This window comes from Cervus elaphus, chromosome 10, assembly GCF_910594005.1.
Source record: "Cervus elaphus chromosome 10, mCerEla1.1, whole genome shotgun sequence".
Taxonomy (NCBI): domain Eukaryota; kingdom Metazoa; phylum Chordata; class Mammalia; order Artiodactyla; family Cervidae; genus Cervus; species Cervus elaphus.
This window is the reverse complement of record NC_057824.1, coordinates 34,247,735-34,301,294: the sequence shown is the minus strand read 5'-3', so window position 1 is coordinate 34,301,294 and position 53,560 is coordinate 34,247,735. Positions and strand designations below refer to the sequence as shown.

The 53,560-nt window shown below is 40.7% G+C and overlaps 2 protein-coding genes across 3 annotated transcripts; one reads left to right on the top strand and one right to left on the bottom strand.

The window, feature by feature from the left end:
* Nucleotides 1-4,068: 4,068 nt before the first annotated feature.
* On the bottom strand, nucleotides 4,069-51,362 carry METTL9 (methyltransferase like 9). 2 transcript variants are annotated; one of them, XM_043914506.1, is made up of 5 exons: nucleotides 51,052-51,362; nucleotides 39,525-39,715; nucleotides 35,299-35,508; nucleotides 26,600-26,784; nucleotides 4,069-6,331 (listed from the first exon to the last, which is right to left on the bottom strand). In XM_043914506.1, exons 1-5 carry the CDS (start codon nucleotides 51,214-51,216, stop codon nucleotides 6,126-6,128), a joined length of 957 nt encoding a protein of 318 aa, XP_043770441.1. In that variant the 5' UTR covers nucleotides 51,217-51,362; the 3' UTR covers nucleotides 4,069-6,125. The 2 variants fall into 2 exon arrangements, with proteins under 2 accessions (XP_043770441.1, XP_043770442.1); XM_043914507.1 differs by having other exon boundaries at nucleotides 4,069-6,328.
* Nucleotides 8,783-19,042, top strand: IGSF6 (immunoglobulin superfamily member 6). The gene is made up of 6 exons (XM_043914508.1): nucleotides 8,783-8,868; nucleotides 12,846-13,202; nucleotides 15,254-15,360; nucleotides 16,184-16,231; nucleotides 16,586-16,666; nucleotides 17,833-19,042. Exons 1-6 carry the CDS (start codon nucleotides 8,802-8,804, stop codon nucleotides 17,887-17,889), a joined length of 717 nt encoding a protein of 238 aa, XP_043770443.1. The 5' UTR covers nucleotides 8,783-8,801; the 3' UTR covers nucleotides 17,890-19,042.
* Nucleotides 51,363-53,560: the final 2,198 nt, after the last annotated feature.

Here is a 53,560-nt window from a genome sequence, read left to right as displayed (position 1 = left end):
TCCCCCATCCCTGGAATTCTCCAGGCAAGAACACTGGAGTGGGCTGCCATTTCCTTCTCCAATGCATGAAAGTGAAAAGTGAAAGTGAAGTTGCTCAGTCATGTCCAACTCTTCGCGACCCCGTGGACTGCAGCCCACCAGGCTCCTCTGCCCATGGGATTTTCCAGGCAAGGGTACTGGAGTGGGTTGCCATTGCCTTCTCCAAGAAGGGTATATACCAAAATGTTAATAGTGGTCCTCTAAGGGTTATGGTTCAGCTAAACTCTACTTGCATGTTCTTTACACCTGTCTGTATTTTCTACTTTTTCTATAACGAATATGCTACTTATAATGCCAAAACCAGTAGTGCTTTATGATCAGTCACAGCCACCTTATAAATAATAAATAATAAAAACAAGGTGGCAAAATCAAGTGTAGGGAAAACTGTTTTGTTCTGCTCAGTATAAAACGGACTGCCAACATATTCTCAAACATTTCAACTCTACCATTTGAAAAGCATTGAGGGTTCCAAGTTTAAAACCAGTGTTCTGCATCTTGGTTCCTGGGTTTCCATACCAAAAGAAAAAAAAAAATACGACTTAAGAGAACAAACTTATGGTTGCCGGTACACAATGCTCTATATAAAACGGATAACCAACAAAGACCTACTGTATAGTACATGGAACTCAGCTCATTGCTATGTGGCAGCCTGGATGGGAGTTTGGGGGAGAACAGATACATGTATATGTATGACTGAGTCCCTCCACTGTTCACCTTAAACTAACACAACATTGTTCATCAGCTATTTGTTGCTGTTCAGTCGCTAAGTCGTGTCTCTTTGTGACCCCATGGACTCCATGGGCTGCAACACACCAGGCTTCCTCGTCCTTCATTATCTCCCAGTTTGCTCAAACTCATGTCCATTGAGTCAGTGTATTGGCTATACCTGAATACAAGATAGTTTTTAAAAGTGAAAAAAGATGAAAATGTAAAATAAAACAAAAGTACTGTGCTGATTCCTGAAGAGGATAGAAGAAAATAGCATTTGGGCATCCTATCTGTTCTTAATTATTTTCCACAACTTAAGAAATGCAGGCGTATAAGACATTCCAGATTTACATGGTCATTTACTTGGGGGTGTAAAGGGAGGATCTTTATTTTTCATTTTATACTTACTGAAAGTAATTTTTAAATGGTCCTGCACAAAAAATAGACTAGTATTTAATTCATGTGAATACAGCATATTGACTCTAAAATTCAGAGGGAAATCTTAAGTTCTAGTTATGGAATAATGATTCTAATTCTCCAGAAGTATGAAATTTCATAATGAAAAAGTACTTTGGGATCAGGGTACACTGATTCCAATTCTTTGATATCAATATAGATAGCAAGCTACAAAGTACAGGTTACTAGTAAATGAAACCCAATGCCATACAAGTACTATAAAAACAAACCACCAAGAGAAATGCAAATCAAAACCACTACATACCACCTCACATCCACTGAATGGCTACTATCAAGAAAAATACAAAATAACAAATGTTAGGGAGGATGTGGAGAAATTAGAACCCTTGTGCACTGTTGGCGGGAATGTAAAATGGTGCAGCCACTGTGAAAAACAATATGGCAATTCCTCAAAAAATTAAACATAGAATGAGTGTCTGATCCAGAAATTCCACTTCTGGGTATAGACCCAGAAGTGAAAACAGCAACTCAAACAGATTATTCATTCACCCATGTTCATAGTCGCATTATTCTCAATAACAAAAGTAATGCAGGTGTCCATTGACAGATGAATGGATAAGCAAAAGACACAATGGAATATTATTCAGAGTTAACAAGGGAAGAAACTTTGACACATATTATAACATGGATGAACTTTGAGATCATTCTGTGAAATGAAATAAGCCAGTCATAGAGAAAATAATGTTGTATGATTCTACTTATATGAGGTACCTAGAATAGCCAAAGTCAAAGAAAGTAGAATGGTGATTGCCAGGACTGGGGGTGGGGGAAGGGGGAAAGGAATAGGGAGTTAGTGTTAATGGCTACAGAGTTTCAGTTTTGCAAAATGTGAAAACAGTAAAAATGGATTATAGTGATGGTTGCACAATTTGAATGTACTAAATACCATTGAACACCTAGAAGTGTTAAGATGGTAAATTTCATATGATTTTACAATAAAAATTTGGAAGAAAAATATAAATAATGGTACTATGTCAATAAACACTAAACAATTTTAAATATAAGCAACTAAATGGGATGTAGTATGCTGAATTGGCTCCTAGAACAGAGAAAAAGGTCATTAATGGAAAAATGGGCAAAACTGCACTAGTCAGTAGTTTACTAATAGGGTATCGATGTTAATTCCTTAGTTTAGACAAACATAACATGGCTAGTATGCAAGACAATGTTGGGGGGTTAAGGGTATACACAGCACCTCTCTGTACTATCTTGGCAAGGTTTCTCGAAGTCTATTATTCCAAAATAAAAATAACAACTAAAAAGAAATTAGAATCAACTCCTACGTAGAAGACAGGAGTGCATATGTGCTCAGTGGTGTCTGACTCTTCACAACTGTATGGACTGTAGCCCCGCCAAGCTCCTCTGTCCATGGAACTTGCCAGGCAAGAGTACTGGAGTGGGTTGCCATTTCCTCCCGCAGGGGATCTTCCCGACCCAGGGATCGAAACCGTGTCTCCTTCCTCTCCTGCATTGGCAGGTGGCTTCTTTACCACTGAGCCACCTGGGAAGCCCACATAGACCAAGACAATACAAATATATTAGAATTGATAAAGTAGACACCAAAATATGAACACCTATACAGATAGCTACAGGAGACGTGAAATCAGTTTTACTGTGTTGTTCACTATTGCCTAGCTACCGTCTTATCATACAATTGCAAAAGGGCAGGCTATTGAATTTTATATTGTGGTAATATTTCCTTCATGATACTGGGTGCATTTTCTCAATTAAATCTTGGCATGGATAGTGTGATCTTCCTTCTGCCAATTCAGGATTTTATATCTTTGATAATTTGTTACTTGGTGAGCATTTTGGTTGTTTCAAGTCAATGATAAGCCCAGTTTTGTGCTCATCGGATTCCTAGGCAGCACAACTCAGTCTGGACGGCCCTGGCTCAGGGCACTGGCTTCCAGCTGTAACACAGGTGCATTGGATATAAGCCTATTTGAGGAGAACTTAGGTATCTGCACAAACGTGCTAAGTCACTTTAGCCACTGGAAGCCCATGTGGACGGACGGTACTGTAGCTTTTAGACAAAAAAAGATCATGAAATGCTTTTATCAGTAACTAAGCAGCAGCACGGTGAAGTCAACGGCACCCCACTCCAGTACTCTTGCCTGGAAAATCCCACGGATGGAGGAGCCTGATGGGCTGCAGTCCATGGGGTCGCTGAGTTGGACACGACTGAGTGACTTCATTTTCACTTTTCACTTTCATGCATTGGAGAAGGAAATGGCAACCCACTCCAGTGTTCTTGCCTGGAGAATCCCAGGGACAGCGGAGCCTGGTAGGCTGTCGTCTCTGGGGTCACACAGAGTCGGACATGACTGACACGACTTAGCAGCAGCAAGCAGTAGGAAACAACTGGTAAAAACATCTTGCTTCATTATGAGTCTGCTTGAATACTCTGCTCTGAAGAGTAGATTTCAAAGTTAATGAAACATGTTGGAGCAGAACTAAGTGAAAACAAAGCTTTACTCTGAAACAACTAAGTTTTATTTTATTTCCCAGCCCAGCTGCTTTTCTGTTAAAGGTCAATTATGTAAAAACTGATGTGACATAAGAGAAGGGTAGAAAATACACTGTCTCTCTTAACAGCTCTGCACAAGGGAGAAACGACTAAGGCTATTCTGTCTTCTTCCCTTCCATTCTCCGACATCAGTGGTCTCAACACTCCAGGGGCTTACAGCTGCAGGTGCAGAGCTTTGACCCACAGGTGCAGCTTGCATTTCCTTTCTCTGTGACCTTTAAGGTCAACTGGTTAGCCTGCTTTGACTGCAAATAGAGGTCTTCTTAATTCCTCCAGTACAACCTTAACTTGATATGAAACACTTACACAAGGAATGGTGCAGACAAGAAGGCAGTTTATTGTATCAATACTTTGGGGAGAAAAAAGAAAAAACATGATTCCATTTAAGAGGAAATAAACAGTCACTGACAGTAAGCAACACTGCCATCTAGTGGAATGATGATATACCACCAAGACTTTCAAGACCAGGCATGAAATGTGAGTGGATTTGTCAGTTTAAATTTTCACCAAAAAAACGGCACTTTTGAGAAGATGATTTTCAGAGAACCTCAGATTTTGAGAAAGTATTTTCTTTAAAATGCACAAATGTATGTGCTTTCTGATTTGGGGGGGAAGACGGAGGTTTGTTTCTTTTTTTTCCCAAATAGACTACCAAATTAATTCTCAATTTCAAAGTTAATGAAACACTTTGGAGCAACCTGCCTCTTTGAGCATCTGTCACTCTTGCACTCTGGTTCAGCAGTCTAAACAGCAACCCCTGATGATGACAATTTATAAAGAAGCAAAACTCAACTGTACAAGAACTACATTAAGTTTACTCATTTCCTCTATTTTTACAATCTAAGGTGCTAAGTATTTGCACTTCACTTATTTGAATTCCTGGGGGGGAAAAAAGCATTAGAACGCACCAATAACGCTTTTGCATAAATCACATAACCCAACTCTTATGACTACACAATAACGGTGGAAGATACTGGTGTGAGGACGTGGGAATGCTGTTCTTAATGAATAATAAAGTCATTCTTCTCAAGGCTTTAATTCTCCTTTATACCCAGGTGCTGTAGTAAATGTGATTTGATGACTTCTATGAGCATATAGATGAGAATATTTAATGAAACACCTGGCTGACAAAAGCAAGTTGTGAGAATAACATTGTTAATAGGCATGATCTCAAATTGGCACCTCTATGATTACTGATATTTTAGATTCTGGGTTAAGTGCTCTGCTCTTTGGAACATCCACAATGGTTATCGATCTTGGTAATGAGCTCCTCGTTGCAACATTTCTGGATATATGGTTGGAAGCACTCACGGATTCTAGAATGCATGAGTCTGATATGGTTTTCTTAAACCATACTCCTGGCAAACTATAAACTCAGTTAAGGATTTCGAGAAGAGCCAAGTTCTATGAAAGAGGTATACAAGGACAGGGTTAAGAAGCGGAATTAAAACAATTTTAGGTTGTGTTCTTGTCAGCAGACAAAACCGAATGTTCTAGTTCTGAGAACCTGAGATTGTCCAGAAAAGCAAAATTCTGAGTGTAGGATACAAGTTACCACAAAGTCAGAACCCACTGCTCTGTATTTCCAAAAAAAAAAAAAAAATATATATATATATATATATATGTATGAGTTGGGGAGTGAGGGTAGTCCCTGAAGTACATCTGAACGAGGTGGTTCTATGAGAGTTAGTCTGGGTTGCCTGTGTTCACCACAATTTGCAATAATCACCCCACCCCAGTCTAAAGCCTTCCTTTACCATATATTCTAGTCTACTTCATCTTTCTTTCATATATGCTACTACTTGGGCACCCCTGAAGCAAAGCAATTAAAGATGCTTGGGAAGCCTTATAGTAACTCCAACATGATGCCAAAGTCACCTCCAAAAAAAGTTTATTAGCATGATTAAAAACATTTTCTGGAATAATGACAGAATTTCTAAACATGAAAGAGGATCAGTGGCTATACTTTATAACCAATATTTGCAACTGGAAAGACAGCTTTATGGCCCAGTCTTCATTTCATTACAAACAACCCCCATTTACTGGTTCCCTGTGAAGTCATGACTATTGCTTTGGGAATGAGGCCCTACTGCAATTAAGTATAAAAAATATCTTCCATAATTGGAGTGTGACCTGCATTATTGAGTAAACAGTTGATAAAAATCCTCAAAGAGTTGGTTTTTTTGTTTTTTAAAAAACATTCCTTTTACACACTACAAAGCAATAATTAGTATTTTGGCTTTTAAAATTCCTACATGATATTTAGAATGGCAGTCCCCAAAGGTCCTCCCTTCATATAACTGAACTCGCAGACCCTCTTCCGGAGTGTACATTCTTGGGGTGGACTCTGAAGACTTCAACATCCACATGTTTATACGGGTTTGAGAACAAAGACAGCATCATCCAGAACGTAGTAGTCATTATACATGTCGCCTTCACACAGGTATGGCAGTCTGGTGAAAGCTTCGATAACAAAACCAGCTTTTCTGAAAACTTCAGGCAGACTATTCACTTGTTCTTCCCAATTCTGTCCCTTGATTTCCAAAATTTCCGATGGTTTATCCCACTTGCCACCTACTAAAACAAAAACATGAAGTTAAATTCTTGAACAAGCAGATTATTCAAAAGAGGGAAGAGGGGAAGAACAATATTTGCTAAGGACTTGGTATGTGCCAAGTACTGGGTGCCTTGATGAATGATCTCCCAGGGGACCCAGCAGGACGACAAAGGCTTAGGAAGACTGAAGAACGTGCCCCAGCTTGCAAGGTTAATGAACACTGGGGCAGAAATGTAATCCCTCATTAAACCAGACCCAAAGCCCGCATTACTCCTTTCTCTGACAGTTTCTTGATATCACCCTCCCTTACACTGACTGGTGTGTAATGGTTAACAGGTTTGGAAAACTGCTTATTAAACACTGGAATATTGAAGCAGAGTGTAACAAAGTTTGAAAGAGTGCTTTGAATAAAGGTAAGAAAATGACACTAGTGTAGTAAAATTATGCCACATATTAACTAAAGAGGTTTATCAGGCTGAAAGTAAAAATAGGTTAACAGAGGGTTTTAATTTCTAAAAACAGATCATTTGGTGTGCTTTTCAAGGGAGGTCAATCCACTCTCTAACTTTTCAGAAGAATTTCATACAAGTTAACCTCCAGAACCAGAAAGAGGATAACACACTAGAATGGATGAATCAACCTAGCATTTCTTGGAACAGTGACTGAAGTCTGTGTTACATTAGTCATTTCCAAACCCATGAGCGTCAGATGCCCAGGTACTGGAGGGCTAGAAAAAGTCTTCAGGTTTACATACATACCAAGCACTGACTACAGACACGCACACACACACACATACAGTGGTATATATAAATCTGGGGGGTGCTTTCAGACGCAACAATGATGTAAAAAAAATTAAAAAATACACAGTAATGTTAAAAGTATTACTAAATACAGAGACTAACTTTCTGGAAATGACAAAATATATAATCAACAGGAGCCAAGCATACAAACAGTACAGAGGAGAGGCTTTTCATGGTTTCCGGCAGTGAGCACCCCTCTTCCCCGTGGAAGGCAAAGCCTAGGGAAGCAGCTTCCCCCTCCTCTTTCTTGCAGCTCAGGCAATGGCTCATGACCTAAGCTCAGAAACAGTCGCCTGGGACCTGGAATGAGGAGCGAGTGGCCCAGAGAAGTGGGGACGTGAGGCTCCTTCTCTGGGAGCAGTGGTGTGAGTCCAAGCAGCTGGGGCAGCATGCAGGGGTACTCCTGACAGGCTATGGTCCATGCCAAGGCAGCAATGCTTGCCGGTGGCAGTGTGCTCTTCAGATCAGCTTTATAGCAGATTTCAGGGCAATGTGTCTTGCATGTAGACTCCAACACATGATTCTCCAGTCCTTCCAGGTACTCACTGAGCTATCCTCAAATCCTTTCAATAAACTCCCTTTTGCTTACTAAGTCAGCCCAAGTCACTTTCTGCTGCTTACAAAGAACCTGACTGATGGCCCCCGAGGGACTAGGGTGGGGGTTCTGGATGACAGAGATTCCACATATTTATTTCACAATAAAAGCAGTCACACAAAACTGGGGCACAAGGGCTTCCCAGGTGACTTAGTGGTAAAGAATCTCCTGCCAATGCAGGAGATGCAGATTCGAACACTGGGTTGGGAAGATCCCCTAGAGAAGGAAATGGTAACCCACTCCTGTATTCTTGCCTGGGAAATTCCAGGGACAGGGGAGCCTGGCAGGTTATAGTCCATGGGGTCACAAAGAGTTGGACATGACTTAGCGACTAAAAAAAACTGGGGTACAATTAGTTAATGGCACCCAACTTATTTATTCATTGTTCACTGATTTTTCTCTTGTCTCTACATGAAGATGGACTTCCCAAGTGGCGCTAGTGGTAAAGAACCCATCTGCCAATGCAGAAGATGGAAGAGATGTGAGTTCAATCCCTGGGTTGGGAAGAGCCCCTGGAGGTTGGGAAGAGCCCCTGGAGGAGGGCATGGCAACCCACTCCAGTATTCTTGCCTGGAGAATACCATGGACAGAGGAGCCTGGTGGGTTACAGTCCACAGGGTCGCAGAAAGTCGGACACAACTGAAGTGACTTAGCACACTACATGAAGATATTTCCTTCTGCTTCTCCTCAATTTCCAGCAGTTATCAGTCCAGCACCAAGAACAAATTAGATGCCCAAGAGCAGAGACTGAACTGCTCTAGAAAATTTAAGTATGAGTTATCTGTCAAACAATACTTTCTAGGAATATGCACCAAGGTAAATCAAAAATCTCACCCAAAGCATCTAACATCTTTGAGGATTTGTAAAACCCAAGAAAAATGTGACCATATTAACATTTAGAAATGTGCTCTAAGCTAAAATCTCAACTTTAAATGGTGAAACTGGATTACAAGCAATCTTTACACAATTTCAAAAAGTTCCCAATTATGGTTCCTCAATAAGAGTTCCTCTCTTTGGTTCTTCCTTTCTTAGAAAAAAAAAAAGCCGAAACTCTCTTCAAATACACATTCCCACACCTCACACATACACACAGAAATGGAGACTGTGAACAGAGGCAAGATCATTCTCGGTCTGGAACTCAATCTGATTCTGTTTTATGTCGGTAAGGTTCTTTTTTTTTCCCTTCATTTAAATTAACTGCTACTTTTCATCTAAAAATTCATTTATATTTTAAGCCCCTACAGATTTTTAAATGTATAACATTATGGAAACTGTCTAGGCGACAAATTTCCTTTTTCTCAGAGAAATAGGTAATAAAAGAACAGCTGAGAAAAAAATTAATATTAACATTGAAAATTTCCTTTACTATCATGCTGCTTTAGAGAAGAGTACTTCACCAAACAAAGGCTTGAAAATATTCATAAAATCACGTTAATCATCAACATTTCAGTTCCCATACAGGCAAACTGACTGTGCACTAAATACTTGAATATTTTTAAAGAACAGTGTTTCAGAAAAAGCTGAATTTCTATAAATTGAAGTACCTGTCATTTAAAAAAACTGCAATGGCTCCTTCCTTGAAAAATAACCATATCACAAATACATGGATATTTCTGCCTATTTTTTCTCTATGAGAGAGTTTCCTATATCACAGTTCTAATAATTTCATCATCATTCTAGAAAATCTAATAATCTCAGATTTGCTCACAAAGTTTGGGTCATAGGCCAGGAAAGGGAACAAAAGCTCTTATTTTTTTTCCCATCTGTAAAGCAATATTTTTAAATGTTAACAGTGATTTGGTGGGGGCGGAGTGGTGAAAGGACTATGGTGACTTTTTTGCTTCTACTTTCAGTAATAAGTTTATTTATTCCCTAATAAGTATATATATTACTTTATAAGAGTATTCTAATTAAATTATTTTTAAAAAGAATTCTATCTTTCAAAGATATATACTGAAAGCTGTGCAGACAAATTATCTGGAATTTGCCCTAAAATAACACGAGAGTAAAGGCACAAGTAGGGAGAAGAGCTGAAACAAGACTGGGCTGCAGTCAGGTGATGGTGGAGAAGTTACTGTGCTGGTCAACTACTTCTGCGTACGTTCGAAATTTTCCATAAAGCCGTTTTTTAGAAAGCTTGAAAATTACTTTTCTATGGATTTTCTAGCTTGGTCTTCAAAAACAGTAATCTTTTTTAATTCCCTCCACTAAGAAGATAAACTTTCAACCTTTTCAGAGGGTATTGTGTTTAAAAAGAAACCCTACAGAATGTGAGAGTTGTTAAAGCGCAGCTCTTCACAGGAGTGGGCTGCAGGCTGACACATTGTCCAGACTTCCCTTTCGCGCTCAGCTGCTGCCTCACTTCGGGGCGGGGGAGGGAGCAGCCGTCTCCTCACAGCCTGGGCTCTCCTCACAGCCTGGGCCTCCTCACAGCCTGGGCTCTCCTCACAGCCTGGGCCTCCTCACAGCCTGGGCCCTCCTCACAGCCTGGGCTTCCTCACAGCCTGGGCTCTCCTCACAGCCTGGGCTCTCCTCACAGCCTGGGCCTCCTCACAGCCTGGGCTCTCCTCACAGCCTGGGCTCTCCTCACAGCCTGGGCTCTCCTCACAGCCTGGGCTCTCCTCACAGCCTGGGCTCTCCTCACAGCCTGGGCCTCCTCACAGCCTGGGCTCTCCTCACAGCCTGGGCTCTCCTCACAGCCTGGGCTCTCACAGGAAACCACCGGGAGCGGGTCCCTCCCTTCTGAGGCAGTCAGGAGCAGAGATATGAAACTCCAAAATTGCAACTATTTATTTTACCCTGGAACACTAGTTCTCCAAGAAAAACGTTAAAAGATAGCTTCCCTTTTAAAAACTACCTGAGGGAGGACTTGACACTGGGACGTTGCTGATTAACTTCATGACTCTGGCAGGCCTACTTCCACTTCAAGTTCCCACACTTAACAATCACTATACTTATAAAGCCGTTTCTCTACTTCTAAGGTGATGAAGTCTGGGTAGGAGACCTGCGGTCGCAGTTACCAGCCCTAGGAGTGAAGCAAAGTCCCTTGGCTGAAGACGCAGGAAGCCTGGTCTTCTCCAGTGACTTGACTTTACCCTCTAGTCTGGTTTATCTTTACGGGGTTGTTAAAAAGCTCCCAGTTCATCTCCAATTGTACAAATACAAAAATTACAACACAGTGAGAACAGATTTGGGTCACAAATACTGTGATTCTAGTTTTAATTCTTCTGTTCTGGATCAGGACCTATAAGAAAAATGTTAAGTGACAAAAAGCCTGTATGAAACTTTTATCAGACAATTTGGATTATTTTTTAATTTTGTGTACAATAGCAAAGGGAAAAGTCAGACAAATAAGACCATGTGGAAACATATAACCACACAAAGTCAGAGTGAAAACACGTACAAATTCCAATTTGCCTCAACCAAAAGTATTTCACAGAGCCTCCCTGCCCCCAAAACAGCTGAGGGCAGGTTTTCCCAGTAATAAATACCTGAGCAGCGTTCCAGCTTCACGAGCCTGGGATTAGATAGAAGGCCACATGGGGACCCACCCCCCACGACAGGGAAGCAGCATGACGTGGTGGTGGAGAGAGCGCTGGATGGGGTGTCTAGTCTTGGCCCTGCTGACATGATACTGTGAAGTGAAGTGAAAGTCGCTCAGTCATGTCCGACTCTTTGCGACCCCATGGACTATACAGTCCATGGAATTCTCCAGGCCAGAATACTGGAATGGGTAGCCCTTTCCTTCTCCAGAGGATCTGCCCAACCCAGGGATCAAACTCAGGTCTCCCACATTACGGGTGGATTCTTTCCAAGCTGAGCCACAAGGGAAGCCCAAGAATACTGGAGTGGGTAGCCTATCCCTTCTTCAGGGGATTTTCCCAACCAAGGAATCAAACCAGGGTCTCTTGCATTGCAGGCGGATTCTTTACCAGCTGAGCTATCAGGGATAGCTATCTCTATTTAGAGCTCTATTTACAGCTATCTCTAAAATGGGCATATGATACTGTGGGGACAGGAGTAGCCATGGCAGTAGAAATAGTTCCTTTCATTAAATACTTACTAAGACCCAGGTAAGTAAATACTCCTTGTGCACTGATGGCCTCAATGAAACTTCCTGCTAACCTCATGATACTCACACTATCCCCCTTTTGCTAATGAGGAAACAGACCAGAGAGCTAGGAACTAGCAAGAGCTAGGATCCGAACTCAAACATCTGCTCCTAATCAAAATACTGCTCAAGTAAATTAGAGCTACAAGAGGCTACAAAGCAACGTACAAGAGCCAGGAAAGAAACTAACCTGCTGGGTAGTGGCATGGCCAGCTCATCATGCCTCTGCTCAGCAACGAAAGGCTGGCTAAGTCAGGGCTGCAATTTCCTAGATGTACATCTTGCCTTTTATAATGTTTCCCTCTGGGACAACTAGACTCCCTGAAGAACAACTGTAAACTGTCATGAATTCCTAGCAATCACAACCTTAAAAGGCAGAAAAAAAAAATCTCTGCTGCTCACATGCTCAGTCATTTGCATGAGGGGCTTTGATACCTATTGCTACACTGAATGCAATACTCCTATGAGGCCAGGGGTGCAGATAAGGAAACAGGCTCCTAGAGAGCCATTGATTTGCACAGGGAGATCAACAGACAGCTCGTAAGTACACCACGAGTGTACACGTGGGCCCCGAACCTCTGACTCCGGATCTGCTGTCACCTCCAGCAATGGAGATCTCCACCCCACCCCCAGGGCTGCCCCTTAAGTACCAGACATCACTGCGCTCCAGAAGCCTGAGGTCAGGAAACTCAGAGGGTCAAGAAAAGTGAGGAACACCAGCGTCTACCTTTTTTTTAAGTCTCAATTTTTTGGATTGACATTAATGTACAAGTTAAAAAAAGGTTACAGGTGTGCTGTAACTTTATAATAGTGATTCACAATTTTAAAGGTTATATTCCATTCATAGTTATCATAAAATATTGGCACCAGTGTCTACTTTTATAGTCTCGTCCATGCTGAGTGAGGTAAAAACAAGAAAGCCATGGTTTTCCAGTGGATTCTTCACCCCAAAATGTGAATAAAACCGGAGCACAGGACAAAGGGAGGTGAGAAGCCCACTGAAGAAGCTCATCTGCTTCCTCCTACAGGGGTCGCGGACGACTGCACCGTCTCAGTGTCTCAATTACCTGAACTTGAAGTGGACTACAGGCAAAAGGTCGTAACCTTGACCTGCTCCTTCTCCACCGTGGGGTGCCCTGCAGAGAAACCAACACGCCTGTGGTTTCGCTACGGGACTCACGAGCCTGAGAACCTGTGCTCGAATGGATGCAGCAGTGAGACAGACAAATACACCCTTAAGTATCCAGCACAAAACCAGGTTTCCCTCACCGTGAACAGGCTGACTTTCAACGACAGTGCAATCTACATCTGTGGAATAGCCTTTCGCAGCTCAAAGCAACCGAGAGCTAAGCAAACGGGAGGAGGGACTGTGCTTGTGGTGAGAGGTCAGTCAAAGCTTTATTCCCATACACTGTGTTCTGCTTGGCCCCTTAAATGCATCACTTACTTCTATGCAGAGATTAGGAGATAAATCTGATAACTTAATAGCTGAGCCAATGAAAAGTGTGACCTACTCACTAGCCAACATGCAGTTTGGATTGAAGAACTACTAATCCCATCTCTCAGCCTCTGCAGACAGAGTCAGGGTTATGCCGGGTGCTATATTCTCTATGTTCAGACTTTACTGGCAAAGGCTGACCAACTATGTCCTCCTTTCTCCATGTTACATGGATTGAATTTAACTGACAGCCTTGTTAGGATCTGGTCTGGTATGGCACCATCTAGAACAAAACACTGGAGAAGCATAAGCAATCAATAAATTGAACCCATAAAAAAAATATGCATTATGGAGAATAAACACAAATTTTAGGTAAAGCCACTGGGGGACCCCTGACCTTACCCCCTTGTGCATAGATAATGAACAGAAAAAGGGTCGGTGTGCTTGTGGTTTCCTGAGATTTCCTAAAATCCATGATAATTTCCTCACGTGAGTGAGGACACTGAGCCTATCTAAGTCCTATAAATTAAGACATTTCTGAGGAAAAGCTTCGCACACTTCTGGGGAAAGGAAGAGAAGAGCAGCAACTCCATGCTTCTCTCACACCTCTCGCCTTTAAAGAAACTCTACTATGATGAATTCTGAGATCATTAAAACATAAACTCAAATTGACCAGGCTTTTGGTTTTAAAACAGGACTTCGAGGAGTCCAGATTGCACTATATTACAATCCCTACTTTGGTGTTCTAATGAACTTTTGCTATTCCACCATCATTTAATATTAGTTAATACTCACCTGTGGGGTAAATTATAAATGAGTTAATGCACATAAAGAACTTTTAATGGTTCCTGGTTTATAGCAAATAATTAATGTCAGCTAAGGATATCAACTCTGAATATTCACTGGAAGGACTGATGCTAAAGCTCCAGTACTTTGGCCACCTGATGTGAAGAGCTGACTCACTGGAAATGACCCTGATGCTGGGAAAGATTGAGGGCAGGAGGAGAAGGGGGCAACAGAGGATGAGATGGCTGGATGGCATCACGGACTCAATGGACTTGAGTTTGAGCAAACTCCGGGAGATAGTGAAGGACAGGGAAGCCAGGCGCACTGCAGTCTATGAGATCGGAAAGGGTCAGACATGACTTAGCGACTAAACAACAACAGATATTAAAACACACACACAACAGCTGTGGCGATTTGTATCCCTCACTGCATGCATTTGTCTTCTATAAAAAATAACAGCCAGAAGAAAAACGGTTTGTACAAGTTATTCAGATAACAATTACAAATTTAATTGGATTCTGTACTTCAAATAATTGCATACTTGAAGACGCAGTGTGTTACTTCATCACTACCTAGAGAACAGGACACTTCCTTCAGGAAGGGAGAAATTCAGAATGTACAAATGGATTCAATAATCCTACTTCCAGCTTTATTAGAAAGAAGAAACACACAACACCACACATACAAGCGTGCAGTGAGCACCACAATCTCAGTGTATGGCCTTCTCAGGTTCTTCAAAGATTGCACTGTTTACCTATGTGTACAGTTCAAGGTTATAAACATATGCGGGAAAGAATTCTAACTCCATAGACTCTTGGTAACACTTGTTCAGTGTATCTACTAAAAGAAACTTAAAACACTCTTGAACAACCTGTCTTGAAATGTTTATGTCACTTTAGGCAACATTTTATATAAAAAGTGATTCTTAGCATCATGACAAATAATTAATTGAATTTACTAAAATTTTAAGTTTTAAAAATGAGTAACATTTTGGGCATAATACACTTAAAGAACAAATGAACTGGCTTTAACTCTATCATATACTTGAGTGCCTTCTAAATCAAGAGCCCCTGAATAAATTTTTATATGTATAGCTAAAGAGCATAAGGTCATGTGTCCCCCTTAACATTTAGTTTCAATTACAGTTTATACATATATTTCCAATAATATGTTTCAGTAGTGACTGTGGCTCTTTCTCTGTAATTAACAAAGAGACGAAGGTTCTCAGCAAGGAACTGCAGTCTGTCCTGATAGCCCTCTTAGTCCTGTTCTCCATCTACATCATCAGTGTGCTCGTGATCCTCATCGTCCTCACTGAAGTAAGTCAAACGTCTTGCGTTAGATATCCCTATGGCCTTGAAAATTATCCTAAGGAAATAATTTCCATCTCTCCACATATTGGGAGCCTCAGAAATAGCTCACCTAATTAATGTCTCCCTTTGCATCTGCAGGAAATACCTACTGCAGAGGAGGTCTGCAGAAAAGAGCAAAAAGTTTCATCACTGAAAATTACTAACCAGAGTATACAATTTATATGGTTTTCTTTCCGTAAATGGAAATAAGAGATCCTTCTTTATAACCATCAGACACACGCTGCTTTTGCACTGGTGGGGGAGGTATGAAAGGCCTAAGAATGATCTTTAAGAGTAAAAAAGGTTAACGAAAAAGACCAAAGGAACTTTCCCGGTGATACAGTGGCTAGGACTCCATGTTCCCAATGCAGGGTGCCCGGATTCAATTCCTGATCAGGGAACTAGATCCCACATGATACTTCTAAAAGTCATGCATGATGCAATTAAGACCCAGAACAGCTAAACAAATATTTAAAAAGAGAGAGAGATTAGACACTGCCTTAAAATATCTTTAAGAGGCCTAAAGTTTTTGAGAAAGACTATACTTCTCATTGTTCACATGCTATAAGAGGGGGAATGTATGTGTTATATTAAGATTACCATAAATCCTATTATCAATATCAGCTTGAGCTATTAATAAAAACATCTCAGAAGTGACATGAAAATTACTAACTCTTACTGCATATTACTTAAGTATTAAGTTCGTTTAACCTTATTATGGTATCAGATATCTGCCATGATTGTTCTGAGTACATAACACGTCTTATGATTTTCCTTTTCTTCCTGACAGTTAAAATCTAACACTCAAAGAAAGAAAGAAACAGAAGAGTCACAAAAGGTACAGACCAATGCTGGTAAAACATCTTCAGAACTGTGGTTATTAACTATTTTACATTGAAAATAATTTACGAAACACAGAACATCACCATAGAACAACTTTCATACTGTTTCCTATTGTTGAGAAAAATTATACTCTCAAGTGGTAGAATATGTGGCAAATTGATAGTTCTCAATCATAAATTCTACTTAATATACTCAAAATACAAGAGTTAACTAACTTTACATACAGATGTGTTGGGTGGGATAGTTTCTAGGACTGGTGGCCAATGCAGAAAGAAAAGGCTCAGATAACGTGCAATAAGCATTGCTTTTAATCATAAGACAACTTTTTTTTTCTTATTTGTATTTATAGAAAAAGAGTGCTCGGCGTATTTTTCAGGAAATTGCTCAAGAGCTATATAATAAGAGACATGCGGAAACAAGCCAACCAACTGTAAGTGTAAAATATCAAAAAGATGTAAGACTAAAAAGCATGTTTAACTAAAAAAATATAAAACATGTTTAACTAAAAAAAACTTAGCTGCCAGCAAGCTGTCAATAATCAAGTTTTCTTTAAAAAGCGTCTGAAAGAGAACTTTCATAAAATGCATTTGTTTTGATAAATACATAAGAAAGGACATCTGATGGAATGTCAAATAGACACCAGGTTGGCATCTTAGTGACATGAAATCTTTCTGAAACACACTGGATACAGGTAATGTTTTCAATACAGACAAGGATGCTTTTGTGGATTGAAGGCTTCTTTGGACTGTATCGTGCATCAGTAGTAACCATTAAGCAAATGTTGCAAACATCTGTGATCAAATTATACAGAAAACTTACTTGTTCGCATTAGAAAAGACAGATAATAAGAATAAAAAATGAGTATTTCTTCAGCTTTTGATGTTTAGTGATAGGAAGAATGTATATGTTGACTATAATACATTGATAGTCCTTATACAGTCTTAAAGTCCTATAATAACAGGTTTTCCAAACAAAACATTGTTTTAGAGCTAGTAGAACAGACAGTTTCCATGACACCTGATCAAACTGCTCAGATTTAGATTAAAATGTATGCAAAATAAAGAACTTAAGACACTAGCAGAGATACCTTCCTCTTCAACAGCAGCCACGAGGGCAAACGAAACAGAATTCTGATACGAGATGTGGTTTTTCTAAATCTAATTTCTAAAAAAGATCTTCATCCAGGAAATAATATCATCTAAGTAGTCACTTCATTCTTCAATGTATATACAAATACATAAAGAAGTGGTTTAATTATAAATACCTAAGATGCCACTCTGAATAATTATAAATGCGTGTTCACACTCTTCTTTTATTGACACAGGCACCTTTTCAGCAAAGAGGCCAAATTAAATGGCTAGAAGACAAGCCTGGAAGTAGGAATTTTAAAGCCCTCAGTCAGGGCTTTGACAATGGCATGTAAATAAGAAAGTTATTCTTCAGTTTCCCACATCTTACTCCAAATAAAGGGGAAGTAGAAACTAGACCTTTATGGTTACTGGAGAATGCAGGACAGCACTGTAATTAATATGTGGCTCTTAGTGTGGTGTTACTGGTTACAAAACTTAAAATGTGGCTTGTTATTTACTATTGCAGGAAAAAGACAACACTTATGAAAATAGAACAGCCCTTTCTAACTATGAAAGACCATAGAAGTCTTCTGACTTTCAATCAAGTCACCGAAAATCCAACTCCAGATGTTATGAAAGTATTAGTGGATATTCACCCATCAGGTTTTTTTTAGAAAACAATTTAAGGTAAATGGAAAAGTCAACCAGCTACAAGAAGGACGCCAGAGAATATAAGGAAATTATTACTAATGAAAATTACCAAAATACTAAAACCTAACAAAATGCAACTGAAAAGTACTTTCCTAATTTGCTACGTAGGAGAATTCTAAGCAGTCAAGCATCTTCAAAAACTTCCAATTAAAGCATATGTCCTCCTGTATTTTCTCCATTTGACATAACCACACGATGACTGATACCCTGAAGATGATCTGAAGTCATACCAAGTGCCTCAGTCTTGCCTAGAAGAACTGTCTTTATGGTTTCTAGACGTGCTGGGCCAACTAGACCAAGTTGGCAGGGGAAGAGGAACGGAGGGAGGAAGGAATGTGTCAAAATCTGAGTTAGAAAAAAATCATCTTGAACAGTATTTTGCAGCAAATATTATTTCCTCTAGTATTGCAATGGGCCGGTGGTACAGTACACATTTTCCGGCCAGGGTATGCAAAATAACTTACATCATGCTACCAACAGAAAGTGAGAGCACAGTAGAATACAATAACATTTTGGTTATTATAACATTTAATTATTTTAACAAAAAATCCAAAGCATAAGGTTCAGCCAGAGAAAACCTCAGAATAAATAAGCCACGATGGACTCTAGGTGTCAGTCTTGTGCCAAATAACAGCACCAGGGAAGGCTTTGGCAAAGCATTGGAACTGATCAAGACTGCAATATTTTTTCTTCTCTTTTAGTAAGTCATTGCATTACACACACACATACACACAAAAATATACGTATGCACACACACATTTATATAAACCTACACTTTATACATAGTTGGGGTCATACAGAGTAAATAGTTTTGTATTATGCACTGCAGTGTGATTTTTAACCAACTAAGGAGGGAAATGTTAGACAAGGGGCAGTGTACAGCAGGGAGGCTTATGGCACTTACTACCATCTCACTAAGAAAACATGTTATAGAACTGCTCTCTGAAAGTTACTTCTGTGTAACAAAAAATCTATTTGAAGTACCTGCAAGTATATATTTGCTATTAAACCTGAATTACAACCCATTATGTTTATTTAAAGTGTTTCTCTTAAACTAGTATAAAATGAGATGGATTCTTATTTTTAAAACCCAGATTAAATTTTCAAATATTTTAAGATCCCTTTAAAAGTATTTTGTACTGATGGCTTAAATCAGGGACCTCTAACCTTTTCCATCTGGGTGGGGGAGGCACATAACCTCATTTTGTGTGTGAATATATGTGAAAACACATGTGAATACACATGTGCTTTGTGTAGTTTATGCATATACATGTACATGTATATATGTGTATATACAAAAGCAGAAATTCAACAACAGGCGTTAAAAGCAATATAAATAAAAATGTTAACATTTCCCTCCTGTACCCCAACATAAAAAGTCTTGCATATTCCCTCAACTTTGAGAGCACTGGCCTGACTAAAGTAAATGAACTTCTAAACCAGATGGCAGAAAAGGTAAGTACTACCACCATCTAGGTGAATAGAAGGGATCTGATCATTTCCTTTTGATTTCTGAAAGTCACTACCTTTTGGTCCTTTCAGGGCTGAAAATATGCCATTCTTCATGTAACTAATGAGGAAACAAGATCTTTAAGACAAAATTGTATTTGATTCAGAATAAACCTTTCCCAATACAAGCAAGGACTGTGTTTAAGAGACGAATTTTTAAGCTAAATTTTGGAACATACTTTCCCAAGTAGTTATATTCCTTGAGGTCATATATGAGTGCCTGATATATATAATATTCATTCTTTTATTCATCCAACAGGCCAATAATACTGACTGACCGTTATACTGTTATACAACCAAAGGCTTCTTTTGCATGCTACCCTTGGGTCTCACCGAACTGGGAACCCCAGCTGGGAACCACACCTTGTTCACATCTTATTGCTGTTGCATATGCTGTTTCCTCTGCTTGGTAAAACACTCTGTAGGTGCAAACACAGGTCAAATATCTCCACATGAAAACTTCCCTAACTCCTCCAGCAGTTAATGGAACTTTCCACTCTAAACTCATGGTACTTCATGTTTCTTTTCAGATTATCCTGCCACTGTCTGTTTACATCTTCTGAACTATTCTCTAAGTATCTTAAAACTAGAAGCACATGTCTCATTTCTTTTTACTTCCACTGCTTAGCACTGCCTGGTACATAAGTCTTTTAAATACCCTTACATGAATGCAACTGAACGATGTTTCTACAGAACAGTATTTTTTCGGCCCTTCAACTGAGATACGAAGCACAGTTCACTCCTTAGGCATTGACCCTCATGCCTTGTCATAAGGACCATTCACTGAATCCCTAACATTAATTTTCCTGCTATCTGAGCATCCAGAATTTCCACTGGAAAGGATTAAGCTATAGCTTTCTGTTTAAATCTACACCTCCCAAGACAATCAGAAGAGAATAAATTGAAAATAACTTGAGGACGAAAAAGAACAGACATGGTTCTAGTGTCTATACACTCTACCCTCTAGAGCAGTGACACCACATACCAAAAGGTGTTAATGAAATTTTCAGAATAAGTCATATCTTTCTCTCTACTATATAAGTGCTAAGAGAGTTTGAAACCCTGGGCTAATAGGCATATAGTTCAGTGTGTGTGAAGTCGAGTCACATAAACTGATTTTGAGACCAAGCTAAAATGCAAAAATACTGACAAATACTTCAAAGTGAAGGACTATGAACAAATCTGATCTAAGAAGCCACAAATAAAAATAAAGGAACAGAACAAGATGGAATGAAACAAACCTAACATGTATCAAACACCAATACTGAGACAGACATGGTTGGGCACGATCCTATACACTATATTATTTCATCTTCACAACAAACCTCAAGGTAAGTATGGGTCCCATTTTTACAGATAAAACACTAAGCTTCATGACAGGCTCAGGCAATAAGGACTGACCCACATTTCAAAGCAGGTTAGCCCTCAAAAGCCCATACTCTTTTCACAAAGCAGTCCTGCCAGAGTCTTGCTTATTTCTATTAAGACTGATGGGAGCTTTAAGACTGAACATGTCTAGTTTAACCCAAACAATCACCCTGGAAGAAAGTGAGAAAGTTGCCAAGGGCTACCCCTCAAAATGTACAGGTTTATTTAGCTGGTTTCAGAGAATTCTACCAAATCTTCAAAAACAATAATCACAATGCTATTTAAACTGTTCCAGAGCATTAGAAGGAATTCAGAAATTATTTTTCACAAAATCAGCAGAACATGAGAAAGATAACATCTTCCAAATGAAAAATTAGATCAGACCATCATTTATCAATAATATTAATGTTAATATTTTTATTTAGAGTTTTTATAAATACAATCTAGTGATACATAGAAGAAGGCTATCCTGCATAAGTGCAGAGATGTATGAGTGGATATGTATTAGAAAAGTACCATTGATTTAATAAGACAATAGAGAAAAAACCCTGTCACCATAGAGGCTGAAAACAAAGGTGACAAAATTCAACATTGACCCCTGACTTTTTTACTCTTAATAAAACAGGATTTTTGAAACATATTGTATCTCTAGCCAAACAGCCATCTCAGGCCAAAAGACAGAATCATATTTTTCATTAAAGTAAAAACCAAAGGTTTCCACCATTTTTTAAAACATTTTCTGGAAGTAACTACAAATTCACTTGGACCAAAAAAAAAAAAGGCTAAAAATAAGAAGTAGCAAAACCATCTGCAGATGTTATAATTGTGTTTTTTAAAAACCCCAAGAGAATCAATGGAGGAAACTACTGGAAACACTAAAATAATCCAATAAATAATTACAAAACTGGTACAAACACAAACACACACAAAAAAAATTGCTTTCCTTGTGTTATGCACAATATCCGGAGGGCCATTTGAGACAACATGGATAAAACCACAGGACATTATGCTATGTGAAATAAACCAGATACAGAAAAAGAAACATTACAGGATCTCACTCACACTTGAAATTGAAACAAGTCAAACTTGTAAAACCAGAGAACAGAATGGTGGTTGCCAGGAACCTGTGGGTGGGGGAACTCAGATGTTAGTCAAAGGATACAAGCTTTCAGGTTTAAGAGAAACAAATTCTGAGGACCTAGTGTACAACCTGGTGGCTATAGTTAATAATGCTAAACTGTATACTTCAAATTTGCTAAAAGAATAGATCTTAAGCATTCTGTAGACACACACACAAAAGGTAACTAGGTAATGAATGTGCTAACTGACTGCAGTCATCATTTTACAATGTATATGTATACTAAATCATCATGTTGAACACCTTAAATACAAAAAAAACTTGTCAATTATATAAAGCCGGGAAGTTTTTATAGTTTACACAATGAAGAAAAATCCTATTTATAATATCACACACACCATTAGAATAAATCTAACAAAGCTTGGGCAGGATCTTTATGAAGAAAATTTTGTTATGAAAGAACGTAACTGAGCAAATTAAAAGACATACTATTATCAGCTAGAAGACTCAATACTCCCTAAATTAACCTATAAATTTAATATAGGGGAACTAGGCAAGCTGGTGCTAAAATTGATCTGCTAAATAAATAAGCCAAGAAAAATCTAAAAGGAACTGATGAGGAAAGACTAGTGCTATGATATTAACATGCATGATATAGTTACAGTAATTAAAATAGTTTGGTATTGGCAATAAATTTTCAGCGAATAGAGACAAACGTAGGGCTTCATGATAGAAGGGCTTCCCAGGTGGCACTGTGGTAAAGCACCTACCTGCCAACAGAGCAGACATAAGAGGCCTGCCAATGCAGCAGATGTAAGAGATGTGGGTTTGATCCCTGGGTCAGGAAGATCCCCTGGAGGAGGGCACAGCAACCCACTCCAGTATTCCTGCCTGGAGAATCCCATGGACAGAGGAGCATGGTGGGCTACAGTCCATAGGTCTCAAAGAGTCAGACACAACTGAAGTGACTTAACACACACAATACATGATAAAGGTGGCATTTCAAAGCATTAGGGAAAGATGAATCATTCAGTAAATGGTGTTAGGATCACAAAGTGGCTATTTGGAAAACTAACTCTTTAATAAAGAGTTCCACTCCTAGAAATGTATCATCCAGACAACCTTAAACATTACTTCCTTCAGCCTTTTCGCTACATCACACTCTCAGTGAGGCCTTTCCCTGAGCATCCTTTTTAAAATTACACCACCTAAACCCAACTCCCAATTCCAAAGTAGTCCCTTTCTTACCTTTATTGTTTATTTTTCTTCATAACACCTATCACCAACAACATGCCGTTTGTTTACCATCCGTCTTCCTCACTAGAACTAAGCTCCATGAAGACAAAAATACTTGTATGTTTTTCGCTCACTTATCTCCAGCATCACTCAGCAAATGCTTTTTTAATGATATTCTGTAGCACAGAAGTATCGCTTTCACCTTCACTGCAAGTTCAGTGCCTATGAGTATGCTCAATCACACAATCGTGTCCAACTCTTTGAGACCCTGTGGACTATACAGTCTGCCAAGCTTCTCTGTCTGTGGAATTTTCCAAGAAAGAATACTGGAGTAGGTTGTCATTTCCTACTCCAAGGGTTCTTCCTGGCCCAGGGATCAATGGGACCTAAAGTGTGATGTACCAGGGAGACTTCTAGAAAAGGTTTCCCTCACTTTAAAAAAAAAAAAATGTATGGGAGAAAATGCTTCTTTCTTTCCAAGGCTGTCATGCCTACACATGATGCCTGGCGCTGCATCAGCCGTTTTGTAACTGTGGGGGATGTCAACACACGGAAGATGAAGAAATGAAAGCAAGTTCTGAACTTCAATGGGTGCTTGCATCACTGAATTAACCAACCTTGTAATCACTCTTCTAAAATAAACTCTTATTTTTCAGTTGTTCCTTCTGTTTTTTATAACATCCCGATACCTACTTAAACGTGTGTGCAAGACTTGCCTAAGAATATTCATTTCTCTTGTCTTTACAAAGCAAACTGCCAGGATCTATAAGTACGTCAACAGAGGCCTCATCAAGTAGTTACCGATGCCCAGTGGTGTACTGGTAAATGTTTACCAATGAGCTAGAAGAAGGGAGAGTCTATCTGTAGAGTTTGCCCATGTCCATGGTTTAAGTACTCCCATCGAGGTCAACTTCAATAATGGCCAAGTTTAACAACCAGCTCACTAAATTCCTGCCAATACAACAGTCAGCTCTCCTGAGCCCGTAAAACCAGCTCCAGCACACCAATGCTTACATGCAGACAAGGATATAGATACTTATGAATAATATCCTAGATATACTTAAGTGAAAAAGGGCAACAAAACTATTTATAATGGGTTTGGATTATAGAATCAATTTTTTTCATGTCCAAGCATAGTTGTACAGGCTATCTTTAGAAAAATAGTCAAGAAACCTGAACAAGATTGTGGAACTGGAGTGGATGAGAAAATTCATTATATACTCTCTAGGAAGCTGCTTAACACTTTTTTTTTTTTTAACCATGAATTACCTTTTTATAAAAATCACAATTTTTAAAAATTAAACACCACTAAATTTTCATTTTTGCAATATGAGTCTCCTTTTCTTAATTACAAACTTCCCCCCTTTTTGATGCTTGAAATAATTCTAGTGAGATTTAACCCCTAACCAGAACTGGGTCAGTACACCAAACAAACTGAAACTAGAAAGATACATTTTGCACTTTTCCCCCAAATTCGTCTAAGCAATAAAACTGCTGTTGTTCAACTTTAAGACCAATGGAAAAAACTATACCAGTAATTACTTCATCTACAATTGCTTTTGTTAAAATAAAAGTCAAGAACGCAAAGCACACTCAGATATCCTTAAACCAGCCCTGTATTCACGAACTCACATAGCAAGTTCACTTTGTACCTCATGAGTCTTCACACGGGGCCACATGGAAATCACCAGGATCTAACGCAGAGAAAGGAAGCAATAACAGCGCCACAAGCAGCCTACAAAGCCTACAGGTCACCAAAGGCACCCACGGCAACAAGGCTCTGCACCTCAGGCGCGCTCCATGCCACACACCAGACCCCTTCAATCAACAGGCAACTCGGCGCACCCACAAGCAAGGGGTCTCTTTTCAGTCCTTTACTAGAGTCTGCCCTCTTGTCCAGTTTAACGTCCTCTCAATTTTTAGTGTCAGAAACACAAGGAAATAGATTTCATGTTTAGACTGATGTTTCTTCCCCTGCTCGTGTCCACCTCCTGCTATGCCAGGAAATAGCATTAAAGTTCCATCGTGTGGTTGCCCAACAGGACACGGGAAGCCCGGACCTGCCAGCTGATGACTGGTGATGGCAATGCAGTGAGGTGGAGGCGTAGTATAATTACAGAGGGAACAGCACTTAAGCGAGGTCAGGCCACTGAACTATCAAGGATGACATTTACCAGGTTTTTCCCTACACAACAAACACACACGTGGTATGGCACTCACACGTTCAAGCATTTTTCTTTACCATGATAAAATGGCTCAACAAAGGAATGCAAAAATGGAGATGCTAGATTGGAGGGGCGGGGGGGACATCTATTCTATCTATTCTCCTTCCTACCCTCCTATGTCTAAAGAATTCTCCATTTTCCCCACCATCAACAACAAATCTACAACACATGGTAAACGTTAAAGACAAGCATTGAATCAGAAGGGACTAAGACCTGAGGGGGGAAAAATAAGAAGAAGAAACAAAGGAGCAAGTGAGTGGCAACACAAGCCCATGGTCATAAGCAAACTAGAGCATTATTCCTCAGGATGAAGATTTTTACAGGCATTTGATAACTATGATGCTAGCAAAATATTACTGGACTTCTCAAGAATGTCAGCAAGTTCTTAAAGAGGTTTTTGAATCCAAAGTTGAACAAGGCAGTAAAAGAGAAAAAGATTTTCAAATATTAACGTGTGTTACATAATAAATAAATTTTACATTATTCTACAATAACTTACAAAAATGCAAATGAGGCTTAAAGTAAAAACTTTCAACATGATCTAAAATGCAAATCACATAAGCTAAAGCCAAGTATGAATTAATGTGACTATGGCCAAAAGTCATAGTAAATATGAAGCAGCATAAAATCCAACCATTTCTTCTGAGATAGTCTTCATTCAGTATTGTTAGAGAGTAAGACCATGCGACTGAAAAATCAAACGTCAAAGAAATGATACATGTTGGGACACAAATGGTCTTCAAAAGGGAAAATGGATAACAATAGCATTTATCATTTTAGGGACAAGAGATGTAAAATACAAGATAGCTATGACATTTAACAAGTATATTCAGGTAGATTAAAAGGCATCATTTACGGCTTGACTCAGCTCAAAAAGCTAGTAAGTTAGTAGTGAAGGCTCCATTTAAAAGCATTTTAGGCTTTTAATCTTGAGTGGGCAAATCCAGCTCAGTATTATTACCACTGCAAAGAGAGTGCAAAGAGAGCACTATAAAATCCACATTAAGACAAACATTAACTGAGGCGATATTTTACATGGGTTAACTGTACTTTGTTAAATTTCAGGGTATTCTAAGAAATACCAGATTGCATCTAATTGTGCACAGCACAGAATCACAAACACCAATGCTGGATAATAGGCCTACTAAGTGGGTGTCCACACTTACCGTTCTCCACATAGGGATGAAAAGGTAAGACCAGAGCAAGGATGACCCTGCCTCTGGTTGGCTCCAAGACACTTCTGATATCTTTTAACAAAGTCAGAGGCTGATCACAGCGGTCCAGCAAATTTAAGCAGCTGATGACATCATACTGGAATCCTGTCTTCTGCCATTCATTTATACCAAGCACTCTGGAAAAATCAGAAAGATACAAAAACCTTTAAAGACATCTTTAAAAATATGTAGATGCCAGTAAAGACTTTAATTTTGTCTTCCAAATCAAAGTAAGTTCAAAATCATTTATAATTTGTATTTGCAGTAATAAAATGGCCACGCAAAAGTAAAGAACCGTATTTCTTTAAATTCGGCATTTTACCTATTTCCAAAACATACAAAGTTTCCTTTGTAAGAATTAGTATGTTGAGTAAGTACCAAGATATAGGTGATAGAAATGTTTATGAGACTACGGCATCAAATTCTTGAACATCAATTAATGAACGAAGAATTCTACTTTTACATTCACTGGGATGTAAGTGTAGAATACATCATATATTCGTGTTTTCTAGTCCTAGGGTGCCTCCTATTTTAAGAATGGCTAGGGTGATATAATTTCCATTTACAACCTTTGATCTTTTGCACACATCTATGTTCTAGGAGAGAGATACTCTTTCATACTCTAGAATCTTCATATCTAAATAACTATAGAAAAAATAAAGCACGGGACATCCTACTAAAACAGTACGTGAAGACCATGGTTAACACACCTCTCTCAGCGCTTCAGTATCTCATGCACACAGTCACTCTCTCCCCTCTCCTTCCCTCTCTCCCCTCCCTGCCTTCTGTGCCCTAAGAACACTTTCTAGTCCTTTACAGTGTTTTACTCACAGAGCGTAGGAGTCCTGATAGCAAGTCTTTGTCACAGTGTTAAGGCAATTCTATTAATAACTCACTCCTGCTTGGTTACATCAATCAAAATGTGGTAGGTGAGGCATGTTATGACAGAGACAGGAGCAAAAGGGAACCAAGAAAAAGGACTTTTTAAACAAGTCTTGGATCACACTGAGCAGATATCTTATGACATTTCAGAACATTTTCGCATAGCAGAATAAAAAGAAATGCAAACTACTCAGATGCATCCTCTTCTCAATCTATATTTTTAAAAAAACTAAAGCTTCCTCCAAAACAACACTGACGAACTTCAAGGAGCTAGTCAGATTTCTGTCACTTGAAGTAAGTGGGGCATTAGAGCTCCAAAGTCACTTTTAAAGGCTGTCTGTATATTAATATCTTAGCCGACCAGCCAGTTTAAATTCATAAACTTGCAGAAGACAAACTATATATCTGATTCAAAAAAACAAATAAACTTAGACCTGATTACAACAAAGCAGAAGCCAAACATCACTGGCATGTTTTAATCTAGAATAAATCTCACCAAATCCATCTCAGAGTCACTTGAAGATAGGTAGTTTCCATGTTGGTTATTTTGAAAGATAGAAACACATGCCTATAACAGAAAATTAAAATCTTGATAGCCTTAAAACCGGGACAGTTAAAACTATAGAGTCCCACTTCATCTTTACTTCTATTTTGTGATTTCTACTTGTAAACTCAGTTCCACTGATAAAGACAAATTTACCAGCCCGACTCAAATTGCATGTTAGCCCAGGAATCCTAACAATATGTTTGAATTTTCCTCTCTTATAAAAGGAAATTTCCTCTTATAAGAAAAATGAAAGAAGTGACTTGTCCAAGCTCTTGTAAATCACGAGCAGAGTAGAAATTACAGCTTGGGAACTCTCCTAGTAGGTTATTCAAGACAATGAACCTGCTCTCTCCATACAGGTCAGAAAGAACCTAACAATCAGTCTTTGTATAAATGCTTCTAGGGTGGTGGGCTGAGAGTGAATGGTTAGCCATTCAGTTTCCAGTATCTTTCCGTTTAAAAAAAAGAAGAGTCTGAACATAAGGAATAGAATTAACTACAATGTTTTCCTTTCTTTTTAAGAAAGATCCTTAACCTACAGATAATGCATTAAAGTCAAGCATCTTTAAAATTTACATTAAAGATCTTTGTTCTCTGGTGTCAAAAATGTACACACAACTCCTTTTGAACTACCCATGTATGACCTACTCATGCAGATGTAATTCCAAGCCCATCCCCACTGCCAGTCTGCATCTTGCCATACACTGGTATCCTCCACCATCTATAAAACACCATTTAGATCACATAAACTAACATGCACATTAACTTTTGGTAAAAGCAGTCTGAGGAACTAACCATGCTGCCAAAATTATTTTCCTGCCAAAGAACAGTTTTTATTTACTGTCATTCGAATTGTGGGATTCTTTGTCAGTGTACATAATCAAAACGTTATTAGGTTGGTTCAAAAGTAATTGTAGGTTTTCACTGTTGAACTCTGCCATTTGATATTTGAATTCATTCTTAAATAAATGTTGTTATGTTATACATCATTTTAATGTGCACTTCTCACTTTATTTTTTTTTGCTAATGACTTATTACTTGCTGTTTATATTTATTTTAGATTGCAAAAATGGTGTTAGACAGAAAGCAAATTTGAGTGATTTTTTTTTATTCGTCATGAAGCTGCAGAGACAATTTGCAACATCAACAACGCATTTGGCCCAGCAACTGCTAATGAACACACAGTGCAGTGCTGGTTCAAGAAGTTTTGCAAAGGAGACGAGAGCCTTGAAGATGAGGAGTGCAGTGGTCGCCAAAGGAAGTTGACAATGACCAGTTGAGAGGATCATTGAAGCTGATCCTCTTACAACTACACAAGAAGTTGCCGAAGAACTCAATGTCGACTATTCTAGTCATTCACCACTTGAAGCAAATTGGAAAAGTGAAAAAGTTCAATGAGTGGATGCCTCGTGAGCTGACATAAAATTAAAAAAATCGTTTTGAAGTGTCTTCTCTTATTGTACACAAGAACAATGAACCATTTCTCAATCAGACTGTGATGTTCGACGAAAAGTGGATTTTATATGACAACCAGTTATGACCAGATCAGTGGCTGGACCAAGAAGAAGCTCCAAAGCACTTCCCAAAGCCAACATGCACCAAAAAACAGGTCATGGTCACTGGTGGTCCACTGCCAGTCTGATCCACTATAGTTTTCTGAATCCTGGCAAAATCACTACATCTGAGAAGCATGCTCAGCAAATCAATGAGATGCACTGAAAACTGCAATGCCTGCAGCCAGCATTGGTCAATAGAACGGGCCCAATTCTTCTCCACACCAATGCCCAACTGTATGTCACACAACCAACACGTGAAAAGTTGAAAGAATTGGGCTACAAAGTTTTGCCTCATCCGCCATATTCACCTGACTTCTTGCCAACCAACAACCACTTCTTTCAGCGTCTCAACAACTATTTGCAGGGAAAACGCTTCCACAACCAGCAGGAGGCAGAAAATGCTTTTCAAGCGTTCATCAAATCCTGAAGCACAGACATTTATGCTACGGGAATAAACTTATTTTTTCATTGGCAAGAATGTGTTGATTGCAATGGTTCCTTTTTGATTAATAAAGATGTGTTTGAGCTCAGTTATAATGATTTAAAACCCACGGTCCAAAACCGCAATTACTTATATACCAACTTGATAACTGTATAGGACTTCCCTGGCGATGCAGTGTATAAGAATCTGCCTGTCAATGCAGGGACACAGGTTCTATCCCTGGTCCCGGAAGACTCCACATACCATAGGGCAACTAAGCCCGTGCACAACTACTGGAGCCCACGGGGTGCACACACTAGGGCCCACAAGCCGCCACTGCTGAGTCTGTGTGCCCTAACTGAGTCTGTGTACCCTGACTGAGTCTGTGTGCCCTAACTGAGTCTGTGTACCCTGACTGAGTCTGTGCACCCTGAGTCTGTGTACCCTGAGTCTGTGTACCCTGACTGATCTGTGTACCCTGACTGAGTCTGTGTACCCTGACTGATCTGTGTACCCTGACTGAGTCTGTGTGCCCTGACTGAGTCTGTGTGCCCTGACTGAGTCTGTGTGCCCTAACTGAGTCTGTGTACCCTGACTGAGTCTGTGCACCCTGAGTCTGTGTACCCTAACTGAGTCTGTGTACCCTGACTGATCTGTGTACCCTGACTGAGTCTGTGTGCCCTGACTGAGTCTGTGTGCCCTAACTGAATCTGTGTACCCTGAGTCTGTGTACCCTAACTGAGTCTGTGTACCCTGACTGAGTCTGTGTACCCTGACTGAGTCTGTGTACCCTGACTGAGTCTGTGTGCCCTAACTGAGTCTGTGTACCCTAACTGAGTCTGTGTACCCTGAGTCTGTGTACCCTGACTGAGTCTGTGTGCCCTAACTGAGTCTGTGTGCCCTAACTGAGTCTGTGTACCCTGACTGAGTCTGTGCACCCTGAGTCTGTGTACCCTGACTGAGTCTGTGTACCCTGACTGATCTGTGTACCCTGACTGAGTCTGTGTACCCTGACTGAGTCTGTGTGCCCTAACTGAGTCTGTGTGCCCTGAGTCTGTGTACCCTAACTGAGTCTGTGTACCCTGACTGATCTGTGTACCCTGACTGAGTCTGTGTGCCCTAACTGAGTCTGTGTGCCCTAACTGAGTCTGTGTACCCTGAGTCTGTGTACCCTGACTGAGTCTGTGTGCCCTAACTGAGTCTGTGTGCCCTAACTGAGTCTGTGTACCCTGACTGAGTCTGTGCACCCTGAGTCTGTGTACCCTGACTGAGTCTGTGTACCCTGACTGAGTCTGTGTGCCCTAACTGAGTCTGTGTGCCCTGAGTCTGTGTACCCTGACTGAGTCTGTGCACCCTGAGTCTGTGTACCCTAACTGAGTCTGTGTACCCTGACTGATCTGTGTACCCTGACTGAGTCTGTGTACCCTGACTGAGTCTGTGTGCCCTGACTGAGTCTGTGTGCCCTGACTGAGTCTGTGTACCCTGAGTCTGTGTACCCTAACTGAGTCTGTGTGCCCTGAGTCTGTGTATCCTGACTGATTTGTGTACCCTGAGTCTGTGTGCCCTGAGTCTGTGTACCCTAACTGAGTCTGTGTACCCTGACTGAGTCTGTGTACCCTAACTACTGAAGCCCACTCACCTAGAGCCTGTGCTCCACAAAAAAAGGAGCCGCCACAATGAGAAGCCCATGCACCGCAAGAAGAGGAGCCCCTGCTCGCTGCAACCAGAGAAAGTCTGCGCAAAGCAATAAAGACCCAGAGAAGACAAAAATAAATTTTTTAAAAAACTTAAAATTAAAAAAAAGTAATTGTATAATCCATTCCTAAATATCTATGGCTCTTACAAAACAGCATTTCTAACCCAAGAAGAAAGGTGTCTGTTCAGGGGGTTATTATTTTCAAGAAAGTGAGTTAAGTAATAGTTTGCCTTCGAGGAGGATTTAAAGTACACCTTCCTTAGAGAAGTAACAAAGCAATCAGTATTGTGATAGATCCTAAATAAAAAACCAAAACACCAACAATGTAAAGAAAAGTTTTATTTTTGTTTTAAAAATCAAAACCACATCCTTAAATTTTATGATCAGGCTTTCTGGCATAAACAATAGTCAGTGCAGAGGGAAATCTGGCCATTTTCTGTTTTATTGATTTATTTCAAAACAAAATCCAGAACCTTTGTTAAAAAGCCAGGTTTTCGTGGGCCCATATACTGAAGAGAAACAAAAAATAGCTACCTCCCAAAGAGAAAGACAGAAAGAAAGAAAAAAAACAAAACATGGAAGTAAGCTAAAAGTCTGCCCTGCCATCATGGATTAGACGAACTCTACCACTTGTCCATTAAAACCTCAAACTGCACCAAAAATTGCCACTTTTGTGAATATGCTTTTATTTCATAGTAACAACATCATGGAGGGAGTGTCAACCAGTATGAATTCCCTATCTAGGTCAAACTGCAAAAAGATTTTGGCATGTGTGTTAGGGGGGAAGGTCAGCTTTTGTCGTTGTTTCATTTTGTTTTTGGCTGCTCCATGCAGCTTGTGGGATCTTAGATCCCTGACCAGGGGTTGAACCTGGATCACAGCAGTGAAAAAGTGTTGAGTCCTAACCACTGGACCACCAGGGAATTCTCCCAAATTAAGTATTTTTTACATGGTGTACAAGTTCATCAGGTAACATAACATGCAAACTCTACATGTACTGAATCGTTAATGTGAACATCTGAAGTCTCACTTAAAATTCCATTTGGCCACTCAGTCTCTAGAAAGGTTTAAATGGCAGGCAAGCAAGCAAAGACATGGCTCAGGGTAGGTGGGAGAAAAATCACTGGAAGACATATTTTTAACATCTTCCTCCCCATATTCACTTCAAAACACTGAAGAAAGTCAAATTAGAAATTGGGCATGATTTAAGTCACTGTTATAACAAAGGTCAAAGCCTTGACATGGTGAATTAATTTCTAATTGAAGGAATATATTTCAAGTACCACCACACAGACCCACAAGGATCTAATCTGAGACAGACTACTGGATTTTACAAATCAACCTCACACAGATAAGTCTGCTATAACATCCCTAAGAGCCACTTAAACACTGACAGTGACAAGGACTGGAATGCTCAAGCTCTTAGGAAGGTCCATCTCCCTTACCTTTAACTCAACTTCTCAGGCTTTTGTTGTGCTTGATTACACCACAGACTACACCCTCTTCCTCCTTCCACTTGGTAAGGAACCCGCCTGCCAGTGCAGGAGACATGATTTAATCCCTGGGCCGAGAAGATTCCCTGAAGGAGGAAATGGCAAACGACTCCAGTATTCTTGCCAGGAGCATTCCCATGGACAAAGGAGCCTGACATCCATACGGTTGCAAAGAGCTGGACACCACTGAAGCGACTTAGCATGCAAAACCCCACTTACAGTAATCCTTCCCCCTCCTTCCTACTTGGTATTCTCTTCCTCAAGCTAAAAAAAATCTATGTTTTCCAAAGTTGAAAACTAATCCTGCTCCAAGAGCTATGCTAACATGTTCTGTCTCTAGGGTTAGTCTGTTCCTAAATTAATCTCTTACTTACAAACTTAGATGGGTAGGAAAGTGAAGGAGGATGTAATTGTTCGAAGTCTAACGCCAGCTTCCAAAATATCAGAGGAGGCAGGTTATATACCTCTACCTCTCACATTCTATACTCAGCACCTTCTTCCATTCAACAGAATCCATACTGAATAAAGAATAACCTTCTTCCTAAGTCTCTCAAGCAGTGGATGGTCTGAAAACCAAGAGTTCTCACTTCACATCCATCTGGAAGAATATTATTAAAAAAAAAAAAAAGGAAGATCAGAAAATAGCAAGTATGGCAAAGATGTAGAGAAACTAGAACCCTTGTACACTCCAAGTGGGATGTAAAATGGTGTGGTTGCTGTGGAAAGGCATGGCAATTCATCAAAAAATTAAACACCAACTTACCATATGATCAAGCAACTCCACTTCTGGGTACGTACCCCAAAGAAGGGAAAGCAGTGACTCAAACAGCTATCTGTACACCCATGTTCATAGCAGCATTATTCACAATAGCTAAAAGGTAGAAGCAACCCAAGTGTCTATTGACAAATGAATGGATAAACAAAATCTGGTATACATAAAATGGAATATTACTCAGGCTTAAAAAGAAAGGAGATTTTGACACATGCTACCACATGGATGAACTTTAAGACATTATGCTCAGTGAAATAAGCCAGTCACAAAAGGACAACTATTGTACAATTCTTCAAGGTTTCTAGAGTAGCCAAATTCATAGAGACAGAAAGTAGAACGGTGTCTTCCAGACAAGACTAGGGAATCAGTTTAATGAGTATAAAGTTTTAGTTGGGAAAGATAAAAAGGTTCTAGAGATGAATGGTGATAGTGGTTATACTGCAATGTAAATATACTTAATATTACTGTACACTTGAAAATTGTTAAAGTGGTAATTTTTTGTCATAGATTTTTATCACAAATTTTTTAAAAGTTTTTTTAATTAAAAAAATAAATAAACAAAAAACAAGATTTGAGAACGTCAGGTTGAAATTAGGGAACAAGTCCCTACATTTGATCTCTCTTTTCCAAACTGTCTCTCACCTGCCTTTTTCCTCTGTGTATGTGTTAGTCGCTTAGTCATGTCCAACTCTTTGCGACCCCATGGACTGTAGCCCGCCAGGCCCTGCTGTCCATGGAATTCTCCAGGCAAGAATACTAGAGGGAGTAGCTATTCCCTTCTCCAGGGGATCTTCCCGACCCAGGCACTGAACCTGGTTCTCCTGCATTGCAGGCAGATTCTTCACCATCTGAGCCACCAGGGAAGCGCTCTTCTTCCCTACAGTGCCAAAACCTCAAGTTCAGAAAAACACTGCCAAGGAAAGATGATCTCTCTCTCAATTTCCACTTAATTGTAAGCTGACCCTTGAACAATGTGGTTTTGAACTGCCTGGATCCACTTTCACATGACCCATATTTTTCAAAGGTAAATACTACAATACTACATGGTCTGGTGCTGGCTGAATCCATGGACATGCAGTAACTGCAGATACAGAGGGCTGACTATAATAATATGTGAATTAACCCCTGCGCTATTCAAGGGTCAGCTGTAACATGGAAAGATTTTTTAAAAATTCCTCATCATGGAAAATTGTTTCTGATTTGTATCATTTAAATAAAATAATATTAAGAAGAAACACATCTAAAACCAAGAAATATACTCCAAACCATGTCTAAAAACTATACCTGTATTTCTTCTTCTGCAGCTGCCATATCATAGTTTCAGACAGCTCAGTGGCATAAATTTCTTCAAAATGAGGGCTCATGATTTTTGTGACTTCTCCATCTCCAGCACCTAAATCAAGAAGTCTATGGGTTTTCCAGTCTGGATTAATTTTAAGCAGTCTCTGAAACTGATCTGGTGAAAACACAAACATTGAGCCTCTTCCTAGCAACCTGGAAAAGAGAAAAAGGACAAGAATGGATGACTCCGTATGAAATAAGCACTCCCACCCAACATCCACACAAAACAGCCTCCTGAACTTACAAAATGCTTATTTTATAAGATTATATGATTAAAATAGTCATCGTCTATATGATTCATGGTTAAAAAGCAAAGTTAACAAAGTAAGAAAACACCTCCAAGTATCATGATCTGTGTCTGAGGCTGCCAACAGTACACCCAAAAGAGTGGGGACAGGGAGAGGAATAAAAGGGGTGAAGGCAAGAAGGAAAATATAAGAAAAGATGACTGTGAAAAATTGAAGTCAAAATAGGAAGGAGTAATAGAAAACATGTATATCAGTTTAAAAAAATGTCAGGCCAATAGAATCAGACCACAACACTAGCCAATAACTCTGAGCAGAAAAAGCAAATTGGCGGCGGGGGCCGGGTGGTGGGGGGGAAGCCACTTACAATATGAAACTGAACAATGAGTATAAAAAATAGGTCTAGATAATAGATTTTAAAGAGACACTAGAGAAAAGAGGAAGAGTGGTCCTTGTGATATCAGTTAATTTGCATTTAAAAGTAGATTCATACTTGGGTCAGTTTGTATGTTATACAATTGGCTAGGTCCTGTTATTTCTAAAAATCCTAAAAAATCTCTAAAACTTAGTAATGTCTTTGAAAATAGAGGAGTTAAAATAGAGATCAGAGAGTGCTCTAAGAAAAGCAGCTACAGATCACACCAAGTCTCAAGGAAGCATCGTCTCAGGAAATAAAATGTGTCTCTACTTAGAACTTGTTTTCTAGCTCTGAAATCCTAGTCTGTCCGGGGCAGGGATTCCAAACTTCCTGTAAGCAGCAGCAGCATTTCTTTAAGTGAAGCAGATGTTACTCAGACAACATAAAATGTAACAGGAGAGCAGAGAGCGCCAGCACTGCTGCCAGCCCGCTTCTACCCTTTCTCTGCAACCTGAAGCAGCTCCTAAGGCGCTTCCTCTTCAGACCCAAGAAAAGTCTGAAAACCACTGGTCTAGGAAATGGCAGGGAAATCAGTACTGTTCTGCTGCTTTCTGGAAACAATCATAAGGTACAATAAGCTTGTTATGCAGTGACTGGAAGGATGTGTGCAACTGGGTGTTCCTGGTAAGACTGGTTTCAGAAAAAAATTAAAATTATGGAGCGAGTTCCTCCTCTTCTTTCCCTTAGGAGAGGTCAACCAAATCTAACAATGTGTTTGTAGTAAATCTTTCTGCCCCACAGAAATGCTAAAAAAAATGGGAGAGGGAAACCCTCAGAGATTTTCACCAATGCAACCACCTCCCATAGAAAACTTCATCTCCTAAACTTTGTCTTTAACTCTCAATTGCTCCTATCTTCTAATGGGAAAACAGGATGAAAAAGAAATCTCAGAAAAGGAACTGAACTTTCTGAAATAGCTACGTAAAACTTCACAGAGGAACCACAATCAGAATAAGAAGAGGTAAAGAGAAGTTACAAGCTTGGGGGAGCTTAGGGGATGCATGTTTCAAATGTTGGTGCCCACCTGCCATAGAACCAAAAGTAAACTGCCAAACAGTTACATGGCTTAAGCTTTCCCAATTACAAAAAAACACGCTTCCCTAGCCGTATCTTTTGGAATCTAAGGACCCGTGATATGATAATCATAAAATCCTAGAGCTAGAGGTCACCTGAGGTCAAAGCTCATGTCGAAAGGGCACCAGAGAAAGAAGCATTGTCCTATATCCAAAGATCATGAGCAACAGAGGCTACACCAAAAGATTTAAACAAAACCTCACAACAAAAAAAAAATCTAACTTCATTGAGCCCAAATGACCTCTGCCGTCTAGAGAGCACTGGGGCTAAGTGGGGAGGGTTTGGGTGGCCACAAAGATTGGAGGGTGCTACGGTCACTCAGCGGGCAAGGAATGCCAAGATAATGACTTTGCTCAATACAGGTTTCTGGCAAACACATACCATGGAAAGGCACAGCTCTCTAATTTGTCCTTAAGTCCCAAAGTTAGTGATGTCCATGTATGCGTGTGTGTGTGTGTGAGAGAGAGAGAGAGAGAGAGAGAGAGAGAGAGAGAGAGAGAGAGAACCATTCTAGATTCTCTGGCCTAAATTCTCTCTAGATTTGGAATCTACAGAGGAAGTATGCCTCCCTCCCCACTCCCACCCCCACCCGACCCCCATCCACATGCTCAGTTATGTCTGACTCTTGTGACTCCATGGATTGTAGCCAACCAGACTCCTTTGTCCATGGATTTCCCAGGTAGGAATACTGGAGTCGCTGCCATTTTCTGCCTTAGGAGATCTTCCTGACCCAGGCATCAAATACCATGTCCCCTGTGTCTCCTGTCTTGCAGGTGGATTCTCTGCCACTGACCCATCAGGGAAGCCCAGAGGAGCTATACTCCTCACAAACATCTTTATAAAGGAACACAGCTCTCAAGCCTCTCCTTTCTTGGTTTGCCCCTTTCCCACATAAAGGAAGTCCAATATGTATCTTACTTTTTTAATTCAAGGTTACCACACTAATTATTTCTGTAAGAGATAGCCACTCATGATAATAAGCTACCACCGCCATGGAGAGAAAGTACCAATGGGCTCAAAATTAAGCTTTCAGCTGAGAACAGGGTACAGGGCAGGAGATGTTTTTGTTCTATTGCGGGAGGGGGCATTGAGGGTGGATGGAAGGGGTGAGGATGGGGGTTATTTAAAAAAGAAAAGCAGAAGAACTGTAGATGAGGGAAGCCAAAGGGAACTTAGTATTGCCCCTCTGACCAAAATGTGAAATCCCAGAGCAGAGAATTTTAACCAGGGGCCAACAGGGGAGAGGTAGGAGGAAGGGTCAGAGTTTGAAATCTCCCCAACTTATATACAAAATGTTGAATGTAAGGACTATTTGAACAGAGAATTTCTACCTTATATCACTTTCAAAGAGGTACAGAACCCCAAAAAGGCTAAAAATCACTGCTGTGGTGACTTGCCTCGTCCTCTCCCCCAACAAAAAAGGTATAGAACAGAAATTCAATGCAGTGAATTTTAGAAACAAAATGGCGGACCAAGTTGTATAAATTCAACTACCAACACAAAAATAACAACTGTTTGCTGAAGTCAGTTTAAGGCAACTTCATATAAACAATGAAGAAAGTTAAGTAAGAAATCTTGAGAAATGGCTCATGGTGCCTGAAAACATATTTAAGGACCAGATGACAGACTGGGAGCCAGACAAGACATTCAGTAGAAGCTGGCTCCAAACCTGAAGAGAAGAGAAAGTGGACCCAGCCAGTAGCTGTAAGTGGTCCAACAGGCTTTTCAAGCACTGAGCCCTGCTACTTCTCTCTTTGGAATTCTGGATTCTTAGGCTTTGGGGTTTGAAAAGTTGGATGAGAAAGGATAAAAATATTCCTACAGTGTTTTCCATAGATTTAGGTGAGCAAACCACTTGAGGGACAGAGAATTTCACAAGTTTACAAAATCCTGGTGAGTCTAGACATTACATAAGAACTGAGGGAGAATCCGTCACTCGAACAAGCCACCATTTACTGCTGGGCTGAAGTAAATTAGATCCTTCCCCAGAACACCTGCTTCTGGGAAGTGTGCTTATGGCAAAGATCTTAACTCTCTGACCTATAGCTTGGTTCCAAGTATCCTGTTCCTCTCTAATAGATCAGCAGCAGGATAGGCATTACCTGGGAATGGGTTAAAAATTGGAACCACAGAAAGTGTGGTCCCACCCCAGACCTACTGAGTCAGACTCTGTACTTTAACCAGATGCCCAGATGATTTCTGTGCACATCAAAGTTAGGAAGCACTGTAACTCCCATCACAGAAATACAGAACAATGAGGCTGTTTATCAAGTTATAGGGAATTTTAAAAGCAACCTGCCGAGGCTGAGACACAGGGCCAAGGATTCTGACTGCAAGTGTTGTAGCTGTGGAGATGGTCAACATCTCAGCGAGGTAACTTTTCTTTTTCCTAGACCTAAGGATAAAGAAAAAATTATCCAAGATTCACTTACCCATTGATAGATGTTCTAGACATAAACAGGCTAAAAACAGATGACACAAAAGAGTGATATAATTGGATAAATAGCCAGCCCGATTTCTCAATGCTGTTGTTTAAGAAGATCTGTGTTCCTTGATCAAGGTAACTCTGAACAAAGACAGCCTGGAGTGACTCGCATAATTTCTCTCTGTTGCACACATACCACTAAAAAGAAAGAAGAATAAGAAAAATGAAAACATAGAACTGAAGCATCATCTAAAAAATCCAAAAACGAAAAACAGAAGACTAAATTGAATCTAAGATTTCCAAATACCATAAATCTCATGGCACTTTGAGAATAATCAATTCTTACATGACCCCTATAAGGTATAAAATACTTCCTCCTACCTAGTTTCTGGTTTAACTCTCATTACCTTCAGGGCAGGTAAGAGAGTGGAGGAAGGGTGAAGAGGCTTGCAAATCATGCAGCTTGGTAGGTGACAGAGCCAGGCAAGTGCGCTGACTCCTGGCTCAAAACTTCTAGCACTATGCCCCGCTGTACCCCGAGATCAGGAGAGCTCTGGCGGCCTCTCCTTCACGGAGACTCAACGCAAGAGGGCAGTAACTACCAACATTAACCTTATTTTTTATCTAAAAACACTCAATGCAGTGATTTAACTCGAAGCCACCAAACAAACCAATAAGTAGCAGCATTTAGTATTCTAGTGACCAGGGACTTCCCTGTGGTCCAGTGGCTAAGACTCCATGTTCCCAAAGCAGGGGGGTCCTGGTTCAATCCTAGTCAGGCAACTAGATCCCACATGCTGCATCTGAGAGTTCTCATGATGCTATGAAGATTCAAGATGCCGAGGGCTGCAACTATGACCTGGTGCAGCCAAATAAGTACATTAAATAATTTAAAAAAAAATTCCAGTGACCATATTTAGCTATCCTTTTTATTCTTGGCTATAAAGAGACCTGTAGAAATACTGGTGCGCTTTACCAGATCATTTAACACTCTAACAGACAAGAGCCAAATGTGCTTGAGAAAGGTTAAGATCTTACTTAAGGTCATATGCAAACAATAAGAAAACAAAGTAATAACATGCTAAGAAGCAGATTGCCAGGAACAGGCAATACCCAGAACATACTTTTTAGAACAAAATTCAAGGACCTCAATTGTGGCTAAAGTGTCACCTTGTGTGATAAATGTTTCTCATTTTCACTCAGAGTTAGTACACCAAGAGGGGAAGCAGCCTGTGGGGTGCAGCAGCTTCAGACTGAGCCCACCATCAAGTCCCGGCTCAGCCATTCCTGTGTGGGAGCTCAAAGAATCACTCAAATCTCTGAGACTCTGTAAATTCATCACTGGTTTCTGTCTATCCTGGTAGGTTATTCTGAGGATTAAACAAGTTAATGCAGGCTTATCCTCAATACGGGGCCAGACACGAGACTCCTATAATAACAGCAATGAGATAAGGGTCCTCTAACACGGCCTGATAAATAAGTCAGTCCATTAAGTATATGATGAAACTGCAGAGTAGATCAGTTACTATTAATCTGTTATCAACTAAGAAACAATTTCCCCCAATGAAGAGACAAAAGTAACCTGCTTAGCCTGACAAGTATGACCATTCAGCAGCAGCAGGTTTCCCGTAAATGCTTACATAACTGATGGACCAATTTTAGTCATCCTAAGCTTGCTAAATATTGGAAGAAATCTTGGGTAACATTCCCAACACTAACGCTGTTATAACCAAACAAGCACATTAAAGTTTCAAAGATTAACTAATATTTTTTACAAACTCTGTGCCCTGACTTGATAAACCAAATCTTTCAAACTGCTGATGGTTTTGTGTTAATTTACCATTCAAAACACTTGTACCAAAAACTGCTTGAACTTGATACTCTTATTTTTCCCACTATATGACAAGCTATGAAGCTTCTTACATTCACTGCACATTTTTTATCTTGCTCTGAAGATGTTCGTGCTTAATCATTAACTAATTCTTAATACTCACTGTGCCTGAAGTTATGCCCCAGTGCCGGTCATAAACCATTTTTTATTACACTCCTGACCTCCTGGTTCACATTCTAAACTGTAATACTGAAGCCATCCTAACTTTTATTTTCTCTTAATTCTCTGAAATGACTAATCAGGATGAAACCCATCACCTGGGTAATAGGCAATCAGGTACATTCTATTACTGCGGACAAGAAGTCATTCATGTGGAACAGAGGAGCTAAGAATTCCTTGGCACCCACTTGTAAATGGACAACCAGAACAATAACGGACTCTGACTTCCAGAACTAAGCAAGAACTGGCACCATTAACTGCAAATAATGCTTACAAATGCTCCCCTCCCCCAAAAAAAGTCTTAAGTTCTTAACAGCATTTCTCTCAATTCATCAATATTAACACATGTGGTTGAACCTTTACTGCCACACAAATCTTTCAGAAAAGAAAATGCTTACTGATCAAAATATGCTACTGAATAAAAAGGAGTAATGCCCTTCTCTTTAAAGATGAAGGTTGAAATACATGTTCCTCCCGACAATTTGTATAAAACAAATGTCAATTCCACGGCATTATTCATAATTACCAAAAAGTGGAACAATTCCAATGTCATCAACTGATGAATGGATAAACAAGATGTAATTGATCCATACAACAGAATATCAATCAAACACAGAAAGGAATGAGGCACTGATTCCTGAGATTTGAACTATGAATATTATGTTAAATGAAATAAGCCAGTCACAAAAGGCCACAGATTACACGATTTCATTTACACAAACTGTCCAGAATGGGCAGATTCAGAGACAGAAAGTAGATCGTGGTTGCCAAGGGTTTGGGGATAGGAGACAATGGGGAGTGTCTTCATGATAATGAATATGGGATTTCGTTATCAAGTGATGAAAATGTTCTAAAATTAAGACAGTGGTGATGGCGGTACAACTTTGTGAAGTCTACTACTAACCATTGTACACTTCAAAAGATGAATTTTACAGTCATGAATTATATCTTGATAAAACTTAAAAAAAAAAAAAAACACACACACAAACATCAAAATGTGGGTGGCATTTTGATCTTCCAGAAACTAAAAATGGTTTGAAAATTTAAGGAACTAAACATATTTCTTTGAAACTGTAAATTTTTAAATGTAAATCTTATGTCACAACCCTGCTTCACAGAAGTTATCTTAAAATAATATTCAAAATACTTAATATGGCTTACGAGGCCCTACAAGATTTGTCCATTCTGTATCCACAGCCTCACCTCATGACACTCCCTATCAACCCATAACAACCAGTCAGTCACTATGTCACAACACTGTACCCTTCTTTCCTTTTCTGGAAGGCTCATTTCCCAAAGCTGTTTCACCTGGTATTTGCTGGCTCCTGCATTTCCCACTACCCCCAAATGACCAAAGCCTAAATATATCCCTTGAACTTCCAGACTAGGATGGATCCCCTGTTCTAATAATCTCTCAAGTCTCATGTCTCCTCAGTAACATTTATAACCACTGACCTGAATCAGTTCAGTTCATTTCAGTCACTCAGTCGTGTCTGACTCTTTGCAACCCCATAGACTGCAGCACACCAGAACTCCCTGTCCATCACCAACTTCCAGAGTTTACTCAAACTCATATCCATTGAGTCGGTGATGCCATCCAACCATCTCACCCTGTCGCCCCCTTCCCCTCCCGCCCTCAATCTTTCCCAGCATCAGTCTTTTCAAATGAGTCAGCTCTTCACTTCAGGTGGCTAAAGTACTGGCGTTTCAGCATCAGCATCAGTCCTTCCAATGAATACTCAGAATTGATCTCCTTTAGGATGGACTGGTTGGATCTCCTTGCAGTCCAAGGGACTCTCAAGAGTCTTCTCCAACACCACAGTTCAAAAGCATCAATTCTTCGGGGTTCAGCTTTCTTTATAGGCCAACTCTCACATCCAGGCATGACTACTGGAAAAACCATAGCCTTGACTAGACAGACCCTTGTTGGCAAAGTAATGTCTCTGCTTTTTAATATGCTATCGAGGTTGGTCATAACTTTTCTTCCAAGGAGTAAGCATATTTTAATTTCATGGCTGCAGTCGCCATCTGCAGTGATTTTGGAGCCCCCCAAAATAAAAGTCTGCCATTGTTTCTACTGTTTCCCCATTTATTTCCCATGAAGTGATGGGACCAGATGCCATGATCTTAGTTTTCTGAATGTTGAGTTTTAAGCCAACTTTTTCACCCTCCTCTTTCACTTTCATCAAGAGGCTCTTTAGTTCTTCTTTGCTTTCTGCCAGAAGGGTGGTGTCATCTGCATATCTGAGATTATTGATATTTCTCCCGGCAATCTGGATTCCAGCTTGTGCTTCATCCAGCCCAGCATTTCTCATGACGTACTCTGCATATAAGTTAAATAAACAGGGTGACAATATATAGCTTTGACCTACTCCTTTCCTGATTTGGAACCAGTCTGTTGTTTCATGTCCAGTTCTATCCGTTGCTTCCTGAACTGCATATAGATTTCTCAAAAGGCAGGTCAGGTGGTCTGGTATTCCCACCTGTTTAAGAATTTTCCAGTTTGTTGTGATCCACACAGTCAAAGGCTTTGGCATAGTCAATAAAGCAGAAGTAGATGTTTTTCTGGAACTCTCTTGCTTTTTTGATGATCCAGTGGATGTTGGCAATTTGATCTCTGGTTCCTCTGCCTTTTCTAAATCCAGCTTGAACATCTGGAAGTTCACAGTTCACATACTTTGAAGCCTGGCTTGGAGAATTTTGAGCATTACTTTACTAGTGTGCAAGATGAGTCCAATTATGCAGTAGTTTGAACATTCTTCGGCATTCCCTTTCTTTGGGATTAGAATGAAAACTGACCTATTCCAGTCCTGTGACCACTGCTGAGTTTTCCAAATTAGCTGGTATATTGAGTGCAGCACTTTCACAGCATCATCTTTTAGGATTTGAAATAGTTCAACTGGAATACCTGTATATAAATTGCATGTTCAGGGTCTATCTTCCCCAGTAGACACAAAGCTCCATAAAAGGTCAGAGACAATGACTGACTTCAGTGGCTGGTACGGTTACAGATGAACAACAAAATGTCCATCTATTTAACAATTATTGTTTAAAAAAAAATCACAGGCAGTCTAACAGATAGAATTTAGGGTTTCTAGTAAAATCCTGAAGAGAACACAAGGATAACCATGGAGACAGCTGTCACTGGGTTTTGACACTTTCTAAAACTTGAATGTTTTTGTAAGGCCTTGTTTAAACCCAATTCTGCAAATAGTGGGTAGCTCCTCACCCACCGCAGAATTACATCAGCACAGCAGGCAGTGAAGGAAGACACAAGAGTGCCCACCTTACACCAGGCACCTGGCAAAGCGCTGCACGTTTCACGTCCCACCTCACAGTGCCAAATAAATGGGCTGCTGAGCACTCCCGACAGGTTCAAACTCCTGTTCGAGGTGCACGTGGTTTTTTAGGAGAAGTATTTTTTTTTTCAAAGAAGCTTCTCTTTGCTTCGCTCGTTCCAGTGTGTCTCTCTGTGAGATACAATTCTACAAAAGAAAGCAGGACTATTCTGCCCAATTAAGACTGGATAAATAGGTCTAAAGATAATCTGATCTAGATAGTAACAGAATTACACTAAGCCTGCGTTTCTCAACCTCAGCACTATTGACATTTGGAGCCAGATAATCCTTGATCTGGGTTGTAGGATGTTTAGCAGCATCACAAGCCAGTGCCTGTCAGATGCCAGTAACACTCCCCCACCCCCAGTCATGACAAACTAAAATGTCCCAAACATTGCCAAGTTTCTCTGAGGGTGAAAAATCACCATTGCTTAAGAACCCCTACATGGGCTTACCCAATTCCTTTAAAGTAGAAACGCAATGTTCCTATAAAATTGTATTTGCTTATCAGACTGAGGGACAGAGTTAAAAGTTTTTCTGAAATTACTTTGAGTTCCTCAACTAGTCAGACACATGGCATATAATAATCTTTTCTTCCAAAATACAAGACTTGAACCCATTAGGAAAATTAGGATTAGAAAGTTATTTTAGAAAATGAACTTTCTGATTTTAGGTAATGTCAGTTCAGTTCAGTTGCTCAGTTGTATCTGACTCTTTGCGAATGTCTTAGGTAGTGTGGTTCAATAATAAATAAATATTTGGTCTTTATCCCCAGTTCCCAGAACAGAGCTCCTAAAAACTTGGGGAAACTCCAGAGTGTGTGTATGGTCATGTGATGACCAAGAGGGCAAGATGGAACTTGCAGTCCCACCTTTAACATCCAGGGAGGGGAGAGAAGCTAGAGATTGAGTTTAACCAATACTGGCCAAAGAGTTCATCAATCACACCTTGGTAACGAAACCTCCAGAAACCCCTAAAAGACAGGGTTCTGGGTGCTTCCAGGTGGCTGAACACACGGACGTGCTGGGAGGATGGCTTACCTGGACAGGACTTGGGAGCTCTGTGACACCCTCCACCTTCCCCCGCCAGCCCCTTGCCCTACGCCTCTGTTCCATTTGGCTGTTCCCAAGTTGTATCCTCTATAAAAAACTGTAAACAGAAACCAAGTGTTTTCCTAAGCTGTATTGTTGCATAATTTCAGTGTCTACACAGAGCTGCACTAGAGTGGGTACAGCTTGCTATTGAGAAGGCAACCTACTTTCACAGCCCCTCAGGCAACAAGGCTTCCTAAGAGGGATGCCATGAAACAGCGGTGAAAGCCTGGGCCTTGAAACCAGACAGAGCAGGATTCAAAATTCCAACTCTGCTATCTACTAACTGTGCTCTTAAACAAGTTTCATCGGTCTTAGCCTGTTTGTAAAATGGGGATGTACCACCTACCTCCAAGAATTGTTTTAAGGATTAGAGAAGATAATATATATACACAGTGACTGACACTTAATAGAAGCACAATAACTTGATTTTCTTTCCCTTCCTGGTCAAGGTTCACAAAAGCCAGTCAGAGAACTGAGGTTCAAGAGAATGCCCAAAACCACACTGTAGGTCTGGGCACTCTGCCATTCTCAAAAGAAGTGAGCAACCAAAGATCTGAGATAGTCAATACCACTAAAGGCAACCAGAGAGGCTCCGCTAATGGAGTACAGGAGAATCTTAGCTGCTACAGAGGGTGGTGAGACCAACCTGAGGACACTGACCTTGACAGTAAGGATTCAAAAATCACACTCAAAGTTCTACAATGCAATCATATCAGTCCAGCCATTTAATCACGGATGCCTTGTATATCAGATACACTGGTACCCTGTATAAGGGCTTCCCTAGTAGTTCAGACGGTAAAGAAACCACCTGCAATGCAGGAGACCTGGATTTGATCCCAAGGTCAGGAAGATCCCCAGGAGAAGGGAATGGCAACCCACTCCAGTATTCTTGCCTGGAGAATTCCATGGACAGAGCAGCCTGGCGGGCTACAATCCGGGGTGGCAAAGAGTCAAACACAACTAAGCAACTACCACACACACACCTTGTATATATGCACAGCACAGGTGTAAATATTCAAATCATTCTTTCTCTACAAATGACACAAACCTAAACCAACAACCTCTTTATAGGCGCCTTGAAAGTGCAGAGTAACAGGACACCCTCACTTCCATGAAGGGAAAGTTTAGATTAAATCCCTTCAATTTTGATTTAATAAACAAATTACTGGCAATCTTCATTTCAAATATCACTAGCTGTTAGTATTTTATAATCCCAAGACTTTAACAAAGCTTCAGGGGATCTGAAACAGTCTTTTACAGGAAGTATCAGGGTCCCAAGGGCACCTTCACAGGGGAACATAAAGGCCTCTGGTATACCCTGAAGAAGGGACCTTCCTTGTACTCTGTAAAACTGAAGCTAACACTTGTTCAGGGTTTCAACACAGGTTATAAGGAAGGAAAGAAAACTCTTCAAAATCTCTTTGGTATTCAGCTGCAAAGGACTCCGGACTTTCAAAGGCAGTTCAGAGGACACAAATCTATCTATCAGCATCTGTCTGGCTAGCTGGCTGACCCCTCTGGGCACTGTTAACTCATGCCTAACTTTGGTCCACCTCCACAAGGTAACTGGGAAGTGAGGAGCAGGAGACGGAACCTGTACTTTAGCACAACCTTTACCTCTGGCTGTGATGTCCAAGTACTGATATTTTTTCATCTGTAAGAAAATCCAAATTGTTTCAATTCTATCTTAAATCCATCATTGCTTATGGCAGAGCACATTTCTGAGTTTACATAAGAAGATGAAAAGAAAAAACTCAGATATATACATATTTGCAATTTTAAGTTACCATATATATTTATTAAATTATTTTTTATTGAAGGATAACTGCTTTACACAATTTTGCTGTTTTCTGTCAAACCTCAACATGAATCAGCCATAGGTACACATATATCCCCTCCCTTCTGAAACTCCCTCCCATCTCCCTCCCCAAGTTACCTTATTAATTTCAGATAATGTTATCTGTGCTCTTAAAAAACCTGGCAGTGTATCAACTGGAGAAACAGTCCTGGCCTGGTTCCAAGGAGTTCTATAACAATTCTTTTGTCACTCCATCAATTGAGAAGCTGTTGAATGACTCTTATTATCAAGAACCTAGTTAGTGTGGCCTAAGAGTTCTTTCAAGTTTCAATAGCTCTTTAACAGTTCCATTAACTAGCAGGTGCAATGCCTCAAAAAGGCTAGATTCAAAGTTATTGTCGTTACTACTTTCTTTTTAAGTTCCGGGTCAGCCAATATCGAAAAGTCATGTATCTAGTTTCTCACTACCTACCTCAATTTCTTCCCAAAAAGTCAAACTACACAGCTTTCAATCTGTGATGAAGAATGTGCTGCTGATTAAGAAAACTGGAAATTTTCTCTGAAGCAAACATCTTAAAAAAAATTTTTCCCTCACTTTACAGTCTGTACAAAAAAGTCAGTGATGCCTATTTGGCCGGCAAGCCATATCCATCTGTGCTGAGAAACCCCTTCCCTTCCTTCTCACTTTCCCAAAATGAAACACAAATCCCAGTTGTGAAACTAGCACACCAAACCAAGGTATTAAAATGGTGCTGTGACTGGTTTAGAGCTGCTTTAGCCCAAAGGAGCCTTGCCTCTCCAGGATTCAGTAACTAAATAGCTATTTTTAATGAACAAACATTGCCTAAGATCTCTCTTTTAAACACAGAATCCACCACCATAATTTTTTAATCAAACATAAGGAAAACTTGTAAGTATAGTTCAATCAAATCCATACTTCCATGCAACTGCAAAAGAACCAGATGGCTGGCTATGGAAGCCACATACCCAAATGAACACCAGAAGACCTAGCATGAACTATTAACTTAAAGGGAGGGAAAGCATTTAGAGTTAAGTTACTTCACAGCAACAAAGTTTATAAGCATCCTGGAATACAAAGCAGATAACAAATAATCAACTCAGCCAGGGCAGAGAGAACAGTCTCCTATTTCATTTATTTCACTGTGGTTTCCATAAACATCTCTTTTGCTCACTTTAATCTTTTACTCATGGACAATATTTTCATAATGCGAATGCATCAACTCAAAATAATGTCTTGAGTTACAGTTTTAAGGAAAAGAGCCAATCTTCCCCCTTCCACTCAACAGTCAAAAAGCACCAGATCAGTCTTCATTTGGAGAAACTAACCGACAAATTGTTATGTGCAACTGGTTAAAATACACACTTATTACACATACTTGAGTGTCTTGGAAACATAATGAAGCAAAGGAGGTATTGGAAACAGTATTAATTTTCCTCAGAACTTGACAGATCCAACTTTTAAAAAGTACACAATTAAAAGACATTCTGAGATGTATTGTTAGGACATCGTCTGAAGCTGTGTCTGCAACTATAATTTCTACCTATGCCCCATAAAAATCAAGTGACTTAAACAGTTTTTCAGTTTTTATAATATGTCCATTTCTTTTATGAGCACTGAAAACATCAAGTATACTAAAGTAGCAGTAATCTCAAGTGTTGTTATAAACATCTACAGTTAACAGACTCTACTATAATTCCATGTCAATGGAAATAAGCCTCCTTTTTATCCTACCCAGAACTTTCTTTCTACCAGCTATTAAAGATGACATTTCTATTCACTGTTTTACATCATTATCCATGTTAATTCGAGATATGTATCTTAGTAACTGAATATTATCACTACAGTACAACTCTAAAAATCTATTGCAGAGAATGTGGTTTTACAGGTTAAGGTCACCTACTAAGTTTACCTACACCCCTAACAATATCATAGGAGTGATTAACAAAGTATTAGTACAATAGTTGTGGGATTACAAAGAAATTTTATGGACATTTATAATTTCCTTTAAAAATAGAAAAAGCCCACTACAAATATTTTCTAAATAAAAACTGAATACTACTTCTCTGAGTGAATTGTTTTATCTACTTAGATAATTCCTTTAGTTTCATTAGAACACATGAAATCAACTTCAGGGTAAACACCTGGCATCATAAGAAAAGTAATATATGAAAATGAGAAAACTATGAAAATGATGAGACACAAGATGGGGAGTAATTAGCTACCGCTCTCTGGGAAAGCAAAATGTACTATAACTGCTAGCTATTATAAACCAATACTCCGGCAGAGTTCAAAAACCAAGAGGCTTTCTTCTCAATGTCATGTTAACCACAAACTACATTATAATCAAACACGAAAGACCTCACTCTTAATTCTGCAAGTGCCACAAAACTAAGATAATGAAGACTATCCAGCCAGCCACATCGCCATCGTTCACGGTGCACAACTACAACTCTTTTAAAGCATTCGCTCCTGCCCAATTCTAATAACCCTTTCAGTGAAAGCTTTCATCACCTTTCTTGTTACCACATCTCTCCGGTCAGATACCAAAATCAAAGTTTGAAGGAGATAATCTCTCTTAACTAAGAGGGGGAAGGTTCGACGGGAAAGGAGTGGCCACTTATCAAACACATTTTTAAGTGCTTGGGGAAAATGTCACCCGAACGAGCCCAGAGAGTTACACGGCTCACACTGCACGGTTGAATTTCTTTATGAAACCTTTGTACGTTCAGAGATTCAACCAGACAAAAAGAGAGACCGGCTTTTCGGCGTGATTCTCTGGGCTGATAGAGGCTGTCGGGGGTAATGGGTTTGGTCGGGTCATTCAGTTCTCAGGCCTCGGTGCCAGATGGGTCCCAGATAGGTCGCCACGCACCGGCCCGAAAGTTCCTCCGGCCGGTCGCCGGGAGCGGACGCCAAAGTGGCCGAGCGTCCGCAATCACCCGCCGGGACCCGGGAACAATGCGGGTCTCCGGGGCGCTCGCGCAGGGGCCCGGGAAGAAAACCGGAGGTCGTCCTCCTTCTGAGCCGCCGAACAAAAGGAGCCGCGGGGCGCGGACCGGGCGCACGGCCCAGAAGACCGGGGGGAAACTTTGCGAGGGGCCGGAGCGGCTGGGCGAGGCCCGGGGGGGGTGCCTCACGCCGCAACGCCCCGCACAATAGCCGGGCCGAGCGCGGGAAGGCTGGCCGCCCCGCCCCTGCCCCGCCGGGCCCGGGTTCTGGTTCGGCCCCGTACCTGGTGGTTCTCCTTCCTGCCGCCCGCGGCCGCCGCCGGCCCACCCGGGCCGCTCGTCATGTTCACGTACAGGGAGCGGGTGAGCGGGCTCCGCAGGGGCCACATTCTCCGCGCCAGCCACACGGACGCCAGGCTCAGGCACAGCCAGCCCGCGAGCAGTCTCATCGGGGGCCTGCGGCCGCTCGCTCCGATCACCGCCGGGGCGAGGAGGAGGACGCGCCGCCGCCTCCAGCCGCTGCCGCCGCCGCCGCCCAGGCTCGAGCCATCGCGCCCGACTCGCCGCCCATCCAGCCCCTTCAGGGCCGAGGCAGGGGGTGGGGAGGAGCGGGCGGCGCTCAACCTTCCCGCCTACCCGGTCTTCTCCGCCCCCGGAACGCCGCCGCCGCGGAAGGCAGTTTCCACCCGGAGCACAAACGCAACGCCTGCGGCGCGTTCTCTCCGAAGCGCGTTCCCTCGGCTCAAAGAGCCCGCGGGCTGGGAGGCGGGACAAAGGGAGCGCGCATCCGCCTGGCGCGCGTCCCCGCCTCCCGTCTGGTTGCGGCTCCTTATAATGGCGGAAATGATTTTAATATAAATACTTCTAGGCCAGGGATAATCGTCCCGAAGGCGGTAACTGAAGCCTCCCCGTCCCTGCAAGGTAGTGTCCGCAGTTCTTCTGGTCTCTCGTCGCCTTAGTCTTTGCCTCTGGGCCCCGCATCCACCCAAGGGCGGGACTTTTCTCCAGGTTGTGCAGATTGACCCCGGGGTGACCCTCATCCCCTTCGTACTTTCATTCAGAGGAAGTCCTTGCCAGAGACAGAGATTGCCAGTTTTAACATAATTGCCAAGCTACATGGCTTCCTATTCACATTTAGAGCCGACCAGCCAGACCTCCACCCCAAGGACCTACACCCTGCTTCGCAGGAGCCGCAAAGTAGATGTAAATCTAAGTGCAAAATGTTACCGCCAACCCCTCCCCACCTACCCGTCCAGTTCCTCAAGCCTGGCAGGTTGCTGGCTACCTGTTCCTAAGAGGCATCGGCGAAAACTCTGCCTCTGTTGGAAGTTTCTGCAGTTGGGGCACCTGCAAGTTATGTTCTGGTGTATCGATGACCCTGTCCAAGAATGAAGCCCCCAAATTCGAGTCCCTGCGTGCTGTTTCCTTGAATTAACAAACGGAAGTTGGATTCAGTACTCTTCAAGCCAACTAAGATTTGCGGGCAATATTTACCCGGATGTGTCTTTGATCATTTATAGCACAGGAAGACCTAGTAACGTTTCAAAACTGAAAGGTTACACTGTGTTCCTGTGTCTGAAGCTCTTCCTGTTGCCACCAAAGCTACAAGTAATGGGTCAAACCTTTCATGGGTCCTATCCCTTTAACACCTTGCTAGGTTTGTTTAGAAAATGCTTCTAACTTAACTGCACTAGACATCATGAAATACATTTAAATTCAAAACAAAAGAAATCTTTCTGTTAACTCCATTTGTGCACTTCAGAGATTGTTAAAGTGTCAGTGGTGATCCACTGATGAGGAACAAAACCCTTCCTTATCCACAAGCATTTTTATTAGCTTCTAAGAACCTCAGCTTGGCACCTTTCACTAACAGGGGCGTCTTGTTGCCAAATGTAACACAGGCTATAACAAACAAACAAACAAACCAAAAAGGCAGAGAGGGCGAGGGTAGTTTGTGTTCTCTTTCCAGCATACTCCCTGCTTCCTGCCAAAATCCCAAAGAGCCTGCACCTTTAAATCTAGTTCAAACCTTTAGTGGTCCTGACCCAAACCATCAAAAAGGAACTAGAGTAGCAAGCTCAGATAATTCAGTTTGTTTGCCATGTCATCTCTCTCCACGGTCTCTTGGGATCAGTGTCACAGGTAAAGCAACTCTGTGCCAAAGAAAGCCTTCATCTTTTTAGAGGGGTTGAGGGGGGTTGGGCAGGGGGCTGTAAAAGCAGCATGAAGGTAATGAATGACATATTTCATTTCTGCAAACAAAGGAGACCGCAAAATAAGCCCCTCAACTATAGAGTAAGCCTGATGAGCTGAGAAGCAGCAACACGATGGCTGCTGTTGTCGGAAGGGTTTGAAGCCCAGCATCTCAAAGAAGCAGATTTTCACTTCAGACCTCAGCAGGTGGCCTGGAAAAATAAATCAGTCTCACACTTAAATACTCTCCAACAATTACAGAATATTCAACTACATGTTGTTTACACTGAGCAAGCACAGGACGAAACCAAAGCACAGCATGATCAAATGATTTGCCTAAAGGTAGCAGAACAAATTCAATAGCAGACCTTTTCATAGAACCTGGTATCCCAGCTCACAGTCCTTCGATCCATCTAAGAGGCCTTCCTGTCTCTCCCTTCTCGGAGAGCCTCCTGAATTACAAATGAAGAGGAAGGAAAACAGCAAGAGTAAATATACTAAGCAGAAGTTCAGATTGCCCTCAGGGACTGCCCCTTTCCTACATCGACTAGAATGTCACTGCTGTATATTAAAACCTCAGTTATCCATCACGGAGAGGGG

Bases quoted from the DNA above. Each gene is read 5' to 3' on its own strand.
- METTL9 (XM_043914506.1), bottom strand. From the start codon at position 51,216: ATGAGACTGCTCGCGGGCTGGCTGTGCCTGAGCCTGGCGTCCGTGTGG. The intron at 39,716-51,051 runs GTACGGGGCCGA...CTTTCTTTTTAG, and splicing joins GCAGGAAGGAGAACCACCAG to TGGTATGTGTGCAACAGAGA. The intron at 26,785-35,298 runs GTATAGTTTTTA...TGATTTTTCCAG, and splicing joins CTGCAGAAGAAGAAATACAG to AGTGCTTGGTATAAATGAAT.
- IGSF6 (XM_043914508.1), top strand. From the start codon at position 8,802: ATGGAGACTGTGAACAGAGGCAAGATCATTCTCGGTCTGGAACTCAAT. The intron at 8,869-12,845 runs GTAAGGTTCTTT...TTCCTCCTACAG, and splicing joins TCTGATTCTGTTTTATGTCG to GGGTCGCGGACGACTGCACC. The intron at 13,203-15,253 runs GTCAGTCAAAGC...TAATTAACAAAG, and splicing joins GACTGTGCTTGTGGTGAGAG to AGACGAAGGTTCTCAGCAAG.